Source organism: Sinohyriopsis cumingii, chromosome 4 (genome assembly GCF_028554795.1).
Source record: "Sinohyriopsis cumingii isolate HCF-2022 chromosome 4, ASM2855479v2, whole genome shotgun sequence".
Taxonomy (NCBI): domain Eukaryota; kingdom Metazoa; phylum Mollusca; class Bivalvia; order Unionida; family Unionidae; genus Sinohyriopsis; species Sinohyriopsis cumingii.
In genome coordinates this window covers 1,685,828-1,757,916 of record NC_142964.1, presented here as the reverse complement: position 1 = coordinate 1,757,916, position 72,089 = coordinate 1,685,828, and the positions used below count along the sequence as shown (strand labels likewise).

Genomic DNA, 72,089 nt, shown 5'->3' with positions numbered 1-72,089 from the left:
CAGATGGCAGGTGGTAATCATAAGATATCGTTGACGGCGCGTCAAATAAAACATTTCAATGATGCAATGAAGAATAAAAAGGGTGTTCAAATAGATTTTTCGGCCGCAGCGATTAAAAACATGGAAAAGACCGGTGGGATATTTCCGCTGTTAGCTGCGATTCCAGCGTTGATTGCCGCGGCGGCCCCAGCAGTGGCGAAGGCGGCGCCGTTAGGAGCCGTTGGTACCGCGGCGGGAATGGCATTGAAGAAGGCAACCGGGAAAGGCTATAAAAAAAAAGAAACGAGGACGACCCATAGCCGGAAAGGGTCTAAGACTACCGGGAACCCCGTATTCATGGTACTCGGGGAAGGGTCTAAGACTACCGGGAACCGTTTATTAACGCAAGAGTCAATGACTCCTATGTCTAATTTTGATTTAATAGATGCCGCAAACGCGTTAGCGATAAAACACTTCAGAGGTGTTTTTATGAGGGATCAATTACCGACAAAACCAAGGAATATTGAAACCGGTATAATTAACCTCGATAAATCCTCCGGAGCGGGAACTCATTGGGTTGCATACACAATTGATCCGCGTGCGATCATCTATTTTGATTCATATGGGTTAGCCCCGCCAAATGAGTTCATGCGGTATATCCGGGCGTGTTCAGCCCCGGTTTTTTATTCCACGCTGCCAACACAGCAATTAAGTGACCCACCGATATGCGGCCGTGAGGTATTGAACGTACTCGCGGCGATTTCATCATCGCGGAAACCACCTCATGTGGTTGTAAACGAATACACTAGTGGGGTCGTAGAGGCCCGGCGGGTTAATTAAAAACACTGTTTTTTTTTACAATAATAATGATTGATATCTGGGGACGACCGGTTTCGGCGCTGAAAGAATCCACGGAAACGCTCGCCACCGATGACATAAAAAAACTAATCGAGGATGAAATCGCTGATACGTTAAATCTAACCAGTGTTGACCCGGGCGAAATAGTTGTATTTCAAGACCGCCAGGGTAAATTAAAATCCAGTAATGTGTCGCTGGATGACGTTTTAACACGACAGCGTAATGCCGCCGGGAACACTATCGCGCTATATACCGGCGACGGACGACTTAAATCAGGTGAATCCATCTTGACGATAAATGGAAAAATAAATACACTGGGCGACAATTATATATCCATGTCGAATTCGTTAAAAAATTTCTATGATAAATTTAACGCGCAAGCAAATCAGTTCGAGGGGATACAAAAGTCTGTCACCGGTATACAACTCACTACTGCTAGTTTTTTTGGGACCCCGACGGTGACCGAACCAAATCTTGAAAGGATAAAAAGTACTATTTCGGAGTTTACAACGCTGTCGGGCCAATTTTACACGTTACGAAAAAATGTTAACAGGATCGATAACAACTTTGATAAATTCTTTGGTAGAAAAAATGTTAAACCGGATGAAATTACAATAACTATAAATGATATCACTGCGTATGGACAGGAAATAGGAACAATCAAAACTGATGTTGCAACGATCATAAATAATGTAGACGCGCATGAACAGAAAATAGAAATAATCGGCGCTAGTGTTACATCGATCATAAATAATGTAGACGCGCATGAACAGAAAATAGAAAAAATCGGCGCTAGTGTTGCATCGATCAGGACTAGTATAGACGTGAATGGACGGATAATAGAAACAATCAAAACTGATACTGCAGCGATTAAGGGGAATATAGACGCGCATACACAGAGAATAGGAACAATCAGAGCTGATATTATAGATATCAAAGACAGACTACCGAGAATAATAGTGCAATTTGAAAAAATAAAAATCCCTCATGAGAACACCATCAACATAGTATACACGATTCGGCATGGATCATTCACTTGGACTCCTACACAGAATATAGTAAATATTACCGCAACTGTTAAGGGCATTTATCGATTGACACTGGTTTCAATGATGCAGTTTAATATATCATCGTCGAGTTCATTCGGGTTTAACAATACAATATCAACAATTATAGACAAGGACGCAGCTGAACCGTTTACAATTAGAGCCGTTGATAGAAATTTAACCAGGGCAAACATTACATGGTATGTGGAATTTGTAGCGGATCTAAGTAATTAAAAATACTAGCTCTTTTAAAATAAAAATGACCACCAAGGTAATTGAATCAGAGGTATCACCGACGTCACATCAATATCGATTCAATACCGTAAAAGAATTCTCCGCGAATTTGAAAACGCTTTCCGAAAAATACCGTGTAAAAATAAAAAAATACCGTCGAAAAATAACCGCCATTGACGCGGTCGTGTACTCGGTGTCAGGTATAGTAGCCGGTACCGGTGTCATTTTATCCACGGTGACCATGATGACCCCGATCGCTGTTCCAATCGCTATCTCCGCGGCGACAACAATTGCTGGAGTCGCCAACGCAATCACTAGAAAGATATCATCGTGTTCTCAAAAAAAACTCAACGAGTATACAGTAAAACATCAAATAGTATCCGACGCGTACTCGAAATTATCCGGGTTGATCTCGTTGGCGATAGATAATTCGTTTATATCCGATGTTGAATTCTCCACGATGGTTCAGTTGTATGACTCCGCGATGTCAAAAATCGAGGATTTTCAACTGGAAGCTGGAAACCACGTCGCTGAAACCACTTCAATGGGCTTAAAACATTCTCCTGAAAACAAGCAGGTTGTTAATATTCGGTGTTGAAATTAAACACTAGAAACAGCGAATAATAATAATGTCGCTGAACCCCGAAGGGTTTCAATTACTTCAACGGATCGCGGAGAACACCACTCCGGTACAAACAAGTATGATATCGATAACATCAACGAAGCCAGAATTCAGTGTAAACTTCCCTTCTCCGATTCCAGTGAAGGAAATAGCGCTGGCAAAATTGCGAGTATATCACAGTTGGCCTAATATCCGAGCGGATGCATTCAACAACCTAATAACTCGCTGGTTTTTGCATGGACAAATAAACCCAATGGGACCCCAGACTGGAAGGAGGTTACAATACCAACTGGGTCATACCAAGTAGAACAAATCAATAAAGAATTTCAACGCAGGATAAAATCGATCACAGGAAAAGAATCAAAAATTGCTATTACGGTTCATGAACCGACGTTATCGTCGACGATTGAAATAAGCACACCGGGGTATATGGTTGATATTTATAACAGTTCAATAAGAACCATACTAGGTTGGCCCAAGAATCCACCTCATGAAATCCCCGCGGACTTGCACACGAATGCGCAATCGTATCATGAAATTAATCCCAGTTATCAAGATGATTTGTCTATTATGAAAAACACGTTATTACCCAGCAGGTTTATATTTCAAGACAGGAATACCATGCAATGGTATTTTCCGTATAAGGAAACTCCTGAATCGTCCGCAGTGGTCACAGTTAATTTAAATGATATCGCTAGTGCTTTTATCGAGATTAATCATGATTACCAATTTCAACTAAAACAACTACGGAAAACAAAAGCACGAAAACACGTTGAGGTGTTAAATCAACTCATATCAGACATGCAATATATTAATGAGCGAATCGTTAAAACAATATCCGCTAACAGCGATGATAATAAACAAAAATTCCTAACCGAGTATAATATCACAGAAGCCGATTTACCCGATTTCAAGTTTCCAGGATACAACGCTCAAGAACTAAGAAAGTCTCTTAATGATTTTCTCGGTCCATCAACTATCCTCAAACACGATAACGGAGATGGTGGTAGGCATATTGCTCCATACAACGTAAATATCGCATCGGTGATAGCAATCAATCTAGTGTGCGATGTTATCGAAGGGAGTTACCAGGTAGATACCAAGCAATCAAATCAAGCTCAACAGGGGTATATCCTTTATTCATTTTCACCAACAGCCCCTCCCGGATTCTTAATCGTTGAGAGCCCGATTAATCCGGTCTATATGCGATGCCATAATCGGTTTTTAACGAGAATTAATTTTAGACTTACCGATCAGTCAAATAACCTAATTGATCTACAAGAGGAGGAGTTAGTGATCACTCTGTTTATAAGATCATTGTAAATAACTTCTTAGCAGCAGGGGGGGCAATGACATCGACGCGGTCGTCGCGCTTTTTTACCGGACGCTGACGACGCTGGGATCGGCGCGCAGAAAGTATTAATTAAACCAAATGACGATTGGACGACCCCCGACGACGACGTCGTTTTTTTTTTACCGGGCTCTGACGACACCGGATCCGCTGAGTGCAGAAAGTATTAATTAAGCCAAATGACGATTGGACAAAATGTCCGATTCGCCCCCCCCCCCCCCCCCCCGCTGCTACTTTTAATACTAAGTATTTCGCAATTTCGGAAATGTCTAATTGCGAAAAGGAAGATCGCGTGATCATGTTTACATATTAAAATTAGCTCCTGTATGTCCTTGATAAGAACCAATCAACCAATCATTTTACTCTGAGAAAATGTTGTTTACTTGATCGTCAATGAAGGCCAGGAACTAGGTCAAAAACAAGAGTTGATATTATCCGGTATTTTTGGAAACATTCAGGTCAAACGAAATTGTCTGGAAATATCAAATTCCTTGTAAACAAAATTACATTACAATGATATGTAAAGAAAATAAAAAGATTCCAAAACCCACAAACAATCAAATCAAATCAAACACAAATTAAATCAAATATAAATGATATCAAATTTACGCAACAGGTATTATTACTAAAACCAGAGAATGATGAAAAATTAAAACATTAAATAGCTCTGAGCCCCAGTCAACAAGGCCGAGGACATACATACATACATACATACATACATACATACATACATACATACATACATACATACATACATACATACATACATACATACATATGTACATACATACATACATACATAACATATTTATACATTCATATCTGAACATATGCATACAAACAGACATGTATACATATGACGAATATAATAAACACAAACGTTTTATACTTATTCTTGTCAAAATCTAGCCCAAGTAAAGCATAATTCCAAATTAAACTGCACGTTCATGTGAAATTTCTTACCCATTATAGGCTTTGTTCTGCTATGAAATAAACTAACTCAGAATATAAATAGGCCAGAATTTTAAAAAAAAATCATATCTTTTGTTACAAAGTTTTATACTTCCAATTGTACCATTAATCACTTTGAAAAATTATTTCACATCTTTACTGGCATATTTTGTTTGTTTTATGGATGTCATCGACAAGGTCAAATGTGTACCTTTACCAGCCTTTGTTTTGACATACACACTGCAATTATATGTAATGTCAGCAAGATTCAGTTTTTGGCTGTGTGATCATTCTATTTAAGAGTCCCATATTTTGCCCAGTGACATATTCCACTAGTCTTACTTTATATTTGCTCTGAAAATCCTTTTCGTCCTGGCAATATTGACTTTTGATTCTGCAGTCCGAAACTTGACAACGACTAGCTTTGGTACACCACTTTTCTCTGGCAACTTATGTATTCCCTGGAAACCGATGTATTGCAAGAATATCCCTCTCATCTAATAATTGGACTGTTACAAATTTCACCATCTCTGTAAATGTTGCTCTGACATTTACATTATGTGAATCAGGGAAGCTGATAATTTTTATTTATTCTGGAGTATTGTTCATTATGGTTTGCAACCTTCATAACTTCCTTAGAGCGATCATCGTTTTTTAATTCCTTCCTTTAACTTTTCACTTTGTTTCCTTGAGTCCTCTAGTTCTTGTTTTAACCTGGGTTTTTTCTTCAAAGTTCGCTGATTCAGTTTTGGCTTCCAGACCTTCCGTTGCTTTCACAATTTTATTTTCACCTCTTTCATTAGATCGACTTTACGATGGGATACTGTCATATAATTAACTCCTCTCTGGTCATTATCTACTTTTTGGCAGTTTTTTAATTCGAGAAGGTTGTCAAGGCAATACTGCTCTTATCGTTACTATTTAAGTCCCCAGACTGTGAACTTGTAGCTGACCTAGTTAAGGGCTTGTTGTTTTCCTTTCTAGTACCTTGGAAACTAGTGTTCAGGGTAGACTGAACAGTTTTCTTTGCATTATTCATTTTCTCACAATAAGCCGAACCGGTTAAGAGAGTTCAGCACAGCTTAAAACAGGGGCCTCAGTGACTGTGTCGAGTAAATAATGTAATTTGTGTAGTTGGACCAATGCGGAGGTCAGCTCAAGAAGGAATAAACTGATACAAATTATACATCCAAGAGAAAGAAAGGTCACTTTCAGAATTCTAAAATCCACAAATTTTATAAAAGACACATAATCTACAGATGCACTGAAATTATATATTGAAGGATAAATAGTTCACATAGACATGAGTCTAAAAATGAATCACTACATCATGCTGTTAACTATGTAATATCACCCACATTTCAGAGATAATTTGCTAACTGCCGACCCTGGCGGCCATCTTGCCCACCCCCATGTAACGGAAGTTAAAAATATTTTTCTTACAAAATAATCTATCGGGGAAGCAAATCTGATAACGTATTGATGGCAGTTTTCATAAATTAGATAATATCTACTGTGGTATCCTCTTGCACAGAAAACCGAGATGTAGATGCTAAACGTTTCATTTATTTGGCTCTGGTGCTATGGTGAACATTCAATGCAATCAGCTATAATCGATTACGTATTTCGAATGACGATGTTAGTACAGAGCACACTGGTATCATATACAACGTGTGTCTTTAGCATAATAAATTTATTTGGAAGAATGGCAAATCCTTTGGTCTTATGAACCTCATAGAAAAAAATTGTGGGGTGAAAAATTGTGGAAAGGCTATGTTTTCAACACAGTTTATACGATATGAAATATATAATAGTTCTCGACTGCATCTTTATAATCTGCCCAAAGTTCCTCTTCAACATGACATACAAATGAACATGGTTACTCAAGGACGCAAACTAAATTATATAAATATTTATAACAAATTATTTCTATCTCGCATGGTATTTACATGGTGCTTATGACAAAGTATTCCTGCGACATTGACGATCGAAGAAAGAAAGCATCTAACCTAACCAAACAAGATTTTAATTGTTGAAATATCTAGTGGGTAGCTCCAAAGCAATGCAGCTATCCAAACCAAGAGTTGAACAAGAAGACATTTTTTTGGTTATATTTTGCAACAAAAATACAAAAGATTGAAACATATTTATCAACAAAACCATATTGTTCCAGACGAATCAAAGCGGAAATTGTAAACATCATTCAGACATAAGAATAGAAATACAGTTTAATGAAAACTGAGTATCCTCTCGGCTGTAAAGTCGTGAGAGAGAGAGGCAAAACACGTCAAGAGAAGGTGCGTAGAGGGTTCAATGCTATTCATTTAGGGACACCTCGACGCGGGCGATGAAAGCACATTACGTTTCTCATGACACTCACTCATTTTAATGACATGTATATCATGTCTGCATGGTATGAGTGTATTATGTTCTAGGTAATCGTCTTTTACATAAGCACTCTTTTCGTACACCTCAAAACTTAGACTTTGATTGCGTACTTGTTTTTCAACCTATTGTAAAGGAATTCACTCATTTACACTTTCTTTAATTCCAGCACAATAATTTTGTTTGTCTTCATGATAGTTGTGCCTTCAGACCTACAATATCTTCAATAATTATCTTCCTAGCACATACCAGAACTTTCTGAAATTTCAACCATCTACTTTTATAACGTTGTTATAATTCTAAGAATTTCAGTTTCTTTGTAAAACACACTGTCATTCATCAATGCGAAGAATTATTTTCCGAACTCATCTGTCTCTTTTTCTCTCAAGTTTATATTCAGTTCATAGCATAATTTGTTGATACCAAGCAAGACAACTATATGTGACGTTTTCCGTCCTAAACCTAATACCATGTATAGATTTATATGAGATGTATTGAATCATCATATTCTCCTTTATCTATCAATGTAAATTATATTTTGGTATAGTTGTTATCGTACATTTGTAATCATTTATAATCTTGCTTTTGCAAGAGAAGTATATCACTTTCAACTGTAATTAGTTTTTGTGAATCTTTCGGATAGTCCATGAAATGGTCATGCAGGTGTAGTGGGATCTACACATCGACTTTCAGAATGCACCCGGCATCATTGTCGTCTTATATTTCTAACGAATGTTTTCTACTGGTCAAATTCGCTCATCGGGAATCCATTTAAGACTTTACCGGCACGAATGTTTTCTACTGGTCCAAATCGTTCATCGAAAATCCATCTAAGACTTTACCGGCACGAATATTTTTTACTTTTCAAATTCGTTCATCAGAATACCATCTAAGATTTTACCGGCATGAATGTTTTCTACTGGTCCAATTCGTTCATCAGAATACCATCTAAGATTTTACCGGCATGAATGTTTTCTACTGGTCCAATTCGTTCATCAGAATACCATCTAAGATTTTACCGACATGAATGTTTTCTACTGGTTTCGTTCATCGAAAATCCATCTAAGACTTTACCGGCATGTTTTGCCTCATGATTACCTATAAATACTGTTGTAATATAGGTTCATGGCCTTAACATTTACCCTGTACTCATCATAAAGCTTTGTCATTCTTTGCCAAAGCAATGTTCATGTACAGGATTTGCTTTATCGGGTCTTTGCTAATTCCAGATCGCATTCGGCTCTCATTCATCAGGGGTGATTTATAGTCTGTTATCAATACACGTTCTACTTATATCCCTAAACTCTATCATGGTCTCACCTATAAGCACTATAATAATGTACGGGATGTAGACATAATTGTTAGCACACACATTTTTAGATGTCACATACATGTTGCAAAGCATCAAAGCATTTTTCTTTGACATGAAGATGTTTGTAAACTCTCTCTCTCTCTCTCTCTCTCTCTCTCTGTATATCTGATGGATGGTAGAACGGACATAGACGAGATAACACATATGCTCTAGGGACTCATTAATTCCTGTAATCGCTGATTATCTACTCTAAAAATCACAGTGGTCTGCCTCTAGCGCTCGATCTCATTATATCAAAGTCTCGCCGGTCGAGAAGACTTTGTTTCAGTGGTGAGAATGTATTGTAAAATCACGGCAAAATAAATAAAGTTTGGAAGACTCATCATTGTAATGTAGCGCGGCATTCTTCCGCTAATGAGGAAGTATTTACCTTTCATTTATTATGGCATATTTTAGCCGCTATAGATATAAGTTAATAACGTCTTTTTACAAACTAGCATGCATTGTGTGGGCTACTTATCAATCACATTTACGTATTTTAGGAAAGCACGTTCCCTCAACCATGTTAATGCGAACAGTATCGTTTGTGGAATGACATGTTTCTGGACGGAATCGTGCAGCCTAATCAAGGAATCAAATTTAGGTATTTCCGATGTATTGAACACACTAAATTCTCAGACTGATTAGGATTAGAGAATTATACACAAGACTTATTTAATCAGATATGATATTGACTGGTCTGAAGATAGATCAAACCATTGTCCACAGGGCACCACTCACCACACATGTTTTGATCAAGCTGAATTGTATACTTGAACGATTGCGTAATATAGGCCAGCAGCTTGTGTGGCAAACAGTTGACTTCATTGCATTACAATACTTTTTTTTACCACTTTAATATACAGAAGTAGATCGTGTCTGTCTTTTTTAAATTATTGTTATTGTTAGAACAGGATGACTTTCAAATGATCAAATATGTCATGTCATTAACGGTAACTAAATCAGTACGGAGAAGTCGTCGCTGTATGTGTAATATTTGATAGCTTTGCTAGTTACCTATGTCTCCTCATAAGGAAATTACAAGTAACTGGTAGAGCTATCTGCATTTAGGACCAGACAGGCGATAATTTTGTCTACTCCCATCCACAATATCAACCTTGGACATTGTTAATATTACGTGTTAATATAGTATCATTGTTTACATAACTCTTGTAATTGATAAGCATATACTATCAAGAGTAGAATATCCGATTATAAATCTTGATTTAATATCTTAATGGCAACAAATTTCTATTTTATGCCGCACCAAGGCTGTGGTAGAGTCAATACCTCCCTCTTGTAAGATTTCTGGTAATGCGGTGTGCCGCTGGTGTTCCCTTAATTGTAGGCCGTTTTCCTGATCACTTAAAGAGAATTTGAAGCCCCTGAAGATAGCATCCATATTCTACATTTAACTGCATTAACGAATGTGTGCAGAAAGTGCAAAAGTAGCGATTTATTCAGTACAAAACATGTTTTCAATGCCAAATTATGTACAAATGTACATAAGACTTTTAGTGTTTGTTTATATCAGGATATTAACCATAACCTTACAAGTTACGACGTGACAGCATTGTCATGGTAACACAATACAGTTTTAATAGTGATTAAAGCGGTATACCAATGCAATAACCTATAACAAGAAACATGAAAAACTATATATTTCAATAAAAGTCGAACCACCAGGGGGAATGAATGATGAAGCAAATCGTATGCTTGGAATGTCTTTGGTATCTGACAAAACGGGAAAATGACTTAAACACGTTAAACGTTAGAAACAAAGCCTTGGAAGTAGTGAAAAGCATCTGTCAGTTACGAATGCCTTTGACCTGAACTCATTCATCATTTCCTTGCTTTGTTTTCAGTACCGCTCCAGTGGCCTAGTGGTTAGAGCGTACGCCTCGGATGCGGGAGGTCGTGGGTTCCATCCCCGGCCGAGTCATACCAAAAACTTACAAAAATGGTACTAACAGCTGCCTCGCTTGTCTGCAGTCTGACAGTCTATATTGATGTCTAGCACTAGGGCATCATGCAGCATACATGTAGCACGATGTCCCACCTAGTCACATTATCCTGACACCAGGCCGACCAATCCCAATACTAACTTCTTTATGCTGAGAGCCAAGCGAGGCAGCTGTTAATACCATTTTTGTAAGTCTTTGGGATGACCAGGCTGGGGATCGAACCCACGACCTCCCGCATGCGAGGCGGACGCTCTAACCACTATGCCACCAGAGCGGTCCATTTTGTTTTAGTGAAATTAATTCACTGTTAAACATTTTTTTTTATTATAAACTAATGGCCACCCTTTCCTCGATGCTCTACTTATCTCAGTTGTACGTACAAGGAGGCACAATAAAAAGCCAAATTTTGTATCTCTATTTGTCTCTTTCTGGATGAAAATAACGTTTGCTCGGTGTATGCATTCGATATAGACAATGATTACTACGTTTAATAGTATACTTCTCAGGTACGTTGGAAAAACAGCAAAGATCTCTTGCATGACATGTTGTGTTGATACCGCCATTGAAATCATGATTTTACATGCATGACATGTTGTGTTGATACCGCCATTGAATTCATGATTTTTACATGCATGACATGTTGTGTTGATACCGCCATTGAATTGATGATTTCTACATGCATGACATGTTGTGTTAATACCGCCATTGAAATCATGATTTTTACATGCATGACATGTTGTGTTGATACCGCCATTGAAATCATGATTTTACATGCATGACATGTTGTGTTGATACCGCCATTGAAATCATGATTTCTATATGCAGATCCTAAAATATTAGTATATAAGGAAATATTTGCTAACATGTATCATTAAAAGTGGACGAATACAAAGAGAATAAACTGTTCACAATGATGAATAGCAAAAGTCAAAGCATATGAGAGAGATATAAGAAGGAGAAAGGGCTCGTGATGAAGTAGAAATTTTACAAGATTTCAACTATGTACATATTTCTCTATCGTAATATTTAAATGCAAAAGTTTGTTTAAGTCTATACCTGACAATCTTTACGTTTTGGTCTGTATGTGTAGGTTATTAATTGGCATAAAATTTCTACCTGAGCCACGTAACCCAGGATACCCGCTCGTTCAGTGAAAGAAATCTGAACACCGTGCAGCAATGCACGCTATTCAGTGACAAGTATTTAAATTAAAATATGATATATGTATAATGATTCAAACAAAGAATAAATGCAGGTGGCTAATGATAGGCTCTACGACAAAGCTTGCGTAAACGAATTCTGCACATACCATTCACAAAGCGTAAGAAGAGGGATTTTATGACCTAAACGTGTCTAAAGTGTGGTGTTGTAGTTGGAGGAGAAACGCAGTTGTGGTTGAAACGTGGTAGTAAAAATACAGAGAGTTGAAACGTTATTATGATAAACAAAAATAACACCGACAATAAGGTTAGAAGAAATGCTAAAAGAATCTAGCTAGGTTTCCAAATAATAATTTAGACCAAAGATAAATGGAGCAAAATGAATTTGTGAGACATCCTATCATCAAAATTATGAAGCATCCCGTGATGGTGTAATTAGACACTGTCTATTGAAATGCTCAGTTTGTACTGTTAATAATCATGGTTATCTCATGTTTGGTTTTACGATGAAGAAACATTATATTTGTCATAAATTTATATACGAATGTTTCCATCTGGTACTAAAATACGGTCTTGAAATAGATCATATTGATGTACAAAATCTCAATAACTCATTAGATAACGTGCGAGCTCTAACACAGAGTGAAAATTACAAATTTGGGAATGCTAGAAGGTATAAAATAAACTTCCTAGGATCGTTAAATCTGTATATACATAGACTGGTGAAGAAATAATATTTCAATCAATGAATGCAGATGGCAAGTATTTTTATCTTTGCATACCTTTAGTACAATCAGCCGCAATTAATATTACTAAATCGGCATATTCAAAAACGTATAAACAAAAAGTATTACATCAGTATCTCCCGATAGTGTCAGATAACTATGTCAAGCATACGTAATGCGTTAAAGAGTTATCTCCATTATACTATTTAACATTTATTTAAAAACATTATGTCATCATAATCATTGTTTGTTTATGACGCCGTCATATAACAATTATTTGACCGATCTGAGGCCTCTATCGTCGCTGGTGAGCATACCCTATTTGTCTGTGGAGGTGGAGAAAGTTGCATAATCATACATTATCATAGATTTTGCGAGTTTCCCCAGGCGTAAGACGTGCATAGGTTGGGCCAAATGTTATCATACACTGGTTATTTAGTTATTTTAAGATCTCTATGGTCGCTGGTGGTAAGCATATCATATGTGTCTGTATCGGTGAGGAAAGTAATATAATCATATATTATTATATATTTTGCGAGTTTACTCAGTCGTAGCGCGTATGCAGGTATTTGTGCCGAGCGAAATATCATGATAAAACAATTATTTCATCGATCTTATTCTGAAGGGTGATAACTCCGTCAAGCTAAGTTCTCTCCGGTAGATTAATTAAGCAGTTATCTCGTTTTTTACTGCGTAATTATTTTTGTGTCCTTATAGCTACTGCGATTATACAGTTAATGTCTACGTGATAATTAACATATTCAAAAAAATATTTCACTTACCACTGCTGTTCTGCTGTTCTGCACTTCAGACTGACTGGGACAGAAAAAAATTCCGTCTTTTATAATTATGCTTACGCTAGTTTCCAGTGAATCATGTGAATTTCCAAATAGACTCAATACGTAATTCACTGGAAACTAGAGTATGCATAATTATTAAAAACGGAGAGTCGCAACCTCACAGTAAGTCTGGAAGTTTGTATTCTGTGTTTTATTTAGCAATCTAGAGATTGCGTTTTACACAATTGTATTATATCATCATTGTTGAGGAATATAATTTAAATACACATTTATTGTATAATGAACTATGAAAATATCAATGCTATTATTTCTGTAAATAAAAAATGAAAACATGTCGGCATAAAAATATCTGATGAACTAAATCCTGAAAATATTGTTTGTGATTTTGAATCATTACAAGAGTGTAAATTCGAAGGTTGATATACACTACCAGCGGGGTAAAAATTCATTAAGCGAATTCAGCAAGCTATGTTTAAATCCTTGAATGCAGTCAAGGAAACAGAAGTGAATAAATTCGTCTTACTTTCTCGCACGATCGAAAATATTAGATCAGAATTGTCTCACAAATACGGAAAAAAATTATGAACACACGTGTGAGACAATTAGGAAAGATAGCATCAAAAAACGAATGTCAAAGTGTTGTCAGTGACTATAGTAATGAACATGAAAGTTAGAGCCTGTCGTGGCGCATGTGTATGTTATTTTGTGTGGGTGAAATGACATCATACAGTTATTCTGGAGTCTCTATTGTCGGTGGGGGAAACACTACATTTATCTGTATAATATTAATTTTGTATAGTTTCCCCAGTCGTGGCGTGCTTTTATTTTTTTGTCGGGGAAAATGTCATCACAAGTCATTCTGAAGTCTCCATCGTCGGCGACGAAACCCATCAAAATCAGTAAAAGAAATAATATACTTATTCGACCGCATCAAGGATGAGACAATATGTTTTAAATTCAATACAAGAATGTGCATAATTCTGAAACTGTTCTCTATCACACGTAATCATAGTAATATACTCTCGCTGCAGTTTGTTTAATTGTTCCTGCGTCAACAACAAAAATTTCATTACCGTATTCTTCAATATATATATTAATACTTAATTGTTCTGTATTGACGTGAGACATGTTCTGATGGCATTTTCAAGTATATAATAACACTATTTATACTCAGAATTTCAATCCTTAAATCAAGCAAGTGGCCGGTCTAGTCAGGTAGTTTGAAATGTATCCTTGATAATAGCGGATTATGACACCGTAGATAGATCGGATCTTGCACTATTAAATATTCGGGATTTTTATTTGCAAACACCAGAGAATCATTTCTGCTAATCCGCCAAATGATTTTGATCTAATAGTGGGCCAGCTGTAATATACTTGCAACTGAGCTAACGCTATTTCTTTCACTGGAATTGCGGTTGGAAAAACAACGTGAATTCAGGCTTGGTTGAGCTTACTGATATCATCGTGGTTTTTAACGGTGCTGTGCTTGTGGAGATCTCCTGAAGTAGTTCTGTCATTGCTATTTAAATCCCAATTATCTAAATTCACTTCGTTGTAGATTTTAACAATGGCGTCAGACTCAAAATCTGATATAGCGCCGTCGTCAAGGCTTGACCACATCAAGGAGGACAATTTAGAATACGCGTGTCTCTGTATGTAATTTTTACCGCTTAATTGCGTAATTTTGCATTCGTGCAATAGATAATTTTTTCGCGATGACATTAAAATCACCGGTAATTGTTGTTGACGCTGAAACACAAATTGTTACAACTGCTAGCAATGATGTTAATGATGATAAGATTACACCGTTTCCAGCAATAATAGCAGACGCCGAATAAACCACAACGTTGAGAACAACTGCGCGTCCAAGATATTTTGTACCTTAATTGTATATTCGTCAACGATATCTTTTAGTTTTGTTTGCCATTCACGCACTTGATTATACCTAACATTCTGTACGTCCAAACACTGTTTGTGGGGAAGGATCATTATAATTTATTTAGTAATCAATTGAGGCGTTTCAGCGACAAATTTCAGACACCACCAGTAATACGCTGCGGTTAATTTTTATCAGATGATTCCAGTATAAATGTTTCTTCGACTCCGCTAAATAACACAATAGACACCGTTCCAGAAAATTTATCGGTTAAATGACGCCAAGGATACGTAGTGCATACACTAAATTTTGCACCGCTGAACACAGACAACTTGTACACACCAGTGACTTCCGCGGTATGTTTGATAGTGTTAGTTTGCTGTGACCATGTTGTGAATCCTGATGACACTGTGTATGCGTTGTTGGCAATCTGCTTGTGGGTAATTATTTCAAATTAATTTTTTAACGATATAAGGAATTATACTTATAACATATTCTATATTTTTAAATCTTTTCAATATCTGATATTGCCTTAATATCAGAGAGTTTCACGTCAACAGTCAACGGAGTGCCAAAGAAATCATGTGCGATTTTACTGAGTTTTTGAAAAAATTTACGAGTATTTAAGAACATATTTACGTGTACGTCATACTCGGCCCGCAGGGTGGATAATTTTGTGTCTACTCTATTATAGTTATTATATACGTATTTTTGTTGCGGCATCTTATCAGATGTTGGATCTCTTAAAACAACTATTATGTTTCCATTCATGCTGAGTTCACCTGTCGTTGTATCACCGGTAGATCGCAAACGATTGGCAACACTTTTTGCGATTTCATTTCTAATAGTCCTGACTGATATATTTGAAACTCTGAATTTACCGCGGTCGGTAAATACTGGAATATTATCCGTGGTAGCACCGAGAACTCTACGAACTATGTCATTCCATTTGATATTACTTGTTTTTTTTAAACACCGCATTTATCATGAAAAACAACAACATCATCTCGGTCAACTCCAGAGAGGTTCATAATATCAGCAAGTTCATCCTAAGTCGCGTAATTTGACAAATCTACTTCGACGAATATTTTATTTTCTTTGAACGAAGCGGATCTTCCGTAAATATCTACCATTATACTTTAAGATCTATTTAAATCATCTACTTGTATAATCGTGCACGACGTTGTTAGGTGGTAATGTTGATTTTGATATAGCATCGTGTACAGCAATTTCTTCAAGGCCGCATATTGGTGGATAGGTAATTGCCTGTGTTGGTAATGTTGAATACCAGATTGGCGTTTTCCACGCCTGGGTTTTTATTGACTTCACATAATTCATGAATTCCTTTGGTGGAACCAACCCATACGAATCAAAATAAACAAATCCATGTGGATCAATTGTGCATGCCACCCAATGAGTGCCAACGGCGGTGCTATTTCAATATTGTTTTGGTTTGAAAGGTAACTGATGGCGCATAAAACACATCTAAAAGTTTTGATATTTAATTTTTTAGCAGCATCAAGTAAATTAAAATTTGACACTGGAAAGACTAACGAATTGTTCTTGGAAGTCTCAGACCTTTTCCGTATCGATAAAGAGTTCCTGGTAATCTTAGACCTTTCCATCTTTTTTATTCCTTGTCCTATTGCTTTCTTTAATGCCATTGCGGCGGCGATTCCAAAAGCATATAACGCGGTTACCTCTGCAACGGCCTGAGCTTCAGCAGCTATTAAAGCTGGTATTGCCGCAAGAAGTGGAAATATAACATCGGTTTTAATTGAGTATTTAATGGCACCCGCAGAAAAGTTGAGTTTAACCCGGTTTTTTATTGTTTAGCGTTATTTAAATGCTTGAGTTGACGTTCTGTCAATGATAATTTATTCTCACCACCTGTGATCTGAGCTCGCTTTAGTGATATTTTCATTCAATAGTTCTTTTGAATTTGAATTTGATTGAAGTTATTAATCTGACCAGGAGTCAGACTGGCACTAACATGATGACATGACATTATAATATCCTGAGCAATTTAATTGCAATTACATATTTTCCACTGGAACGTCAATAACTCTCATTCTCCCACCAACACCCTCAAGTAACATTGATTTGTCACTGAGTATAACAGCGATTACTATATATCCACCTGCGGGTAGTCGAGCTACACAAGTTCGGAAGTGCATATCAACGAGAGATTGCCTGAATAAATCTAAATGTTCCAACGAAAACTAATAGATCGGATAGAGCGTTGTAATATTCCGCTATGTCGTCTTCAAACCAGTATTCTGATCACAACCCATAAATGTCATCAAACGATGATATGCACATGATTGTGTTCAAAATTCAGCAACACTTCTTGTTATTATTGTATGTTTATCCTCAAAGCAACTTTAGAAACCCCAAGTGGGTTAAATACCATTGGATTTCTAACCTGCGAATCTACTCTGGCATTTTCCTGAATTGCGATGAATATATGTCATGGTGCAGACACTCCCTACTGTGATGCTATATGCCATGTGAATAACCCAGCAGCATGGAATACTGTCTGGTTGTCATTGTTAACAATGATAACAATGACTTACTACCTGAGTCCATAAAAGACAGCAATCGCTGTTCTTCACAAGCCATGGAATCATTACTGGCATCCACAGCGACAGTTTTGTTAGTGTTACTTTACCAACACCAAGGGCAGCATCACGCCATATTGCATCATTCTCAGTGGCTTTTCTAACAAGTACCACGGTGTGTTTACCGCCAAATATAACCTTTCTAAAATTTCTGCAAGATCCCAAATTATGAGACAGTGGAATTGCGCATGAACACTCTTCATCGCCGTTCAACATTGATTGACGTGCGGCAAATCCTAAGTTGTAATTTTCATTCTTCAGTTCCATGTGCATTCGTTGTTACGTTTATGTTTTCTGGATGATCAGTTATGTCTTTTGAAAACATCATTGTTGGATCAGCCGATCTCGTATAATCGTCACTGTATCGCGCAAAGACCAAGTATAATCGTGGCAACGTACACGTATTCGACACAGGTTTCAATATTTGTTCCGTCAATCATATATATAGCGCCTTTAATAAAGCAACAACGCCATTGTTAACAAAACCAACACGATCACAATTCCGTATCCTGTATCATCTGCCTTTAAAAGTCTACCTTTCGTCCTCGATAAATGCCTATGCGGACAATAAATATATACTTGTATCCTGAACTTTGAATTCGATTCTTCCACGCGCGTTAGGTACACGAGCATCATAAGAATAATACTGATGATCACGCACAGACTCATCCTTGAGAACTGGTGCGTCCATGTCAAATACTGGGTCATATACACGTTTGAACATTTTATTATAATTGTTATCGTCTGACATGAAGACCACTTCGGGAAATTCCACTTCCTGCTATATATATTTTTTTTTCTTTTTCGGATAGTGGCACAACAGCCTCCTCTGCTAGTGTTTGATTTGCGGCTTGATTTATTATTTTACTGACATTTGCAGGCATAACTGCGGTGCTGGCCAATTTCACTGGTGGCTGCGGTTTTCGTCGTATTAATCGTGCTAATCTGTCCTTTATTGACGAAAATGCTTTACAGGCAACATCACCAATAGCACCAATACCTTTATCACGAACAACGTCAATAGCTTTCATTGATAGTTGTTTTGCAATCGGTATTGCTTTGGGGCTATCCTTCTAGACAGACCCTTTCCCAACATCGCCAAGCTAATCATCGTAAGTTGCTTTATAAAAAGGTAATCGCGAATTCATCACCCTGACTATAACAGGTCCACGTTGAGCATTATGTACGATCATCTTATTTATTATTTATTTATCTAATCACTCTGATAACCATCAACGATTTCGTCGATAAGTTCCCGATAAACACCGATGTCCATGATACCGCCTGTAAATAATCTTCAACAAATGTCAGCTGCTTCAGTAATAATGTCTGGATAATTATTTCCAGCGCGTTTCCCTCCAGTCAGAATTTCTAGTCGTTCTACGTCAAAAAGAACGTTGATAGGACAGAGTTTATCAGGCAGCGGAAAGGTTTTTACACTGCGAGTGACAAGACCTTTTCCGGATTTTTTGCTTATTTGTTGTAATGCTGGCTGTGGTTGTTGTAACCGTGCAAGATAGTTATTTATTGCATTAATAAATGCGATATATATAGTGTCACTATTTCGAGCCTGATCAACTCTGTGGTGTATACGAAATATCCATTTGTACCAGTTTTAACGACTTACAGCATCATTGATATACTCAAACCTTTTTCTCGCTGATCAAAATATTTTACGGCAAACTCAGCTAATTTATCAACTTCAGTAATACGTTATATGTATACAATACTATTTTCTGTAAATTTATCAACTAAATCAGTTTTGGCTCTTGCTTCTTCTAATTCTGGTTCTGGTATACGATCTTTTATATCACCTATTTCAGCACGAGCTTGGTCAGTACCTTCAAGTATTTCTTCCTTGACTTGAGCAGCAGCTATTTCACCTGGAAGTCCTCGTATAATCTTTTATGCGTTTGTAGTTCTTTCTGCTATTTTTCCAGTTGCTCTAGCGGTTTTCTCCAACGTAGGAAAAAGACCTTTGCTAGCCTCTGTAACTACTTCGGTAGCCTTCGTAACCGGTTTAAATAATTTTTCTGCACCCTCTGCAAATTTCACCTGAGACTCCTGACGCGCTTGTAGTTGCTGCTTGTCAGCATCACGAAAAGGTAGATTTTTTATCGCCTCTAATCGCTCTCAAGCTAATCTAGCTGTGCAAGATTCCATTATTAATATAATAATGATTTAATTACTCATACATTTTCATCAGCAGAGGGGGTGAGACCTCAATGAAGCGTCACGGTGGGTGACCACGTGCGCATACTTTTTACAAAACATTAACGACAACAATAAAGTAACAAAAAAAATCTAATCCAGTTAGAGAAACTCTCGGTTAGTTAGATGCTTTGGTCTGACGTTATTCACTTTATTTTTTTTTTTTCGTTTTCGTAGGAAGCCTTATTTTTCATAAATGGACTATCCAGCAAATGGTCTGTTCTCCTCATCTGCTGCTGAATATTTTGTCTGATTCATTATAGTAAGAAGCTAGAAAATGGGCAAAAGAAACGACAAGAATGTAAGCTAATGGCGAATTTTTAATTCTGCAAGGAAGTTTCTTTCTCTCGAAATAGTCAGTATATATATATATATATATATATATATATATATATATATATATATATATATTCAAGGGAAAAGCAACAGAATAGAGAACTTTTCGAACAACAGTTAAAAGAAATTATGGAAAAATCAACTTTGATTTGATGTATGTATTAGACGAGTCTTTGGCAATATTTGCATATGGATTGTGGCCGGATTGGTTTGTTGGCCTTCGAGAGAGTTGTTTTTCAGGTCATAATACAACTCGCTGACATGCTTGAATTTCCCGCCAGCATTGAAATTGAAAATAAACCACATGAGGCGTATAACGTATTGTACTCAGGACAGAAAGTAATTAAGGTAAAGACTTTATAAATATACATGTCTACATTTATTAGTATATAAATTACATTGACATAAATTACATAACGTAATACTGCAAAGAAGGAATCGATAGCAGGTTAAGTGTTGTCTTTACTTTAAATTTCATTAACTCCCTGAACATTGTTTAATATCAACAATACCGGTGTGTTCGTGACATTTATGTAAACATAATTAGTATTTATTTTACAATATGCTTATATAAGTTTGATATGGTATTATATAATATTTAAAGATTGCCAACCGCATAAGAACCGGATCCGTTTGTTGAAAACATTCATTTTGAATGTATTCGGTTTATGAAGCTTGTTCCTGTTTTCATGATTGACGTGATGACGCAGGATTGATACAGCGATGGATAGCAAGATATATGGAGGTTGCAAAGAGTGGTTGTAAAGTGTGGTCCAATGTCAGAAATGCCCCATACATAATACCATTATATAAAATTGGAAAGTTCCAGCAATTTGTTGACGGCATTATGTGTTAACACTTGGTTTTAATATAGTTGTGTGCTCATATGTGTGAAAACAAATCAGTATCACACACATATTATTAAAATATAAAATTGTAAATTCAAGCAATTTCTTTTCAGTGTATTATACAATTGTTAAACATTTGGTTTTAATAGTTAAGAGAGGATTTTTCCACATTGAATATGTTTATCTGCCTTACTGTCAATAATCTAAAAGACTGGTCGCGTACACAGAAGATCCAATTGCTAACAAATGTAGACCTTAGTGTGGCACAAAATTGAAATGTATCTCATGCATACATTAATTCTTTTTGCTGGTCTGTTTTACTTTGCACAAAAACTGTTTTGTTAAGAACAGCTGTCACGGTATTTATGATAAAAATATATAGTAAGAACGTTTGGTTTGCAACAGATTTGCTCACATTCCTTTATAACTATTATCGTGTTTTCTAGTGTAGACCACCATATTAGGATATCGCTATGCTTCATGACGTAGTTCTTGTCTTTTATTTTACAAACTTATAATGCGAGCACGGTGCTTATAATGTGTCAAACAACAAAGTTCCGCCATCACTTGAGCATTCGCAATAATCAAGTTACAGATTACAACATATCAACTGGCAGTGTTTTGAAGTAAAGTGGCCTGCAAATAGACTGTTGCACTCTCATCGACCTAGATACATGTACAGCTTCCTTAGCCCAAATTCGAATCGAAACATTCGTTATTGCAATTAAAACTTTATTTAGAAGTTATTTTTTTCATTTGTATTTATGAAGAATGCATCAATTCCACATCTAAGTTGAATCTATAATTATTTTTGTCGGAAGATTTTCGTTGTGAATCAGAGTGAACGTAAGTGTTTGACCTTTGGACATTTATATTAGTGTGCAAGCCATCAGAGTACACAGATCGGACACAGTGTATTGTCATTACATTAGTGGTCTCAACCACCTGTCATAGAATGCTGACTAATGTTTAGTTCTCTACACTCATTTATTTCAGTGTAAACCGAACATTCAAGTTCATTATTAGGGTGAGGAAAGTTTCAGTGGGTGTTTTGTTTTTTCAAAGTGATATCACTATTACCAATTCGCCATTTTGATTTCAACCCTCATTTTTCTTCAGGATTTCGAGACGTTACCTTCATTGTACAGAATATGGGATCAAATCACAGCATTTGGCAAAACCTTCAATTAAAGCATGAAAACAACACTTCCGGAATATTAATAAAATGCCTAAATGTATGAGATCAATGCAACATTTATATTTTCAGTGGTACTTGATTTTGAACTAAATGTCTGTAAACTTAAAATGTATCTGTCTCTTGAAATTTACACAAACTTAAAACTTGAAATTTACACAAACTTAAAACTTTGTATATGAAAGAAGTGAACAACAAGACTAAACATATTTGTAAATCCTTAATTTTGAAAATGACTACCCAAAATCAAGAATTCAGCTGAACTTTTAAAACTGATTACCCGAAGTGAAGAATTCAATTGAAATTGTAAAGTTAATTCCAAATGTATCCCATTCTTATAAAATACTGATGAATAAGAGAGGTCCACCAATGCAATAAATCCGATCTGTCTCTGTGTATTGACATTATTTTATTTTCGATGATATCAGAAACCATTTACAGTCTTTGTTCTTTGAGTTCTCATTTGGAAAATAACTGGACTCCTTGATATACTTACATTTATTTGTCAAATAAGATTTGTTGTTATGATTCAAATAATGGAATATAAATTATTTTTAGTAGTGACACAACGTGGGCTTTGTATCTAATCCTGTCTTCCATTTGTTCCGGTTTACCAATAAAAATGGTAGCTTCACTGTATCATACTGATTTCTAGGCAAGCTTCCTCAATGCAGACTGTCTGATATTACAGATGGGACACCATGAATTGTATGTAACATAATCGTACATAATATTTTCACGATTCTAAATTGTAGCTCCTCGTCTCCTGTTTGTATTATCCATTCAAACGTTTATCTCATCTATGCATGGAGATTATCAAAGGAAACATTTAATATTAAAAATTCTTGTAGTTTGAAATTGTGCTTGTGTTAATCATGCTATATTTCGGTTACTTGTATTGCATTAACCATAGGACGTTATGTATAGATTCAACTCAGCTAGCTATTTGCACAGAAAGATACACAGTCTGTTCCTTTTCCTTAACAATTGAACATAGCCATATACAACATACATTAAAAATAGCATGGCATTTAAAGTGTTAGTATAAAGCAATTCGTTATACCAGTACTATTGATATATGAAATTGTGATCCGCCTATGGCGCAATAATATGCAACTGCAAACATTCACGCGACCGTCTGCAGCTGATTCTAGATCAATGATCAATTTCCACACATTAACCATTAGTGACGCATGAAAATAGCGATAAAATGTATTATTAATCCCCGTTTTCTAAATGTATTTATTATGTACACATTTTCATCAAAATCCTTTCTGCTTTTTGTTCCTCTTTCCCTCTCATGCGTAACCGACAAACTACGCAGAAATGTGGAGTGAGAAAAAAGGAATTTGGGCTGGACTAAGACCTTGAAATAGAAATTGCACCAAGTAACCTACACAAATATGGTTCGTCGTAACGATATGTGTGCACTTTTCTTGGGATTTATCTACCATGTTTATCAATGATACAAAGTTGCAAATCATGTCGACATGATACGGTAAATTTCTAGCTTACGTGGTACACATACTGTGATGTATATGTTGTATTGTTGTTGATGCTTCTTAAACATGCTATAATGTTCAAAAATTAGATTATTATTAATTAAACAAGGAAATATCCAAAGGTCATTCTCTCTCTGTCTCTCTCTCTCGCTCTCACTATGGACCATCTTAGCAAGATACGGGCTAAAATCTATGAAATAACGAGCGTAGAGGATTTTTGTTTGTGTCGTCCCACGATGTCTCTGGACTTTTGAATGATGAAGTTAAGTCAAACCGTCCAACCGAGAGAGGGGGGAGTTGTTTTCAGGTCAAATCGACCAGAGAGAGAGAGAGAGAGAGAGAGAGTTTATGGTCGGTGGTACTGTTACAAAAGAAGATTTAGATAAACTGTTAATATATTAAAATATTTTAATTACCTCTTATTGGTTCGTCATTTCGCTTGGTTCCTACTCCACATCAATGTCCATGCGGCTGTACGTTAATGGCTTAGGGTTCATGTGAATGGCGTTGGTAACAAAGCGTCTTGCAGTGCTCTAATTTTATCATTAGAACTATCTTTCATGTTTAAATCATAAGTGTGTGTTTCATTGATTCAATCAATGTGAGTAAAAATAGAAGCTAAAAAAATAAAACAATCAACTTATCAATATGCAAAGGTGATTATGAATAGCCACTAAAGGTATAGAACTATATCTTGTAGCGGACACACTGGGGGATCTGAAGAGTTCATTAACTCGGTCGATACATAGATGCCTGTAATTAATCTTAACTCCGTTTAAAAGGTAAATTTATTTCTTTGAATGTTATATAAAAATATATGTACAGTATTTACGCTATTTCACTGATATACTACTCGCTGAATAAATGTTTTATTAAAAGAAAATTCGGCAAGGCTCGTTTCCTTTTAATGAAAAATGTATACATCTCTTGATATATCATTGATACAGCGTACATACTATATATATATTAAGCATCATTATCTATATTCCTCTTTCTATGCAGACCGGGCGGCCATTACCGGTAATGATCTCCGTAGTCGCTCGAGTTTTTTAATATAAGTTAGTATTACAAAATTGACTGCGTACAGCAGGTACGTAGTGGCAGTACAACACAATAAATCGTGCTTTAAGGTTTATTTCCAATAACAGTTGATCAAAAGGTTAGCTGGTGGCACCACTATAGTTTTAACAAGGATAATATTTGGACGTCTAAGAAAATAGAAAAGTACTATTTCTTTCAAGAAGACTTTTGGGGAAGCTGTTCTGAGGCTGACAGGTTGCCGGATCGGCTGCACCGTATTCCTCAACTATGGCACCAGCAAGAGGCTGCCTTTTGTCTCTTGGAGTTATACGCACTGCATCACGGGAATTCATGGAAGGATCCTCTGCAAAGTAGTTGAACGGAATAATGAAGAAAGACATCTGGCTTCCTACTGTGTTGGCGTTAGGGATATTTTCTGTCTGGGGAATATGATGCGCTCCGAGCGTGATCCATGCGATGAGATCCTACAAAAGAAATGATGATCACTTTGATATAATATAAAGATCTGGTAAACAAAACAAAAACAAAATAGAACTCAGGGATTTTAATTATTTTCGTATGAAAATTCACACAGATTGCTCAGATCTACAAAATACAAAATAACTTTCGAAAACTTGAAGTGCGTTGAGACACATGTTTTGTTCGAATCTAGGGTTGTTCCGTGTTTTCGAGGTTACCGGGAATAGAAGCGTTGCATCAGGAATAAGTGAAAGTCACGATTTATCCTGAGTGTTCAAGTTATCGATGTTTGAAATATGGAGGATGCAAGAGAGGTAAACTATAAAATATTTTTTGGTGATAAGAATATAGCATTGCCCTAAGTCAAGGTAATCGATCCAATTGCATATGTATAGAAAGTTTACTTATGTATTATGTATATAAATGGGTATAACCGTTTTGATTACTGATACAGAGTAAGTGTAGTTCGTTCTAATTTGGAAGACCTTATCAATAATTAATCTTGTTGCGTTGTGCGAGAAAACGTGTTAACAATTCCTGCTCATGTTTATAAATGTCTTCCGATATAATTCGTAATTCAAAGTAATTTGGGTAATGCCAATAATTGTTATATTCTATTACGACTTTAGACCGATTTTGAAACAAAGAAACTGCCAGACCGTGCATTACCCATTTCGTTACAGTCAATTTCGCGGTTAATTCAAAGAGAACATTGCTGGGGTGGTGATATACTCTGTTTGTTTTGCAATCAGCCATTCATATCACCGGTTGGTTTAGGTTTAGAGACAGGAAAACTCGACATCATAATATATCAGTGTTATTAGAGTTGACAGTTTTCAAAGTGACCACCGGTATCCAATCAGCACTAGAATAATCAAATTTTGAGTGGGTTTCTTACGCAACCATAGTCCTGTAACATTAATTTTGGAAGAATCAATACAGGTTTGGAAGTGACTAAAGGAACCTCCCGTACTCCGAGAACATATTGTATCCCCGTAAGAAAGATTGGGAAAAAAGGAGTTCTAGGAAATTGGGAAGAGATTTGCGAGTAAAGTTTTCTGAGGTAAACTATCTTCGTCCCAGTCTGTCTTACTTTTTTTACAGGGTGTCGTAGGATTTATACGTTATTATGTGCATTTAATTTAGTAGAACTTTAATTTTCTATGTATAGCTGAATTACCAACATGGTTTAATGTAGCATATGATGAATTATTAATATTAAAGATTAACGCATGTAGTTGTTAGGATAGAATCGAAGTGGCTGGTGTAATCTGCTACGATTTTGCATCTTGGTGCATAACTGAATTTAATAGTGATTAGTGCTAGAACTTGTACATTTTTGTATTTGAATATATAGTTGTGGATTATGCCGAGTTGGTCATTGTTGGCCTTGTGTTCGAATAATTAGGCATTTTTACATTTTTATTTTTTAAAATAATTTGTAAGGTAGGAAATGCATTGGAATATTGTTGATGTTGATAGTTTACTATATAGAGAATTAAGGGACATGTGTGTATGTATTGTGATATTGTTGTTGTTATAGCTTGATTATAGAATGAGCATGTGTGGAATATCTAGATGAGTTGACCTAATGATTTAATTGTCATTATGCTTATTGAAGGTATGTGAGATCATGTTCATTCTCGTGTGATTGAGCAATGAATCAAAATTGTACGTCCCTTCTAATCCACAGGAAGCTCTCCGAGTGGCATAGGATGCCACCTGTGGATTAGAGAGAGGAGAAGACGTTGAGAGCACGTGGAAATAGGCAGTCGTGCGAAAGCGGAGGGCCGGCAGAATATACAGTTGTGCGAAGGCGCAGGGCCGAAGAACGAAAACAAGGGTACCGGAATTGCCGAATCGGGATACAAGGCGCAAGTTACAGTTGTGTAACATAGAAGAGAAGCGGGAAGGAAATACTTTCACCCTTAATTTCGCGTGATGAAATTACTGGCAATTTGATTAGGTCTTGTATTGATTGCAAGCAATTACATTGAAAAAGTATCTTGTAATTGTGGAATACCGTGATATATTTTATCGTTATGCCTTTTATCTTATTCTTTTTTCTATTGTATACACCTTGACCGTCGGCCTTGCTGACTGGGGGCTCGGGGCTATTTAATATTTTCATTATCCGTTCTTCTCCGGCGTTAGTAATAATTCCGTAGTGGGCACGTGACATAATCTATGACAAATTGTATGTCATTCTTGTGATAAATATGGTACTCATAACAAAGCAACAATGTTTATTGAATGCAGCTGTCTTCTAACAAGCATCAATGACATTATCTGATATACATTTTCCATTGTGTTTCAAGTATTTGTGCAGTTCACGCTACACATTTAACTCTGAAACGATAAACTTTGGATATCTCGGACAAAGGTAGTTAATAAGATGAGAGCAAAAGCAGTGATGTAATACGTTCGACACGAAATTCCGTCAGTGAGTATCTAATAACAAAAACATGCGCACGTTGCGTTCAAATTGATTTGAGAGTGAATGAAGACATCCAAGCACGCATTTTTTAAAATCGGATCTGAGAAGAAAAATCATTTATTAGATACAATAAGGCTCGGGTGAATATTGGCGATCAGCTGTGGCTCTTCAAAATGCAAAGCATAGGCTTAAGACAATCCGACATATAGCGTGATGTTGACTTATTATGTTTGCAATGGTATTGTCATGAAATCTCGTGCTCTAACTTTCGGCTGAAAATGGTTTACAATCGGATGTTATCGATCCGCATTAGGATTAATCCGTACACATGTGAAAACAATGGCAAGGTTTCTCAGTCCTAGGGAGATATTATGTTGATGTTATATAGGTTTAATGGAACACATCGATGTTTATGACCAATATAGTTCAAGTATTATTCAGATGATTTGGCATATACGACATTAACAGCGGCGTTGGAGCTTTAAATCGTGATTTCTTGAAAAAGTATTTGTATAAAAAATTGTTTGAAAATAAGTGGGTTTTGTAATTTATGTATAAAGGTTTAGTAAACAATAAATATGGCTTTTTAAAATTCGGTTATGCAGTTACATCAGAAAATCGTTCTCCAACATGTCAAGACATAGAACTATTAAGTAGTTATAGGGGATACATTAGCGTCTATGGCATTCACAGTCAAAAAAAAAAAAAAAGACCGTGGGAACGTTTAGCGTCAAGACTTTTCAGATCACTCTCGGAACTTTTAGCGTCGAGCGGAATTGAACATTGGGAATACTGAGCTTTTATAACCACAAGGTAAAGTTGGGCTTTTGTTAGGGACAATAAGAATTGAATAGGTAAGGTGACATCAGCGTACTAGACATTGGTAACAATGTGGCAATGGTTTGACCTCAATACACGCTACTCTACGGATAGATAAATACAGTAGAGATATAGACTTAGACAACACATAGACATATATTGATGAACATCAATTATAACACCTAAACTATAAAATCGACTAAAAAATACTTTAGGCAAAGAGAATAAATATCTTTACGAGGCATATGAGTGGCCCTGGAAAGGACATTTGGGTTTCTTCTTCTTGTGTTATAGTTTCTTCTTTCCCTTCACCGTCTTCTTAGTTTTCTTATTGTTGTTGTCTTCTTATTTTTAAATTTGTTTCCTAATTCCTGTTTCTTCTTTACCTATGCCTCTTTCTTCCTCTTCTCATTCTCGTCTTTTTTTCCGATCTTTCCCTTCCTTTCACTCATTCTTATTATATCCTCTTCATCATCCCTCTCCTCTTTTCTTCATTAATTATTTCCTATAGCATGCCCTTTGAGTTTCATAGATTATTGAATTCCATCTTTTCTCGATGGGGATGTATTCATAAAACTCGTCATCCAGTTTGACTAACATTTCTTCGATCATTCCCAAATTATCGAGAACGTCTTGCAGCTTCTTCATTTTATCAAGGTGATTACTTGCCATCTTGGTGTATTCAATGTTGAATGGCGCGGATGACAAACGCTCGACTTTATCTGTCAATCACGGACGTAAGGGAAAACATTCCTTACTCTAACTTCATATATTATCTACTACAAATCAAACGTACGCGAACGCATAGAAATACAATATATACTACCCATACAAACGTAGGCAAACGCATGCAAACCTCAAATATACTATCGACACGAACGTACGCGAACTCATACAAAGACAATATCTATCATCCACACATGGGAAGAGGAAAAAAAAAAACTAAAATATACTATCCACATAACGTACGCGCACGCATACAAACACACATATATACACACAACGTACGCGAACGCATATAAACACATTATCTACTATACCATCAAACGTACGCTAACCCATACAAAAACATACACTCAAACACATACACACACAATCACATCAGCAAAGGAGTAAATGTTTTTAAATAGCCTCTTTTCTAGAGATTTGGTTATCCATGGAAAGGACTGTTTTTCTGAGCTTCAGATACACCTGCTCAATACTGACATCTCCCAGGTCTGGCTCAAACAAGCAACGTCAACTCAAGTCCTCCTCCCAATTGATATGTGTGCTTGGGAGCGCATAGGCGGGTTGAGTGTACTCATCATCCCAGTCTTCACTTTGTGGCTAAGTGAGGACTTCCCTCTGTTTTCTATTTTGTTGTCAGGGATGATGAGGTCTCTTTATCTCTGGCACTGGTACTGGTTGCTGTAGCTGACGTTGTTGTGGTGCCGGTTGTAGTGGTGGAGGTGTTCTCACCTCACTCCTGACCTCAAACAGAGGTCTCAGCATGATGTTAGGCAATATAGTTATTTTGTTTTCCTTCTCATTTTCTTTCTTTTTCTTCTTTTCCTCCTCCTCTATCCTATCACTTTCTGATATGGCCTCCATGGTTAGTTCATCTGGTTTGTGCCTGGCATACTCAAGGTGCATCTGAAACTCCAACAATTTCGCTATTCTGCTACTTAATTTCTCGAAGTTGATGCGTCTATGTTAGGTAGCATAACCGACGAATGCTGCCCTTTATATCTGTGAATCACGGACGTGAAAGAAAACATCTTATGACACTAAAACTTACATTGATCATACCATCACTCCATAAACATGGAATGCTCGGACCTAAAACAAAACAGAACCTCACGTCTTACCTGCAAACACTAACTACAAACACAATCGCCTATATGCTTTTTGACAAGCTAGGGAAGCTACCAGACACACTTCTTTTTTTCTTTTTTTTTTTTTTTGCTAACATAAGCAAAGAAACGAATTGCTTATAGACATACTTCTAATTTTACGAGTACAGACAAACAAAAATACACAAATTGTTGTCAATTGATTTAGTATATCGTTTCCAGAGTATCGGGGTAAACCTGAAAAAGACTATCTTTTGTGGACGGGGAGTTATGGCAATCTTGTATCACCTAAGATTGCGTAAACGTCTGGCAGCAGGCATTCTCACAGGATAAGGCCTACTTCTTCGGTAGGAGAAGTAGAACTCTTTCGTGTCCATACGGCAGTCGACAAAACGTCTGTCTGGTTCATGTTCTTGCTGTTGCTGCTGATCTCTTTGTTCCTGAAATCTGTGTTTCGCCGTCCACTCTTATTGTTCTCCTATCAGTTTTCGGTCACTTTCAAGATTCTAAAAATCCACTTCGCTGAACAAAGAATGCATGAAATTGTTGACGGAAGCTACTCTATCATCGACTCCCGGATTGAAATGTCGTTATTTTCGCGTAGACTTTCAAGTACAAGTAACTGCTATTTAGATCGATGTAATCTTCCGGCTTTCCTTTGATTTCAAACGCAATTGTAGCTGAATCGGTCAAAGAGGAGACGGGATACAATTCTACCCATTGGGATCATTGCATCCTCATCATGGTGGATGGCATGGCAATTAGACCCAGTTCAGAATTCGAACAGGCTCAAGACTCTTGGTGCATCATTTCTTTCATTTTTTATCTATGTGAATTTTAATAATCAAAAATGTCTAAGTCTCGGACGGGTCTTCTTTTCTTGGTCTTTCCTGCTCTATGGGTGTGAACGATTTTGGAATGGTGTCTTCGTCGTCTCTTTCTGCCTTGTCCTTGCTATGGTGTCAGGGAAGCACGAATACCTGACTCGGTAGCGTCCAGAGAATTCATAGGAGTTTCTCGTAGGCCCAAAATATATGTACCCGTTTGAAGCAAGAAGTTTGTGCCTGCTCAAAAGAAAGCTTCTTTAGCGTTTTGTTTTTTGTTTTTCAGTGATGACATTTTGGAGACATTCTTAGCCTTTCCCGAAATCGGCATATTTCAAGGCGTGCAATCCTTGTGTCACCATCGGTTTGAAAGCGGGAGCCACTGAACGAAAGGCCGATTTCAACATATCTCCTAAATCTTGTACTCGTTGTCAATCGACACCTCGATACACAGGATACATGTCCTATAGCCACTTTATAGTAATCAATCTTAACACCTTTTTGGATCTGATCAGGGCTTAGCCAAAGGCTGTCATCAACCCGTCAACAATCGTGTTCACCAAATGTCGACCGCTAAATTAATAACCTGGCGGAAGTTTCACCGTGTAGATGCTTAATGGTGAATTACTTTTTACTAGTTCAGAGTGATGTGAAAAGACAATTTTAGTCATCTCGCGTCGCAATTGTTCGTTCAGGATTTCGACATGGAAAGTGCATTGCGTTTCAATGATGTTTTGAATTTGTGTAGGGTAAATAATTTTCACCAAAGCCACTTCCTAATGCGCTTCGGGATCAAAATGAATGTTCTGATGTAATTTGGTCATGTAATAACACAAAGTGTTGCTGGGAAACACCTCCATGGAACTGTCACTGGGTACCGTTAATTAAAATTGGTTGGTGTTGTTCAAATTTCCAGACTTCTGTTGTCTGAGGGGTCATTTGAAGTGAGAGGGGTGTCTAAAAGGGGATTGTGGTGTTTGGAGTGGTGACTGTTGTTAGAGTGACTGACATTGGACACAAGACTGTCGTTGTTCCCGTTAAAGGAGTATTTCATGGAAGGATTGGAAGAAGGTAACCAAACAACTGCTCAGCAATATGGTCCAAAATTGTTTGTCTCCCTGCTAAAACTCAAATTGGCAATGCCAGCACCAAAGACACAATACACCGCAAAGATTTGGCAGAAAAGGACGATTTGCCTTTTAGGCACACGTTCTCCACACCATAAACACAAGGGTTGCTTCTGTAGATCTTGCACATAAGAAGACGTGGCTACGGTTGACGTGGCAGCGGTTGAAGCTGTGTTGAAGGGCGTGATGGTAACTTCCTTCTATAGTCAATGACTTGCAAAGCGTCGATTTAAGAATCAAAACTTGGAGGATTTTCTTTCCTACCTACTTTGACTTCTTTGACACGTCATTTTCCCACTTTTCAGGTTCTTCGTTCCAGAACGCTTTCGATGCCAGGCACTTCCTCTTCTTTTTTGGTTACGCGTAGTAACTCGGGAAAGTAAAACGTTCCTTTAATACTTCCCCGTTCATGTCTTCCAATTTATAGACGGCATGATAACGGCAACGCTATCATCCAGTGACACGAAATAATTAAGTTGTCCAGTCTGGAAAGTAACCTTTGTCGAAAGTGCGTTTGCTTTTGCCAATGAGTTCCCAAGCTCCTACTTCCAATACTCCACCTCTCTTGGGGACAGCCACTGTCAGGCACGTACCAAACAGGCTCTCATAAACGGTCACTTCGTTGTCGGGAATCACTGGGGGGGGGGGGGGGGCAGCACATCCGATGCTTCGATAGTAAGATTGGCTGTACGCTTGGACCAGGTGCGTTAAGATGTACTTGAGAGAGTGTTGATACGTAAACCTTTTCCACGTGCGTTCTTAAAAGATGTGTTTAAAACGTTCCACGATGCTGAGTTTTGGTTTCGGGATTTTCGGTGGAAAAAAAAATAAATGTATCGTTTTTTAATTCTTTTTGGAAAGCTTGGTTAAGAAATTCGGTGCCTTTCTCGGTTTGCCATCCAAGAGGGCGATGGACACTTTGTTTCAACACTAGTTTGAGGGCTCGAACAAACCCATTGCTCGATTTGGAAGTCAATGGTACGACCCAGGCAAATTTGGAAAAGACGTCGATGACACAAAACAAATAGTTGTAGCCACGATTGTATGTGGCCAAGTGAGACGTATCAGCTAAATCGTCTTGCCATTGATGATCTATACCCTCCACTCGGGTGCGACCTCTGGAAACTTTCTTCGAATGGGTTTGTAAAGTATGCATGGCTGGTTCTTTTAACAATCGTTGCGCTTGAAGTAAACGGAGGCTTTTAGACTCGTTTGGCAGCCAGATACAACTTTTTAACTCCTCCGTAACCTGCAGGATGGGATGGATCGTAAAATCAATGCTGGCTAACACTCTTTCCATGTTGCAATAAGCCACACAGTCTTCGCTGATGCAACTTCAGATGGGGCAAAATGGTGGTTTGGAAACGAATTTACGTGCCCTATGTGCCACGGGAGTAGAAGTCGAGGGAAGTGGTAGTAGGGTTGGAGGTAGTAACGTGGTGGCTTTGGTCTTCTTTTCTTTTATCACTTCTAGTTTCAATTCTTTCCTTTTGACTTCTGTCGAAGGATGAGTGGTAATCGGCTTTGTAACTCTAACTTTCAGTTCTCGTTTCGGAGTGGGGGTAAGTGGTCAACAAGGACGCTGCAATCTTACTATAATGTGAGCTGCTCGCGGCGTTTGACAGATTTCTCATACCTTTTCCTCCTCAGGCATTCGTGGAAGTGCATCTGTGTTGACCGCTGCAGATGGTGACAGACTTTTCATCAGAGCCTTAAAATAGAGTTGCCAGAGCTGTTGTTTCGTCTGCAGCTTTTTGGTGAAAGAGTTGCAGCCTTTGTATCAGTTGACTACCTTAGCGATTGGTCTGTTTCAGACAAATAGTTGCGATCCATAAACGATTGCAATTCGTGCTGTAGCCGGGACATCTAGGTCAAATGAAACATTGGGAGGCAAATGCCGGGTCCGTTGTTCCTGCCAACGATGGTATTCCATCCATCGTTTGTAAGGCACTAAAGCCAGTTCGCGTCCTTCCATTCGATTTCAGAGGTCATGTCGGAGATCTTTTGACTCCAGAGATCCCTTTTATCTTCTTGGCCATTTTATCTTGGACCAGTAGGTAAAACTCCTCCCAAGAGTCCTCCCAGCATGGCTCTCGCTAATCCTTTGACAAGACGTCCTAAAATATATCCTCCGCGTTGCACCATCGTCTTTTCTGTGGACGCATGGGTGTTTTCTTTTGGAACTGTTGACGACGAACATGTCGATGTTTGGGTAAGCATTCTTTCTGGTGCTTAGACAAATGTATCATGCCTTTCAAGACGTTGAGACAACATTTGTTCACGTTAGCGATGACATCACTGGAGGCTGATTGAATGAGTTCTTTCGCATTGCAAAAGGAGCTCTGAACAAGACTGACAACATGTCCCAATATTTCGCTAAACGAGAAGTCAGTCCTTTCCCATTCTTTTCTTTTATAGCCAGAGAGTGGTGTGCACTTTTTTAGGGGACAACTGTTTGGGTCAGAAGCAAAATACACAATAAAGTCAATCGCTTGTCATGCGTTCTTTTATCAACAAATCTTTCCTTTTGGTTGCTCCTCTTCTTCTTCGAACTGTTGTGTCTTTGATGACGTTGATGATTGGTTAAGTATTTCTTCGGATGGCGAGTCTGTCCTTTTCTTTTTACTTTTACTTTTTCGCCAGAAGAATAACGATTATAATGGTGTGCGCATCTTTGATACAATGATACCCATTCTTTACTGATGGTTTGTTTCTATGCTGAAATGCGTCGCCACTAATTGTCTTCCGTCGTATCAACTCGATGACAGGTATGACACGTCTTGGAGAGGTTCGCAACGGATTAAATCTGGACAATTCTTGCTTGAACAATTCCAGTAAACTCAGTAAAATGACCGATTGCACTTGGACGTAGATTTTGGGGGCAGGTATATTGCGATCAGCTGATATTGCAGCTATGGATGATGAAGGTGTCACAGCTGGCGAATAAGTTCTTGTTGACGCGGGTTTCTAAGATGACCAGGTGGGTTTGGCTAGGGTCAGACACGATCCCGTCGTTCTTGCCAGAAATGCCTTCCACAAACAAAATGGATTCGCCTTGACTATCTCGCAAGATTCAAGAAGACTGTACGCCGATTGTCACTCTTTTTGTAACGCCACGCGATCCTTTGAATTGGACGATCGATCAAATGATGTTAATGTTCGGTCAAAAGTTTGACCATTCATGTTTTGCCTGAACCGCTGAGTTTGGTATTTAACATGTTAAAGGATGGCGAAGATACAAGGCCTCCCAACGTGCACGATCTAAGTTTTCGTCGATGACTTTGAAAGTAGAGGAAGAGTGAGCAGCGACAGTATAGGTAGCTATCGTGCAGGGAATGTCACTTTTGACACGACGACAGACAAGAATACAGTTTTAATACTTTTATCAGGACACGTTTATTTCAATATATGTTTAAAATGGAACAGAACGAAAGACACATATACATAAAAGCAAAATGGTTAAGATAAAATACACATTACAACGATCAAAGTGGAATATAAACAAGTCACTGTACAACATGTGTTTGGTAACAATGGTGTCCTGGGGACAGCATGTAATGTTCTTACAGTCTCTACACAGGGTACAGTCACACAGGTGTCTTTGTTGTATCTCCACTGATAAAGGCCGTGGCATGGAAGCCAGTTTTTATACCTCGTTATGTCGAAGGCAAGAAGTTTATTTTCTCCACAGAGATGACCATACTCAAGTGGCGAATCTAAATGGTTTAGTCACTAACATGCACATCACACTCTGTTCAAAAGGTTTTCCTTGAACTAAGTTTATATTGTGAGAAAGATTTTAGTAATCCTCTAACTCTGCTTCTGGAATTCGTTGCAGTATGTCTACCTTGTAATCACAACAAACCAATCAGTCTCACCCACGTCCAGTTTAACAATGTCTGACCACTGTAACACTTTCGTTTGAATCAATCTTATGATAGCATTCAGGTACCAGTGGTGCAAACATCGGTGACGTAAAGGATGCAATTGTTATTTGCGTTTCATTTGTATTTTGACCAGCCCTCCATAAATGCGTTTTCTTAACTCCACGGGCAAACCAATAATGTTCTCTTGCAAAGTATCCGTGACAGCCAGTGTTTATACACACGTTGAGGGTTACTTCTGAATGCCCCTTTGTTTTATTAAAGTTTCCTCTTCTTTACTGGATGAATCTGACCAAACAAAAGAGCATAGTTTCTTCTGAGGCGCTTTCACTCTATAGTCTATCCTTACACAAACAGTATTTGTTGATACATCTAACACACGCTCACAAAAGCCTTCTCGTAATGGTGTGATGTCCAGTGGCTGATCCCACACATGCCATGGTAAATTTAAACAGTCTTTATAATTATTTTCCAGCTCTTTGCTGTCTGGATTTTCACAATTTATTTGAATCTTGAAATACGTACCTCGATATCCATTAGGTAGTTGTTGAAGGTCCGACAACTTGAATCATGTTACTTATGGCATAAAATGGATAACTTTAAAGTTGACGATTGTTAGGATGCAAATGTTTCTTGCTTTTCACTTATAACTGTACCAACTCTCCGTATATGCGTTCTCTCAACTCTACAGGAAAACCACGAATGTTCTCTTGTAAAGTATCCTTCCAGAGATTACTGAGGTCGTCCCACTAATTTTTTCTGTTCCCACTCGTGAAGTGAACCACCGCAACTGAAACACGTGTCTTTATCCCCTTCCCGAAGTAGATAAGTCCGGCTCTTGCTAATCCGTTGGGGGTAGGTCCTCCCAGATATTTTTGTCACTTTCCTTGGAACATTTGGAATCGATTTTCAAAGTTAAATTATTCACGCAAACGCACGGGGAACGAATATTTGTCTTTGACATGCTCATTTTGATTAGGGTACGGTGAAATCCGCAGGATTTTGCTCATGATTGGATGACATCCGTAGGGTTGTAGCCGCATGGTCTCGCGTGGAGGGTGACATCCACCATGGAAACCAGTAAAGAATCCACGATATCAAGTGGCATCGCTTTCGCATCCGTTGGTTTGACACGCACATCATCACTTTCAATGGTAGCTGTAATGGTACTAGTAGTCATGGAGATGTTCACGTGCTGTCTTGCTGCTATATTCATAAGATTCACATGCTGTCTTGCTGAAGTAGTCACACGTGGCACATCATACAGGTGGCATTCATCCGTACTCCGTACAAACTGTCCCGTGGGTTAAGTGGGTACACCAACTTATAACTTTCCACAATTTGTTTAAACTCAGGATCGGTTTTCAAACGGTGCTCGTACTCGTGTTCCCACATTTCCACCACTTGGTATCCTTGCTGTTCTAACTTCAAGCGTCGCTGACAAGTAACCTGTTACAAGTCATCCATGGTTCGTTGTAAAAACTGATTTTTAGTGCCACGTTGAGGGGAGCAAAGGGGATATCTGTGAAGTAAATACCCGTTAAACTCGTACATGATCTTGGTGTTTTCTTCGTTACAAAAGTCATCTACCGAAGACGGTCCGATGATCTTTTCGCCAGTTCAGTTGCGGATTGAAGAAAAAAAAAAACCAGGAATGGGAAGCAATCAGCTTTAACTGCCTTAAGCTTCTGCCACGGCCAAAGGTTTATTCTGGACTTGCTCCTGTCGATGACTATTTGGTAGAAATCATTAGGGCTGATATCTCAGGTGTAGCAACAGGGTTAGGCTCTTTGGCTTGCCAAAATGTCTAAGAGTACCGTCGCCGTTTGATTTTCGCTGTCCACCTTCTCTCCTAGACCTTTTTCTTCTCTGATGTTGTTTCTTCTTCCTGTTGTTTCCTTTTTCTTGCCTCTTCTTGCTGTTGCTGTTGAAGGAGAAAAGCTTGTTATGCATCTTTCTACTGCTGTAAAAAAAATCTCCAATTCTTTCTGTCCCTGTTTAAAATCCTCGACGTGTGGTAAAGAAGGGGAAAGTAGCGATGGTGCTTGTACCGGAACAAATTCTTGCGAAGAAGAGAGAAAATCCATTATCTCCCCATTAAAATCGGTCTCTTCTGGAAGTAAATCTGTGTTGACATGCTATGCCATCTTGTCTCCACAGCCGGTTCACCCCAGTTCATCGTCTTCTTAGTTACCGTCATGATTGAAAACATTGTCGCATTGATTCACTGCGCACAAACGCTAGCACATCTATATAAGGAATGTGACGTCACCGGCAGCTCTCTTCGGATTGGAAGACTGACTCCGTTTTGTGACTGAATTTTGTAACGTGAATTGAGATTGGTGAAAAAAACTAAATCGGTTTCGATCCGCTCTTCCACTATAAATAAAAGCTGCTCACCTCATCCCTTTCAACTGTTCTCGTCACATGATGTCGACTAACATTGAATCATCTACCCTCCTATCGTCAGTGCTGTTCCATACGGACTTATCGATGCATGTCAGATCATCATGGACGATCATCCGGACCACCGATACGAGCGTTTGGAAAAGAATAATATATGCGGAGAAACAAGGCTGTCTAAAGACAGTCCTCATCTACGGTCCAGAAGTCAGAAGTTTGATGAAGAGAATAAGACCCATGATATGCCCTCTATTTTAACGGAATGATATTAACAATTATTTCAAAAGCCTTTTTTCAGGGCCAATCATATGTCTCGAAACGATATTTATTCTCTTTGCCTAAAATCGTTATGGTCGATTATATAGTTTATGTGTGATATACTGATCTTTGCCTCTAGCTAGAATAGTGCGTATTCAGGTAAAACCCTTGCCACATTTTTACCAATGTCCAGTACCATGAAGTCACCTCATATGTTCCATTCCTATTGTCCCTATACAACAGCTCAACTTTCCCTTGTCGTTATACAGGCCAGACATTCCCCATGTTCAATTGCCCTTGACGCTAAACGTTCTCAGGGTGATCTGAAAAGTCTTGACGCTAAACATTTCCACGACCTTTTTGACTGGGATTACCATTGACGCTAAGGTATCTCCTATAACTACTACTATTTCATTTGTTTTCATTGTCACGTACAGTTCTGAAAGATCTGTTCATCATCATGAACATCTTATATTTTGAACTCCATTTCTTCTATCTATGCAAGTCAACATTTGGTTGGAAAGCAAGGCTCTAAGTTAAAATGCCTTTTCCAAGAGACTGTAGGTCTACAAAGCGAATGTAAATTGTAAAATCTTCTCAGTCAAGATAAGACGAAATAATATGAAAACAAAGGAACCAACAGCAACATCTAAAAACCCTTTATCGATCTTAAGAACGTAATAGATATCCATAATAATTTTCTAAAGCTTATTTCCAATTACTTCCAAATAGCATTTATTTCGAAGGTATAGTGCCATTCACTTTTGAAAATAAAAGGGAGTGTGGGCATAATCACTGAAAACAGATTATTATAAGTCACTTGAAAGCATGGTATACACGTGCATCCCATAAAACTAGACTGTCGTTTTGATGTTATTCACATAAAAGATCCATAACAGAGAAGATATGAAGACCAGAAACATATACGAAAGAGGAAGGAAGAAAGTTACGATCGTATGAATAGAAATTGCCTGATGATTAGAAGGAATAATGATATCCTGAAAAGGGATCAATCGCCTATTCTCGATGCTGATTAAGCATTCGCCTGCGTCAAGGGAAAGCATAAGTCGGAAACTGGAAGTAGCGTTTCGTTTGTAAACAAAGATCAAGAATTGATCCCCTTTGTAAATGGACCTGACATTGTTTTCGCTCAAAGGGATTATTTCAAATTGATTGAATGTTTTTTGTCGTCTGACCTTATTGTCGCATTCTATATCAGCAAAACAGTATGGGGAGTATTGCTGTGCTGAAAGGCAGCTTAGCCTCATGAGCATCGTATGAAACTTCATCAGCAACCAGGAACCGTATATATTTTTAAGAAAAGCGCTTCTCTTGCGGGTCTGTTAAAACAATTGTCTTGGTAGCATGCATTGTCAGAAAGAAATAAACACAGTTAATGTATATTATAAAGTGTGCATGATGAAGTGTAAGTGTTTTCAACTGCACATACCATTAAATATATATTTGCTAACGTAAAATGTTTTCTTGCCATCCTGTTATATACATCTATATTGTGTGTAACTCCTGGTATGTGATTTTATCTAATCTTTAAAATGTGTATTCATGCCTTTAAAATCGTACCTAATTTCTTCACTTAAATTTGGTATACGAGACCTGAATGTCTGAAGAGCGTTGTAGTTACAAAGGATCATTAACAAATGCTTACGTATGGCTTAATTTCTCAGTGGCTGTATGGAATTAGACAGTTATATAATATTTCTATAACGTCCCATTGGTTGGGCTAGTACACATGAGGACATACCGGCGAAAAGTAGTAGTTGTGTTTGTTAAGTAGGGTCTATTGCGCAATGCAATCGCAGTAGACGATTTATATATATATATATATATATATATATATATATATATATATATATATATATATATATATATATATATAGGTGCAGCTTTCAAATTAATTTGTCTTATGTGGTGATGATTGAGATTTTCGGTTTCTTCATTGTCTTTTAGAGTTCGTCGTTGTCGTTGTCTTCGTTAACCTCGGGAGTTCGAAAGTTTCCTTCACACGCTTTTTGTTATTTTCTTCGTCTAGTTTCCGTCGTTCTATCCAGTAAGATTCCAATCCTAGTTCATGTATTAAGGTCACCCGGATGAAATGATATGATGCAACAGTGACTTGAAATTTTATAAAATGGCCAAAATACACCATTCTGTAAAAGTACTGTACGCGTCACTCTTTGATCATTTTGACATTAAATAATATTTGCTGATTGTTTAACATTCTATTCTCACATAAGAAGTAAACTGTCTTCGCTCGAGTTGGTCTTGTTCGTTGTATTTTTTGAGATTTATAGATACGTTTGTTATCATAAGTTGTCGAGCACTAATTTAATACAGTCAAATTATGCGTGCCTTGTAGGTAATCAACGCCAACAGTCCAACATCTTATTTAATTTTGATTTTCGCCGGCAATCCAACCTATATTTAATAATCAGTCAAGAATGGAAGATGTTAAGTGATTAGGCCACACAGACACTTAACATCATGATGACAAGAATTTCATATTCAAACTTAATAGCGCTGGCGAGCGAACACTTAATGCATCCCAGTTCAATGTCGTCGAGCCAGGATTTGAGTGCATTTTTTTCATGTGCAAAGCTTAATGACTATCTCCGACCTATCTATGGAGATCGTGTACGCGCACACAAATGCGCTGATAACGACGTCTAGGTAATGACAATTCAGTACCTCAAAGTTATTAACCTACACCTTCACAATAATAATTCGATTCGTTTGCACATTAGCGCTGATTAGGCTGCCAGAGATTTTAATTGAGAAAATCTTAGATTTTGCTTTGCGAATCAGGCATGGAAAACCAGCAATTTTAATTCTGATCCTGTACAAACACTGATAGGCCAGATACTATTTATAGCTACTGTCCGAACCAAGATCAATAACTGTACTAGATTTGAGTCAAAGGCGCCTCGTTGGTGTCTCTCGCGTAAGGCGCTCACGGGTGATCTTAAACTCAACAAGCTTGCTGAAGAAACACCTGTGCGACCCGTTGATGGCAATTCGCGCAATTGCACATTATATACTGGGTTATCATCAAGCTCGCCGAGCGCGACCCGGGCGCGACCTGACGATCGAGCAATAATTGGCATGGCTAATCAATAGAGAGTTCATCTGTTTGTATGAGTATACACAGTCAAAATACGCAACACAATTTAAAGCTCCTATACATCAATAAAGTGGTTTTGTTGTTAATAAGCGACTGTGCCTGGAAGGGAAACTTATATTGGGTCATTCAAACAGCTAAAGGTCATAGTGGATCACAATTATGAGAAAAATATTATTGGCGTTCGCAGAGATTAGTTAAGCAATTGTATCCGTACTCATGAGAAACGAGAAAATCTTTCAGGCTGTCACGGATGATAAACAACCTTGGTGGATTATCGCCCCTCGTTTACAATGATGAGAGTGATCCCAAATTTGAATGCAGTTCTTGTGGGGGGGGGGGTTGGGGGGGGGGTCTACAACAGCTCAAATCAAAGTAACCAAACTAAAACAGTACAGAGCTGAGTAGTTCGATATATTACAGCTTGACACCACCACACTACTTTGGTCAAGTATGTTAGTTTCTTTCCCTGAGCTAGCTAACTCTTCAACAAAATAGACTTCAAGCTCTCTGTTTTATTCTAAGTTGTCTGTCTCTTTGCTGCTATATATCGTTGTTATAGTTGTTGTTATAGGGTTTAACTCCATTTTCAGCACAAGATAGGCTATACATGGCGGCTAGTATTAATGGTGGAGGAAGAACCCGGGAAAACACCGGAAAGAACCATCGACCCACGAGAAGCTACCGGCAAGCTTTCTCACATATCCACATTGGCCGAGCTTAAGACTCGAACCCACGCAGACAGAGGTGAGATGGCAGTGATCCGTGACGGAGAGCGCTTTTGACCACTCGGCCACTCGGGGCCCCTGCTATATATCGATTAGAGGACATGATCCATTACACTCTAGAATTAGAGAAACTCATAACCTTTCATTTTTTAATATTGAAAAACAAAAGACGAAATATTTCTTCTATTCTCTGATTGTAATTCAAAAGAAGAACCTCCGTGTGGAGGCGGTTCTTTGCTGACATAACGAATAAATTGAAAGTACTGACGTCAGTATATTTGTAAGTAGTTTTGACGTTTCATATTTTGGAATTTAATAATTAATAAGCACCTCCCCTGAGACTGACATTGCAATCACCAGTTATCACAGCTCGCTTAAACAAAAAGACCCCCCCCCCCACAAAAAAAGGCTAGATAATGGCCATTATATAGCTACTTTTTTATTTTTAATATGCATGGGAACAACCGGTTATTTGACCAACAGTGCTTCGAATCCTTGTGTAACCCAATCAAAGCGGCAAATCTGATCGAGCGTAAATATCCGCCGTTCTGGCCTTGATGATAGGGTTGTACAGAGAACATAACTTCGGAGAGAAGAAAATGGTGTCGAGTCAAATATTTTAAATTCATTGAGAGAAAAAGCTCTTGGTTCTTGTTGGCATTGTAACTTCTATGTTCAAGTGGTGCATGGATTGATGAAACATTTTTTTGTGCTTTCACATCTTACGAGGTAAGAGCACATTTTATACATGTGACAATTTGGAAAGAAATATGAAAAGTATTTACTCAGTCATTCACCCTCATGTAAATACTGAAAATATATTAGTACTAGTACTAGTCTTCAGTTATGAAAAGATTCTTTGCAAACAGGAAAGGTTATAAAAAAAAGCTGTAATTATCATTTCAATAATTCCATTTCGTAGGTTTAGGTTTCACGCTTTTCAATTCATTTCCTTAAGGATATCCAACTATTTATCACAGCGACAACTTGCGTTTACAAAATGAGCAAAACAGGATAGAAAGGGAAGGAACTCTATTACAAATTGTTGATTGTTCTTAAAGGATTCACGAGTTATTCCCTATTGATCCGTCTTAAACATACTAAACATGGATTTAAATCGGGAATTCACTAAATTATTCACGAATCTGTTGTTGTTGTGGGATTTAACGCCATTTTCAGCACATGATAGGCTATGCATGGCGGCCAGTATTAATGATGAAGGAAGAACCCGGGAAAGGCCCGCGAAGAACCACCGACCCACGAGGAGCTACTGGCAAGCTTTCTCACATACCCACATTGGCCGAATCCGAGACTCAAACCCACGCAGACAGAGGTGAGATGGCAGTGATCCGTAACGGAGAGCGCTTTAGACCACTCGGCCACTCGGAGCCCTTTCACGAGTCTGTGTAGTATACAAGCTTATATTATAGTAAAGTGGCCGTTACCTAAAAGTTAAATTTATTTTGTGGATCTTTCGTGTGTCAAAACAAAAGAAAAAAAAAAAAAAAAATTGCCTTGGTTAAGTAAAAGTGTATTGCCTTACCAAACACATTTGGTACAAAACATAAACAGAAATATGTCCATGCCAAGTACATTTAGCGTAAATGTTATTTCCTGATTGCAAGAAGGTAACGGATTTTTTTTTTTTTTTTTTTTTTTTTTTTTTTTGACAATTTGACTGAGTTGTTAATTCTCGAATTACACCGATCGTGCCATTGTGATTATCAACCTATATTTACATCTTGATTTTCTGTGGTAGATCTGATTCTTTCTATGATATTGTTTCTGAAGAAGAACAATAAAGTGTTTGAATAAAGAATCTGTACCACTATTAAATTAATGCAAATTTTATACTCGTTCATTGTAATCATTTATTCGTCCATACCTCTTAACTTCTTTGGATCAAAGTTTCATCTTGATCTCTCTATTTTATTGATAATGGTTAACAAGTTATGCTTCGAATCCTACCAACATTTTGACAGTGTAGTTGTTTCTACTATAAAATAAACCCGTGGCTTTGGTAGATTATCCATCTTGTATATTTTAAGCAGATTATATGATTACCCAATCTGGTTTAAAAAGTTAACACAACATGTATCTTCCTGAAAGAAATAAATATCCATACTCAAAGATCAAAGACGTTCTTTTGTCTCGTATTCGAAATAGTTAACGTATTTATACATTTTCTGCATCTACATGTTTATCTGAGACGTATTTATCATATGTGTATTGCAATATTTCATTCTCAGTGTTTATTATCAATACTTTGAATATATACAGGCCTTTAAGAGAAAATGTTCGCACTTGAAATAATGATGATAATCGTTTGTACTTGATTATATATTGATCGTAATATTCGAATTTGATATATTGATGATGATCGTTTGTACTTGATTAAATATTGTTCGTAATATTCGAATTTGATATATTGATGATGATCGTTTGTACTTGATTAAATATCGATCGTAATCGTTCGAATTTGATATATTGATGATGATCGTTTTAGTCCTACCAGTGGTTGAAAAGTTAAGTTCACGGACTACCTCATGGGACCAAGTATCTGGATGGCATAAAATTGGTGATCCTGCTTATTTGCTGGGTACCACTTTCTTGAATTCATTCAATGTGAAGAAGCACATTTTACATGTTCATTGAATATATGTTTATGTTTAAAGAAAGCTGAAAATTCCCCCTGCTAATAAGCATTTCCACATCTTTTTATAAATAACGACTTGCTTTTAGAAAACATGAGAATGATACCCACACAAATAAGTATCCCCCTATTTGTCAAAGGAATATAGTTTTAAAAAGTAAAAATAATGATACCTCATCTACAATATCATCATTGTCGTCTATATACTTTTGCAGGTTCACAACCGGATCTGCCGCATCCCACATGCTAAATATTGAGGAGCAGCGATCCTCTTCGTATTTATATTTGGTCAGCGCTATTTGGTGCCTGGTCCATGGAACTGCGCTTTCAAAGCCGTAGCCTTCTGGAATAAGCTGCTTTGCCCAATCTTTTGAATGTATTCTGATTGATCTTGGCAGGCCAGTCGAAGATATGTCTCTATTCTGTGTGAACATTAGATATTTTGGAGTGCTGAAATTAAATCTATAAACAGCTTCTTTTTCAGTTGTTCTCAAATTTCGAGTGAAATAGTTCTGAAAGTGATTCTTGCTTCCTCCCCAAGGATCTGTTTCCACCCGGTTTCTTATATCTAAACTCTCAAATCGGTTGGAAGTACCATTTACGTCGATATCAGCTTTGAAGGCGAAGAAATGATCATGCATAACTGCTGCAATATCCTTGTATATATGCATAGCATATGGTTCTTCATCAGGGAAGAAAAAAGCAGTTCCCAGATATCCCGTCATGGAGACTTTTGTCTCTATAGCACCATTCGCGTAAAACATGAAGTCAATCACATAATCGTAGTTTACAACGGATATAATTGTACGGACTATTAATGATGTTGCCACAAGGCCACCATAAAAAGCACCTGTCCTACCATAAGCACGATGCCGTCGAAGAGGGATGTTGCTATTATGCTCAAAGATGCATGCTGCTTTTTCAAATATTCTGCTTCCATTTTCATTGGATGTGTACAGATACGTGTCTATGTACTTGGCCCCGGAGGGACAATCAACAGCAGGTAAAAGTCCTCTACATCGTGTACCAAATAATCCGGCGCTATCAGCATAGTTCATGACACGAGAAGCTGGGTTATTACCAGAATACAAAACAGCCACCTCTTGCATGCTAAGCTCATACACAAGCATCTCATTTCGAAAACGAATGTTGAAAAGTTGAAGACCTGCCGTCGCAGTTACTCTAAAGTTCAACTTCCATTCTAAGTACTGAATCTGGTTTGAAATTATATCGAATCTCGGCCCATCCGGATCAAATTGTCGTGGAGCCCTTAATGGTTTTTCGGGAACAAGGGGTTCCCTAAATGACAAAGAACTAAACTGCTCCTTTTCTGATGAAGGAAATGACAATCTCGTCTTGTTAATACTTCCGCTTTCGTATTTTGTTTTAAAATCACCAAGTGATTTAAAAATTTGGTTTGCATACCAAACCTCTTCGATCAACCACTTCCTGGCGTCCACATTTGTCATGTCAACCAGAAACTGAAAGTCCAGTGGATGAAGCGTTGAAAATTCAACGTCATACAAGAACCAAAACCACGCCTTTCTGGTTCCGTTAGGTATCAGTGCACTTGCGATGGGTGTCATGGAGAACCTTAAGCACTGATCTCCGCAATTAGGTGGAAGCTTAGCCTGATAGCTTTCTTCCAAAATCCATCCAACGTCAAATTTAACCTTCGGGAAAAGAATACTGAATATTGATTTAAACTCTGCTGTAGAGAATGGTCTAAAGTTATATGGTATAACAGTTTTCCTGGCTGCCACATTCAGTCTTCGTGCATAAGAAATATTGGGCAATGGTCCCACAACATACTCTTCCACTGTGGGTGGGCTGTTACCTCCAAGGAACAGAAACAATGTAGCTTCCCGCTTTGGCGGTGTACCGCCGTTCTTTAAATAATCTAATATGTTGGTCTTTTCCGCCAATTTGAGTTCCATGGAATGGATGAAATTATTATTGGTCATTCCTTGACTTGGAGAAACAATTTTTAGATAATCAAGACTTTGGACATATTTGACCACCATCTCGATCTCATCCGGCGTAAGTTCGGCAAAAACGTCAAATTCTCTTTGGATCTCAATTGGACCAAAGTCCCGACGTACTGTACTTGTGGGGCAAGGAGATGCTTCGGCTCCAGTTATAATGTTGTTCCTGACAACACAGATAGACACCAAAATCAAGAAAAGAGTCAGGGATTGAAAACCGACGAAAACTATGCACCACTTTAGTATAGTTTCTTTGTTTCTGGGTCCTGAAGAATTGTTGTCGCCCTACAAGACAAAGACAAGAAGCATGAACCATTCGAATAAACGAGCTATACGTTAGTTGCAACATGTTAACTATGCATTATATATATATATATATATATATATATATATATATATATATATATATATATATATATATATATATATATATATATATATAAGTGTGAAGTGGCAAATTTTATGTCGATCTAACAAGAATACATTAGTTGAGACCAGACAACCATTAATTACATTTATTGAGACAGGCGCGTATCATATCGCCATACTACCGTGTACGGTAATGTCCTTTAGAGGGAGAATTTCGTTCCTAATTAAACATTTGTTTATACAGCAGCCAGGCGGACAATTTAGGACAAGGAAAACTTCATTTTCATGGTAAAGTTGTCACAGTTGAGAGAACGCAGAAACTCTGTTACTCAAACTACCAGGTCAAGTTGACCCTGACTTTGGCACCTCTGGAAAAAGGCAGCAGAGATATTTGATTCTGATTTGTTACGTTAAATGAGAGGGCATGTTCCAACACAACATTTCATAGGTTTTAATATCGCCCGCATCGAATTTTCATCAGTCTAAGCTTTTCCTACAAGAGGAGACCCAAAGGTTTCGACTCCGGAAATTTGCAAGAAATTTCCGTAAAACAGCTGTTGTCCAAAAAGGGGACGATTGTCGAAGGGAACCGACGAACTAATTTACCGATTAGAGGGAGGAACGTTGAAAGCAAAGGTAGTGTGACAATTCCATGTAATTTGTTGATGCCATATATAATGCTTTGCTGAAGTTATTACTTGTATCTGCATGAATCTTTTTTCTACATTCGTGTAATAATTTGCTTTTTGAAGTATAACTGTGTTGAGTTTATGCATAGGAAGTTGTACATTAATCTTCTTTAGATAAGTTTGACGAATTGTTTGAATTTATCGTCTTGTTTGCATAAGAATTATGTTCTAAGAATTTAATACATTATATTAGTTAATATGATTATAAGAATCCGTGTGAATTCGCCGAATTTAGAAGATTTCAAGTATGATTAAGAATAAGTGTGTATTGACGGAAATGATCTAGTAATTGATTGATGTGATGTATCCTATTTATTCGCTGTGTAAATTGAGGCTGGCTCAGAACCCCAGGCCTCGCGGATGTGTTAATGTGTAAGGTCAAGGCGTAACTAATTAGCCATTTGACTAACTAGGGTCATTACAGGACATGTGGAGTCGATTGACAGCCTTAGCGTCTGTTTAGCACTGATAGTGAAATCTGATAACGAGGGAGAATAATGAAGAATTAACCGTTTCATAAAAAACGGGAAATTTAGGTTGTCTCTATTTATATTTATTTAAAGGGAGAAAATAGCTCCTGAAACGTATGAGACGGATTATCCTGTGATGCAATCCTGCGACGTATTAATTTCTGAAGACGAATTCTGAGAGTATCCTGAGACGGGTGGTAGAAAGTATCATCCCGAGATCCAAGGGTCTGAACAGCGACAGAGGAAGCAAAAACAGACTGAGGACGAGCAGGTTATGAAATCGTACAAGACGTTGACTTCGATTGTTCACTCGATCCTATGATGAACTAAATCTATCAGTAACAGATCGGCTATCTTATTTAGATCTATTTGCGTTTTCTTTGTATTTCGGTGAAAGTTAAATTCCTAAAAGCAGACTACATTCCTGATGTAATGAATTTTCACAGTTTTTGTATGTAATTGATTAAATTGTTTGTTTACATGTACGGGGGCTCGTGTTGGTTTGTTCTATATACCTGCTCAGATCTCTATCTATTCCACCTATAAGTTTCACCACTTATATTTATATTTACTCGAACCGGGCAATAACATCGAGGGCGGTCAACCCCTAGATAACGAAAACCAAATAAGGAGGGACAATCACTCCCCCCCGTGTAACAATAAGTCTAACAAAATGTATCTGATAAAGTTTATCTTATATACAAAATCTTACCGTCGATTTTTATGGAAGTGGGAATGGTGGCATCTTGCACACTAATGTTTGCCTTGTTCAGACTGATTTTGAGCCAGATCTGATTGCAGGCATCAGCGAAACGGTCTCCCAGACTCTGGGAGGCATCCTCAGTGTGGATCACAAGATCCGCGCATCCGCAAAAACCATCTCCCTGATGTGCACCGACCTCACTTTGGTCTCCGATGGCAGTCGTGCCAGGTTGAACAGCATCCCGTCTGACCTGGTATGCAGATATACGCCATCAATGGACGAGTCCAAGGCGTAGGAAAGGAACAGAGAGAAGAAGATCCCGAAAAGTGTCGGCGCCATCACTCAGCCCTGCTTCACGCCGCTGTTGTTGGGGAAGGAGTCTGATGAGGATCCATTCGTACAGGACTGTTCCCTTCATATCGGCATGGAAAGATATTATCATGCTGCAGAGTTTTTTTTAGGGGGGTTGGGGGCCGCCGATCGTACTGAAAAGCTCAAATTGGCCCTTCCTGACGACCAGGTCGAAGGCCTTAGTGAGGTCGATGAACATCATGTAGAGTGGATAACCTTGCTCTCTGCTCTTCCCTTGGAGTTGTCGGAAGTAAAATATATATGTTGTTGAACTTCCAGCGCTAAAGCCTCGCTGACATTCCGGGTACACACTGTCCGCCAGCAGCTGCAGCCTGTTGAGGATGATGCGGGTATACACTTTGCCAACTATGCTCAGGAGCGAGATTCCTCAGTAACTGTTACAGTCACTGCGGTCGCCGTTGTTTTTGTTAAGGGTCACAGTGGTGGGGTCGCACATGTCTTCGGGGACTGCTTCTTCCTCCCAGCAGAGGCAGTGTAGCTCATGCAGAGGCTGGAGCAATGTCGGTTTCCCACTTTTGATAGCTTCAGGTGGGATGCTGTCGCTACCTGGTGTTTTGTCGTTTGGTAGGGAGTCGATGCTTTCGCTGAGCTCCTCTAAGGTGGGCACTTTGTCGAGCTTCGCCATGGTGGGCAGTTTCTGAATGCTGATAAGGGCCGTAAAGGTGAGTATAGCTCTCCCGTCAGAAATTTCAAGAGAGGGGGCAACTCATTTCACTGCAGGGCCTAGAGCTTTCCTGATGTCACTGTATATACCTTGGATGTTTCCAGACTCGGCACTGCACACAATTGTTGCCAATACTCGTTCGCGCATTGTCTAGCGATGCGTTGGGTGATGCATAGGATAGCAAGAGTCCGTTTATTGGGGCATTTTTGTAAGCTATGAAGGCATTTAGTGTGTCCTCAATTATTGGTTTCAACCCTGAAAGGTGGGCGTTGAACCAGTCCTGCCTGGACCGCTCCTTCTTGCCAAACGTTGACTTGTTTTTGCTGTAGATAGCACCCTTCATGGCGTTCCACTTGGCTGTGGAATTGTGCTCTTGCAGGTCCTGGACAGCCTGGTCCTGGGCTGTCACGTTGCCTGTCCGCGATTACGTAAGTCAAGAACAAAGGAATTGGTTAGAAGCCATGCATATATATTAGATCCCGCGGATATAGTGGTCCTGTTCGTAAATGTTACGAGACAGCTTTTTGGGTGTCAAAAATCACACGTGGACGTTGAAAGCTTTCTTCAAGAACAAAGAACCCTTATTGGCTGTCGTAAATCTTACAACATTGACAGACGGCCGGAGCATTGTCTGCTAAGTTGAATAGAACAGGGTATAATCGATATCCAGTCGGAATTCAGAGAGGGTGTGGTCACCATTTCAATCCGAATTTAATTGAGTAATTTAGACTAGAAACTTCAGTAATTGTGAAACATTGTGCCGGAAATTTAAAGCAATAACTCGGGGAAAGCCACTCATAAATTGGCTGGAAAACTTAGGAAATTCTAAGGAAAGACAAAGCTTTGTAACGGTCAGTGAGTTATTTGCTAGATTGTTGCAGAATATTACGGCATTGTATTGTAATATTCTGCAGTATGTATATTTCATTACTAGAATCATTAGTACGTAGAATTACCTTTGTAGTGTTTAATTTACATGCGTATTTGAGAAATGAGCCATGATGTAAAGTGTTATGTAGATTGCTAGCTCGTGGTTAGAATTAATATTGTAATTCGCTGTTTGGTTACTTCATAGTAAACTAGTGCATATATTGATGTGATTTGATTATTTGTTTACACTTGTGGGAGTGTAATTTACAGAAATGCGTCTGATTGCTGTGCTATTGTTCAGTGTAATATATATACTGATGTGACGAAATTTATTGATGTCTGTATGATAAGTAGTCGATGCTGTGCTTTTATTACGACGTTGTTTACCATACAAGAGCATATGGGTATTTCGATGTGCACGAATGCGTGATCGAAAAATCTAATAGCCTTTTATTTTTTCAAATCCTGCTGTTTTCACACTTTCTTGTGTTACTGTTTATTCGAGCCTAAACAAATGACATAAGAATACCCAGCCCCCTTAGGGATGGTTTACTCCCGTAGCCTTTCCTTCTCCCGATATCTCCTATATGAATGCCTGGCACGGCTAACGAGCTCCATCTGTCCACCCAGTTATACCGCCGGGCACTCGGTCGCATCACACAACAGGCTCTGTGAAAAGAGGGTGCCTCGCATGAAGGTGCAGCTGTGGACACAATAGTGTAGGTGAAGCCATATGCAAGTAACCTTCTGCCCAGCACTACATATGGAAAGGAGAGGCTATGAGAGACCCTTCACTTTCCTTTGACGAACGGGACGTCAAGCCCAGACCTCGCAGACCACTGCCCCTTCCATCAAAATCGACGGTGTCACCATGGAAGTAGTCAACAACTTTACTTACCTGTGGTCAACCATCAGAAACATTCGCTCGATGTGGATCTGGACAGAAAGCTTGGAAGGGCAAACACCATCATGGAACGACTACCGAAGAGGATGTGGGAAAACGACGAACTGACAGGGAACACCAAGATCCAAATCTACCGGGCCTGCGTTCTCAGCACCCTCCTATATGGTCGTGAGACCTAGAGCACCTATACGAGGCAAGAGCGTCGGTTCAGTTCCTTCCATATACAGTGCATAAAACCCATCCTGAAAATCAGCTGGCAGCGAGATCCAGCAGCGTGCAAGTAACCCCAGGATGTACTCCCTGCAAACGTCGCCTTCGATGGTTGGGACACGTCCGATGCATGGGATGGGAGGCTGCCAAAAGACATCCTATATGGACGCTGGCAACTGGCACCAGAAGATAAGGCCACCCTCACTCCGTTTCAAGGATGTGTGCAAGAGGGACATAAAGGCATTTCACCGTCAGCTGGTAAGTGCATGCCCAGGACCGAGTCACCTGGACGCAGACGGTCCTTAAGGACATAGCAGTCGCTAATCTGACGAAAAGCGATCTGGCGGCAGAGAAACGTGAGAGAAAGAAGAGTGCGGCAGCAACCACAGTAACTCAGACTTCCCCAAGACCTCTGCAACAACTGCAAAAGGGGTTGTCACTCACGCAAAGGCCAGCACAGCCACAGCAGACATTACCAAACCCCCAGAGATAGACGACACTCTAAGGGCGTACCACGATATACTGCAATTATATTATGTAGCAATAGTTCACTGTCCTGGGGCAGTGCCTGACGCTTTTTCCACTTTCTTTTAAGTTTTACTTCCGTTTGTCAATAGCATGAAAAAATATCTCGCTCTCTGATTCACGGCAAAATAACACCATGTTATATAATATAATATTATTTCGAATCTTGAAATAAAAAAAGAAAATATTTCAGCTCAAAAAGAAATCACGTGCCTGACGGAAAATTAATTGGCCAATACTTTACAGTAGATAAATTTGTTATGTTTTCGCTAATTGTTGTATTAGCTGAAATTTAAGCACTGTAACTAAAGTGGGATAATTAATCCTACCTTACAGGCAGCGTGCTGACACTAGAGAGGTCATTGATAAAATTAGTAACTGTTGATACCGTAGCCTACAAGACTACTCAACAAACGAAACAATATTTAGTGAACTTATAAAATTAAGTAACGTTTAGACAAAAAACAGGTGCGATCCTGAAAATCGGTGAATGATTCCCATTTTCACAAGAGAATAAATTATACTCATCATACTCACAAACGCTAGGGGCAATTTATTTTTTGTCCGAAAGCTAGATTGGTCCCGAAATTGTTTCACAACATTCCATTTGGCCACCACATTGGCACGTGACACGTATCAAACATGCGATTACAGGATCATAAATATACAACCATTTTGCTAGAAACAAAAGATAAGTTTTTAACAATTATGTCATGAATATTGAAAACCCGCTAATATTATCATTAGGTCTTAACAGACTTCTTCTGGAATTTCTGAACAAGTTCGTTATTCACAGAAGCTACCAAAACTACGGAAGTTCCGGTACGGTAAGAAAAGTACCGTGGTAGGTACCACCGGAAAATGAAATACTGCTTTAAACCGATATATAATACAATCATTATTTTATACGCCTTCATTACACGATATTTAAATAAATCAGCGACCTTATCACAGCATCAGGCTAAGAGCGAGAACATCGATGTCTCACTAATATGGATTAATAACGTCTGATTGAAATCCACTCTTGCTTAATAACGTCAACTAGAAAATCCTCTGCCTTTTGCATACTAAAACATACTCGGATGTAATCTGATGACATTTTAAACTACATTCAGACATCAATACACTAATTACATTCTTTACATATTTGAAACATTTGTTATTGATACTCAGTACATTAGTTGCTTTCTACACATAGAGTATCCTTATTTGCTACAAAAATAGCTTTTACTTAACATATCGTTAAAAAGCCCAAATGCGTTGTCTAAGAGGCCCAAATGCGGTGTCCAAGAGGCTAAAGTACGGTGTCCAAGAGGCCCAAAGAAGTTGGCCAAGAGGCCCAAGTGCGGTGTCCAAGAGGCCCAATTGCAGTGTCCAAGAGGCCCAAGCAAGTTGGCCAAGAGGCCCATGTGCGGTGTCCAAGAGGCCCAATTACAGTGTCCACGAGGCCCAAGTGCGTTGTCCAAGAAGCCCAAGTGCGGTGTCCAAGAGGATAAAGTGCGTTGTCCAAGAGACACAAGTGACTTTTTTAAGAGGCCCAAGTGCGGTGTCCAAGTCGCCCAAGTGCGGTGTCCAAGACGCCAAAGTGCGTTGTCCAAGGCCCAAGTGCGTTGTCCAAGAGGCCCAAGTGAGTTGTCCAAAGGCACAAGTGCGTTGTCCCATGTCCCAAGCCCAAGTCCGTTGTCCACAAGACCCAAGTACGTTGTCCAAAGCCCAAGTGCGTTGTCCAAGAGACCCAAGTGCATTGTCGAAGGCCCAAATGCGGTGCCAAAGAGGCCCATGTGCGGTGTCCAAGACGCCCAAATGCAGCGTCCAAGAGGCCCAAGTGCGTTGTCCAAGAGGCCCAATCGCGTTCTCCAAGAGGTCCACGTGAGTTGTCCAAGAGGCCCAAGTGCGGTGTTCACGAAGCTAAAGTGCGTTGTCCAAGAGACCCAAATGCGGTGTCCAAGAGGCCCAAGTGCGTCGTCCAAGGCCCAGGTGCGTTGTCCAAGAGGCCCACTTGAAGTGTCCAAGACGCCCAAGGAAGTTGGCCAAGAGGCCCACGTGCGGTGTCCAAGACGCCCAATTGCAGAGTCAAAGAGGTCCAAGTGCGTTGTCCAAGAGACACAAGTGCGTTGTCCAAGAGGCCCAAGAACGGTATCCAAGAGGTCCAAATGCGTTGTCCAAAGACACAAGTGCGTTGTCCAAGGCCCAAGTGCGTTTTCCACAAGGCCAAAGTACGTTCTCCAAGGCCCAAATGTGGTGTCCAAGAGGCCTAATTGCAGTGTCCAAGAGGCCAAAGGAAGTTGGCCAAGAGGCCCATGTGGGGTGTCGAGGACGCCCGATTTCAGCGTCCAAGAGGCCCAAGTGCGTTGTCCAAGAGGCCCAATCGCGTTGTCCAAGAGGTCCAAGAGCTTTGACCAAGAGGCCCAAGTGCGGTGTCCAAGAAGCTAAAGGGCGTTGTCCAAGAGACACAAGTGCGTTGTCCAAGAGGCCCAAGTGCGTTGTCCAAGAGGCCCAAGTGCGTTCTCCAAAAGGTCCACGTGAATTATCCACGAGGCCCAAGTGCAGTGTCAACGAAGCTAAAGTGCGTTGTCCAAGAGACCCAAGTGCGGTGTCCAAGAGGCCCAAGTGCGTCGTCCAAGGCCCAGGTGCGTCGTCCAAGAGGCCCGCTTGCGGTGTCCAAGACGCCCAATTGCAGAGTCCAAGAGGTCCAAGTGCGTTGTCCAAGAGACACAAGTGCGTTGTCCAAGAGGCCCAAGAACGGTTTCCAAGAGGCCCAAGTGTGGTGTCCAAGAGGCCCAAGTGCGTTGTCCAAGAGGCCCAAATGCGTTGTCCAAAGGCACAAGTGCGTTGTTCAAGGCCCAAGTACGTTGTTTACAAGGTCAAAGTACGTTCTCCAAGGCCCAAATGTGATGTCCAAGAGGCATAATTGCAGTGCCCAAGAGGCCAAAGGAAGTTAGTCAAGAGGCCCATATGCGGTGTCCAAGACGCCCAATTCCAGCGTCCAAGAGGCCCACGTGCGTTGTCCAAGAGGCCCAATCGCGTTGTCCAAGAGGTCCAAGTGCTTTGACCAAGAGGCCCAAGTGCGGTGTCCAAGAAGCTAAAGTGCGTTGTCCAAGAGACACAAGTGCGTTGTCCAAGAGGCCCAAGTGCGTTGTCCAAGAGGCCCAAGTGCGTTGTCCAAAGACTCAAGTGCGTTGTCCACAAGGCCCAAGTACGTTCTCCAAGGCCAAGTGCGTTGTCCACAAGGCCCAAGTACGTTCTCCAAAGCCCAAGTGCGTTGTCCAAGAGGCCCAAGTGCATTGTCGAAGGCCCATGAACGGTGTCCAAGAGGCCCAATTGCAGTGTCAAAGAGGCCAAAGGAAGTTGGGCAAGAGGGCCGTGTGTGGTGTCCAAGACGCCTAATTGCAGCGTCCAAGAAGCCCAAGTGCGTTGTCCAAGAGGCCCAATCTCGTTGTCGAAGAGGAACAAGTGCGCTATGCTAGAGGCCCATGTGCGGTGTCCAAGAAGCTAAAGTGCGTTATCCAAGAGGCCCAAGAACGGTGTCCAAGAGGCCCAAGTACGGTGTCCAAGAGGCCCAAGTGCGTTGTCCAAGGCGCAAATGCGTTGTCCAAGTGCTTTGTCCAACGGCCCAAGTGCGTTGTACAAGGCCCAAGTGCGCTGTCCACAAGGCCCAAGTACGTTCTCCAAGGCCCAAGTGCGTTCTCCAAGAGGCCCAAGTGCGTTGTCCACAAGGCCCAAGTACGTTCTCCAAAGCCCAAGTGCGTTGTCCAAGAGGCCCAAGTGCATTGTCAAAGGCCCAATTGCGGTGTCTAAAAGGCCCAATTACAATGTCCAAGAGGCCAAAGGACGTTGGCCATAAGGTCCAATCGCGTTGTCCAAGAGGAACAAGTGCGTTGTCCATAAGGCCCAAGTGCGGTGTCCAAGAAGCTAAAGTGCGTTGTCCGAAGGACACAAGTGCGTTATCCAAGAGGCCCAAGAACAGTGTCCAAGAGGCCCAAGTGCGGTGTCCAAAGACCCAAGTGCGTTGTTCAAGGCCCAAGTGCGTTGTCCACAAGGCCCAAGTACATTCTCCAAGGCCTAAGGGCGTTGTCCAAGAGGCCCAAGTGCGTTGTCCAAGGCCCAAGGTCGTTGTTCAAGAGGCCGAAGTACGTTCTCCAAGGCCCAAGTGTGTTGTCCAAGAGGCCCAAGTGCATTGTTGAAGGCCCAATTGCGGTGTGCATTCGGCCCAATTGCAGTGTCCAAGAGGCCCAAGGAAGTTGGCGAAGAGGCCCATGTGTGGTGTCCAAGACGCCCAACTGCAGCTTCCAAGAGGCCCAAGTGCGTTGTCCAAGAGGAACAAGTGTCTTCTCCAAGAGGACCAAGTGCGATGTCCAAGAAGCTAAAATGCGTTGGCCAAAAGACACAAGTGCGTTATCCAAGAGGCCCAAGAACGGTGTCCAAGAGGCCCAAGTGCGGTGTACAAGAGGCCCAAGTGCGCTGTCCAAGCCCCAGGTGCGTTGTCCAAGAGGCCGAAGTCCATTGTCGAAGGCCCAAGTGCGGTGTCCAAGAGGCCCAAGGAAGTTGGCCAAGAGGCCCATGTGCGGTGTCCAAGACGCCAATCTGCAGCTTCCAAGAAGCCAAAGTGCGTTGTACAAGAGGCCCAATCGCGTTGTCCAAGAGGTCCAAGTGCGTTGTCCAAGAGGCCCAAGTGCGGTGTCCAAGAAGCTAAAGTGCGTTGTCCAAGAGACTCAAGTGCATTGTCCAACAGGCCCAAGAACGGTGTCCAAGAGGCCCAAGTGCGGTGTCCAAGAGGCAAACTGTGCTTTGTCCAAGGACCAAGTGCTGTGTCCAAGAGGCCCAAGTGCGTTGTCGAAGGCCCAAGTGCCGTATCCAAGAGGCACAATTGCGTTGTCCAAGGCCCAAGTGCTGTGTCCAAGAGGCCCAAGTGCGTTGTCCAAGAGTGACAAGTGTGTTGTCCAGGAGGCCCAAGTACGTTGTCCAAGAGACCTAATTGCGTTGTCCAAGAGACCAAGTGAGTTGTCCACGAAGACCAAGTGTTGTGTCCCAGAGGCCAAAGTGCGCTGGCCCATTTGATGACATTTTAAACTACATTCCAACATCAATACACTAACTACATTCTTTACATATTTGAAGGGGCCCCGAGTGGCCGAGTGGTCGAAAGCGCTCTCCGTTACGCATCACTGAGATCTCACCTCTGTCTGCGTGGGTTCGAGTCTCGGATTCGGCTATTGTGGGTATGTGAGAAAGTTTGCCAGTAGCTTCTCGTGGGTCGGTGGTTCTTTCCGGGGTTTTCCGTGTTCTTCCTCCACCATTAATAATGGCCGCCATGTATAGCCTATCGTGTGCTGAAAAATGGCGTTAAACCCTATAACAACAACAACAACAACTTTACATATTTGAAACATTTTTTTATTGATACTCAGTACATTAGTTGTTTTATACACATAGAGTATCCTTATTTGCTACAAAAATAGCTTTTACTTAACATATCGTTAACAAGCCCAAGTGCGTTGTCCAATAGGCCCAAGTGCGGTGTCCAAGAGGCCCAAGTGTTGTGTCCCAGAGGCCCAAAGGAGTTGGCCAACAAATCTGAAAGAGGCCCAATTACGGGATCCAAAAGGCCCAAGTGCGGTGTCCACGAGGCCCAAGTGCGGTGTCCAAGAGGCCCAAGTGCGGCGTCCAAGGCCCGAGTGCGTTGTCGAAGATGCCCAAAGGAGTTGACCAAAGCCCAAGTGCGTTGTCGAAGGCGCAAGTGTGGTGTCTAAGAGGTCCAAGGAAGTTGGCCAAGAGGCCCAAGTGAGGTGTCCAAGAGACCTAAACTGCAGTGTCTAAGAGGCCCAAGAAAGTTAGCCAAGAGGCCCAAGTGCGGTGTCCAAGAGACCTAAGTGCGTTGTCCAAGAGGCCCAAGTGTTGTGTCCAAGAGGCCAAAAAGAGTTGGCAAATAAATCTAAAAGAGGCCCAAAAGTGGTATTCAAGAGGCCCAAGTGCGGTGTCCAGGAGGCCCAAGTGCGTTCTCCATGACCCAAGTGCGTTGTCCAAGAGGCCCAAGGGAGTTGGCCGAGGCCCAAGTGCGTTGACGAAGGTCTATGTGCGGTGTCCAAGAGTCCCAATTGCGTTGTTCAAGGCCCACGTGCGGTGTCCAAGAGGTCCAAGTGCGTTGTCCAAGAGGCCGAAGTGCGGTGTCCAAGAGGCCCAAGTGCGTTGTCCACGATGGCCAATTTGATGACATTTTAAACTACATTCAGACATTAATACACTAATTACATTCTTTACATATTTGAAACATTTTTTTTATTGATATTCAGTATATTAGTTGTTTTCTACACATTGAGTATCCTTATTTGCTACAATTGCGGTGTCCAAGAGGCCCAAGTGCGGTGTCCAAGAGACTAAAGTGTGATGTCCAAGAGGCCCAAGGAAGTTGTCCACGAGGCCCAAGTGTGGTGTCCAAGAGGCCCAATTACAGTGTCCAAGAGGCTCAAGGACGTTGGCTAAGAGGCCCAAGTGCGGTGTCCAAGAGGCCCATTTACAATGTCCAAGAGACCCAAGTGCATTGTCCAAGAGACCTAAGTGCGTTGTCCAAGAGGTCCAAGTGTTGTGTCCAAGAGGCCCAAGGCAGTTGGCCAATAAATCTGAAAGAGGCCCAACTGCGGTATACAAAAGAGGCCCAAGTGCGGTGTCCAAGAGGCCCAAGTGCGGTTTCCAAGATGACCAAGGGAGTTGACTTAAGCCCAAGTGCGTTGTCGAAGGCCCAAGTGAGGTGTCCAAGAGGCCCAAGTGCCTTGTCCGCAAGGCCCAAGTGTTGTGTTCAAGAGGCCCAAGTGCGCTGGCCAATTTGATGTCATTTTAAACTGCATTCAGATATGAATACACTAATTACATTCTTTACATATTTAAACATTTTTTTATTCATACTCAGTACATTATTTGTTTTCTACACATAGAGTATCCTTATTAGCTACAAAAAATGCTTTTACTTAACATATCGTTAACAAGCCCAAGTGCGTTGTCCAAGAGGCCCAACTGCGGTATCCAAGAGGCCCAAGTGCGGTGTCCAAGAGGCCAAAGTAAGTTGGCCAAGAGGCCCAATTGCTGTGTTCAGGAGGCCCAATTGCAGTGTCCAAGAGGCCAAGGAAGTTGGCTAAGAGGCCCAAGTTTTGTGTCCAAGAGGCCCAATTACAATGTCCAAGAGACCCAAGTGCGTTGTCCAAGAGACCTAAGTGCGTTGTCCAAGAGGCCTAAGTGTTGTGTCCAAGAGGCCCAATGGAGTTGGCCAATAAATCTGAAAGAGGCCCAATTGGGTATACAAGTGCAGTGTCCAAGAGGCGCAAGTGCGGTGTCAAAGCTGCCCAAATGCGTTGTCCAAGGCCCTAGTGCGTTGTCCAAGAGGCCCAAGGGAGTTGACCAAGGCCCAAGTGCGTTGCCGAAGGCCCAAGTGCGGTGTCCAAGAGACCCAATTGCAATGTCCAAGAGGCCCAAGGAAGTTGGCCAATAAATCTGAAAGAGGCCCAATTGCAGTATCCAAGAGGCCCAAGTGCGGTGTCCAAGAGGCCCAAGTGCGGTGTCCAGGAGGCCGAAGTGCGGTGTCCAAGAGACCTAAGTGTGTTATCCAAGAGGCCCAAGTGTTGTGTCCAATGGGACCAAGGGAGTTGGCCAATAAATCTGAAAGAGGCCCAATTGCAGTATACAAGAGGCCCAAATGCGGTGTCCAAGAGGCCCAAGAGCGTTGTCCAAGGCCCATGTGCGTTGTCCAAGAGGCTTAAGGGAGTTGGCGAAGGCCAATGTGCGTTGTCGAAGGCCCAAGTGCGGTGTCCAAGAGGCCCAATTGCGTTGTCGAAGGCCCAAGTGCGGTGTCCAAGAGGCCCAAGTGCGTTGTCCAAGAGGCACAAGTGAGTTGTCCAAGAGGCCTAAGCGCGTTGTCCAAGTGACCTAAGTGCGTTGTCCAAGAGACCCAAGTGTTGTGTCCAAAAGGCCCAAGTGCGTTGTCCACGAGGCCCAAGTGTTGTGTCCCAGAGGCCCACGTGCGCTGGCCAATTTGATGACATTTTAAACTACATTCAGATATTAATACACTAATTACATTCTTTATCTATTTGAAACATTTTTTTATTGATACTCAGTACATTAGTTGTTTTCTACATATAGAGTATCCTTATTTGCTACAAAAATAGCTTTTACTTAACATATCGTTAACAAGCCCAAGTGCGTAGTCCAAGAGGCCCAATTGCGGTGTCCAAGAGGCCCAAGTACGGTGTCCAAGAGACCCAGGTGCGTTGTCCAAGAGGCACAAGTGCGTTGTTCAAGTGGCCCAAGTGCGTTGTCCAAGAGGCCCAAGTGCGTTGTCCACGAGACCTAAGTGCGTTGTCCAAGAGGCCCAAGTGCGGTGTCCAAGAGGCACAAGTGCGTTGTCCACGAGGTCCAAGTGTTGTGTCCAAGAGGTCCAAGTGCGCTGGCCAAGAGGCCCAAAGGATTTGGGCAATAAATCTGAATGAGCATGATGCATGACGTTTTCTGATTTCAAATTGTCTTTCTTTGTGCAGATTCGATAGATCTTATTACAGAGTGCTTACGGTAAGAACGACAACTGCTATCGACCGGATTTGAAGAAGAATCTGTTTAATTTATTAAATTATATTTTATAATGGCAGGCACGTCTGGTAGCAGTTTGGTATCAGTTCTACAAAATAAAGGTCTCTGTGCCATGATGCTTTTTTTTAAACAAAATTATATTTGGATTAGTTCTGCTCGGCATTTCGAGTAGTCATGTTTTAAAAGAATTTTAGTTGTAGTGGCAGCTGCTGTTGTATATGTTGGATGGGTATCATCTGTGCTAGTTCAAAAGAATAATCTTTTCTTTTTAAATTCTTCTTAAATTTTCTTCAAATTCTGTTCAGGAGTTTTGATAAGAAGACGTTCAGACGTTCAAATATCGTCTGAAGATTTCTTTCTTTAGGGCCTGTCTAGATAATAACTGGCACCATACGCTGAAATAATAGATTCCGGGGAACCAGTATAATGCTATCGCTATTTACCAAAAAGCGGCGCGAAACCCTAACTGAGTGCTATGTGCCGTCGTACTATGAGGAAAATATTTGGAAACCGCAGACGATATCTGTAACTCTCTTCTGCTGGCAGAGAGCCAGTGGTAGGTAAAGCCATGAATGAATTTGCACTCGCTGTATCCGCCTCTGGCTGGTAGCCAAGCAGCGTGCGTGCCATTTCCCCTCTGCTGGAAGAAGCGGGGAAAAGGGTGATGCAATCCCAATGGGGAAATTGGTGAAGGTACGAGCAGACTTGCATCATCTGACTTTCATCATCCTCAGAAATCAGCTACACTGCTGTCTATGGTCCTTTGTAAGTTACTGCTTAGTTTGTTTGAGTTCAGACATTATGTTGACATATAATTGATTTGTTCATTAAAAAGGTATCTACAATATCAAGAGAAATAAGATTTGAAAAAACAAGTTTCTTTTGTCACAAATATGATCTATTGTGAATATAACTTAGCATTATTGCCAACAGAAGAGAATACAGATGATTATATGCCGATCTTTACAATACAAAGTAAGGTAGCATATATTTACGCATACACAATAAAATAACAGGTGTCTCCGTCAAACTGGGTGTTTTCAAGAAGTTAACGTCTCGCTATATTAAAGAGGACCGGTGATATTAGATGAAATTTTATCATTATTGATTCTAATCTTAATTTTCATGTAAAAAAAGAAGAAAATAAAACACAGTAACATGTGACTTGGTGAGATATGATGCCACATGTCATGTCGCAAAAACTGACACATTGCAGACATCATAACAACGTGACTTATATTATTAAAGCTACTTTATAAATATAATAAAACAAACACACAAACACAAAACGTTGTAAAGAATGCTTTCTTCTTTCTAAAATATTTTATACTAACAAAGTTGGCCCATTCATATTTGGAGACCAGTTTCTTTTCGTTAACATTTCGCATTGCTGATAATGCATGTATATTTCAACTTGTACAAGTTTCTAAATTCAACGCAGTAATTTTGCGAGATCCTTTTAAAGAGTTATCCGCACATATACAATATCATACAGTAAAGCAATTTCATGCATTCATTCTAATTTAGAGCTCACTGTAACGCAATATTTATTTAAATGTTAGTTGTTACCGTTTGAATCCAGCAGTATTTTAATTAGCCACAGATGCTTGATTTCGAACGAAAATGCGAATATTTATCATTTCCCTCACAATGGTCAGTGAATGCACAACCGCTTCCAGGCTAATACCTGGGTGGTTACTCTTGAAATAATATATCCTTTGATTATCAAAACTGATTTATCGCAAAAGTATCACAATTTATATTGTATTTTGTAGAAAGTGTTGACACAAATCTTAATCATAAATGAATGACGAAACACAATTTTTTTCATTTCAATAAAATATAGTGTAAATGAGAGGGTTATGAAAGTGTATTTACAGGTTTATAATCACGAACTCATATTTAAAAAAAGCATTATCGATTTAGGCGCATTCTTACCTTGTATAGCGTCCTCTCTTCTATATACAACTGTGTCTTGCTTGATTGTTGAGCCATATCACAAGACTGTATCAAATCTTTTTACGTGAATCTCAAAACATAATTTTAGTTTTTGTGCTAGATGTATACAATGTCTGGCAGAAAAATATCCTGCGGGTGAAATATTCCGCACAAAACTCGAGATTTAACATAAACCCTGATATAAATTTGGTAAGCGAACTTTCTCTGCTGAGACGATGCTGTAGAAGACCCTTGTCACTTTTCCTTAATTCTTAAGTGTAATATATTAATGACGATTACAATGCACAAGCACCAGAAGCTGATTATTAGATATGTATCTAAGTGGACAGCAGGCAAAGTGGATAATGTTTTAACTTGCGTGCCCCTTGCACTATACACGTGTATTTGTAAACATTGTTGTGTGCGTAAGACGCCCTCTGATTGGTCTATCCCTTTTTCAACTCTTCGAGCCTCGTTAACATTCTGGTCAGTAGCCAACATTTTAAGAGTACGACGGTTGATAATTATATTCAATAACAAACGCGATATTCGACGTGAACTGATGAAATGTCAGTCACCGCCAAGATGGTGGAACATGACTATATGGTTGCAGCTTTGATCCTTGTGTATGCTCTATGTTTATTTTATCTTTCTAACAATAAATAAATTTAGCTTCCTTTATGTATATAAAAAGAAGCTTTTAGTGTTTAAAAATAATACGAACATATTGTTAGACATGTATCGTAACTAAAGGACAGCTTTTCTGTGTTAGCGCTAGCGTTCGTCAAAATCCCAAACGGCAATATAGTTCAATAAAAACAACATAATTCGTGGTCCAATGAGAACGTTGCAGTTGAAATTTTAATGTCATATGTCGAGAATTCAAACTTCACGTATCCTTAAAGTGCCATCGTCTGGGTTGAGATTTCAGATATTATACGTTGAACTGTGCAGCGGTGGTTGAACTTTCAACGTCCTATGTCTAGAATTCCAGGTTCACATGTCGAATCTAACTGTTTAAAGTTGCATTTGATGCGTCGAGTATGTAGATGTTAGCTGTTGAATTGCACAGCATTGGTTGAAACTTGGAAATCAAATGATGATTTTTAAATATTTTGTCTAAGCTGGTCCAATGAGAAGGTTGCAGTGCAAATTTCAACATCGTATGTCGAGAAATCAAATTTCACTAGTTGAATCAAACTGTTTTTCATTACAACTCCTTTGTCCTGGCCCAGAGTTTAAATTGTATCTGTTGAATTGTACAGCGGTGATTTGAAGTTTTATTTAATATGTCGAGTATTTCAATTTCATCTCATTAATTTGTACAGCGTCTATGGAAACTTGGATGTCCAATCTCGAATGTTGAGATTTTAGCTTTTGAAGTGTACAGTGGTGACTGAAATTTGAACGCTGCACATCTTTAATCACATTCATTGTGCTGAAAGTTCCATTTAAGTGTGTCGAGTATTTAGATTGTATCTGTTGCATTGTACAGCGTTGGTTGGAAGTTTTATTGCATATGTCGATTATTTAGATTTCATCTGTTAAATTACACAGCGTTGATTGAAACTTTGATGTCAAAAGTAGAGTTTTTAGATTGTAGCTGTTGAAGTGTACAGCGATGATTTACATTCTAAAGCTGCACATATTGAATCACATTCATTGTGCTGAAAGTTCCATTTAGTATGTCGAGCTTTTAGATCGTATCTGCTGAATTACACAGCGGTGGTTGGACGTTTTAGTTTGCTTTGTCAGATTTGCCACTTTTATATAGTGAAATACTTGTTGGTCTTATTATAAACATTACACGTTGATAATGTTTACTGTAACAATTAAAAAAAATACCGATTGTTAGGACGCATCATCTGCGTATTCAAATGGGAAGCCCCATTACATTTTATGCATTTACAATTTGAAACTTATCATTCATTGTTCGAGAATTACTAAGAACTTCTTCGTTAGAGATCGCTCTCGCTAAAAGAACCGCGTTAGTTTTAGATATGGAAGATTCCCGTTGATTGATTTTATGAACGACAATACAGTGAAATATCTACTTATATTAGTTATCGTACTGTTCTTAATTGAAGAAACTGTAATTAGTGAGCTGCAGGACTACATTTTAAGTATATATATATATATATATATATATATATATATATATATATATATATATATATATATATATATATATATATATATACAGTGAATGATAATCTTATGTTTTGATTTATTAAATCTTTCCAAAATATGGATTTTTTTACGTCAATCATGTATTTTAATTTATTTTTCAAATTTTTATATTAGATGTATGCAACATTAATTTTGCATACAAACTGTCCCTTGCACTCATTGATAGTTCCTAATGACATCATCGGCAGCTATATGTGCGGTATGCTGGCAGATTTACCGTTGAGTTCATATTGTGTTTGGAAGTTAAAAGACAATCATTGAACCTGACGATACTGTTACAAAACATATATAAATAGAACGCAAATCAGGTTTTCTGTTAGTATCTATTTATTATGTTGATGCTTGACACTGCCTTATAAGTTGATTTTGCTTCAGTTTCGGCTTGTTCAAAATTGGCAGATTTGGTTGTTCAATTTAAGGGAAACTGCCAGGTTTCCCATCGTCCACGTAACATTGGCAGAATATCTTCTGCAAGTGATATAATCGGGAAATATGTATAAAAATGGTATATGTTATATTGGGTTGTAAACAGGGACACTAACCTGCAGACATCTGATATTTAGATGAATGAGTTTACAGTGTATCAATATGTCTGGGCAGGGAGCAATGTGGAAGGGTTGTGTCACGCAATAGGATGCGAAACAAGTTTTTCACAAAATTATTTTATAGCTTTACTAACATTGACAATTATTCGAATTCTGTCCGAATACTAATCTTCAAACAAAAACTGAGTACACTTCAGGAGTTCAGTTGCAACGCGTGCGTGTATCCTATACCTAAAGAGACTCTTCACCCCGACTTCAACTGTGATGGGTCATACGGCTCTAGATCTTTCAGATGACCGATCTAATCTGTTGATGCTTGACACTATTGTCCTTCTACCTTCATCTAATTATGTTGATTCTTGACTCTACTGTCCTTCTACCTTCATCTAATTATGTTGATTCTTGACTCTACTGTCCTTCTACCTTCATCTAATTATGTTGATGCTTTACTCTACTGTCCTTCTACCTTCATCTAATCTGTTGATGCTTGACTCTACTTTCCTTCTACCTTCATCTAATTATGTTGATGCTTGACTCTCCTGTCCTTCTACCTTCATCTAAATATGTTGATGCTTGACTCTACTGCCCTTCTACCTTCATCTAATTATGTTGATGCTTGACTCTACTGCCCTTCTACCTTCATCTAATTATGTTGATGCTTCACTCTACTGTCCTTCTACCTTCATCTAATTATGTTGATGCTTGACTCTACTGCCCTTCTACCTTCATGTAATCTGTTGATTTTCGACTCTACTGCCCTTCTACCTTCATCTAATTATGTTGATTCTTGACTCTACTGTCCCTCCACCTTCATCTAATTATGTTAATGCTTGACTCTACTGTCCTTCTACCTTCATCTCATATGTTGATGCTTGACTCTACTGTCCTTCTACCTTCATCTAATTTGATGCTTGACTCTACTGCCCTTCTACCTTCATCTCATATGTTGATGCTTGACTCTACAGCCCTTCTACCTTCATCTAATTATGTTGATGCTTGACTCTCCTGTCCTTCTACCTTCATCTAATTATGTTGATGCTTGACTCTGCTGCCCTTCTACCTTCATCTCATATGTTGATGTTTGACTCTACTGCCCTTCTAATTCATCTAATTATGTTGATGCTTGAGTCTAGTGTCCTTCTACCTTCATCTAATCTGCTGATGCTTGACTCTACTGTCCTTCTGCCTTCATCTAATTATGTTGATGCTCGACTCTACTGCCCTTCTACCTTCATCTCATATGCTGATGCATGACTCTACTGCCCTTCTACCTTCATCTAATCATGTTGATGCTTGACTCTACTGCCCTTCTACCTTCATCTAATTATGTTGATGCTTGACTCTACTGTCCTTCTACCTTCATCTCATATGTTGATGCTTGACTCTACTGCCCTTCTACCTTCATCTAGTTATGTTATGTTGATGCTTGACTCTACTGCCCTTCTACCTTCATCTAATTATGTTGATGCTTGACTCTAGTGTCCTTCTACCTTCATCTAAACTGCTGATGCTTCACTCTACTGTCCTTCTACCTTCATCTAATTATGTTGATGCTTGACTCTACTGCCCTTCTACCTTCATCTCATATGCTGATGCTTGACTCTACTGCCCCTTCTACCTTCATCGAATTATGTTGATGCTTGACTCTACTGTCCTTCTACCTTCATCTAATCTGTTGACGCTTGACTCTACTGTCCTTCTACCTTCATCTAATTATGTTAATGCTTGACTCTACTGTCCTTCTACCTTCATCGATTTATGTTGATGCTTGACTCTCCTGTTTGACTCTACTGCCCTTCTAATTCATCTAATTATGTTGATGCTTGACTCTAGTGTCCTTCTACCTTCATCTAATCTGCTTATGCTTGACTCTACTGTCCTTCTACCTTCATCTAATTATGTTGATTCTTGACTCTACTGACCCTCTACCTTCATCTAATTATGTTAATGCTTGACTCTACTGTCCTTCTACCTTCATCTCATATGTTGATGCTTGACTCTACTGTCCTTCTACCTTCATCTAAATATGTTGATGCTTGACTCTACTGTCCTTCTACCTTCATCTAATCTGTTGATGCTTGACTCTACTGTCCTTCTACCTTCATCTAATTATGTTGATTCTTGACTCTACTGACCCTCTACCTTCATCTAATTATGTTAATGCTTGACTCTACTGTCCTTCTACCTTCATCTCATATGTTGATGCTTGACTCTACTGCCCTTCTACCTTCATCTAATTATGTTGATGCTTCACTCTACTGCCCTTCTACCTTCATCTAATTATGTTGATGCTTGACTCTGCTGCCCTTCTACCTTCATCTAGTTATGTTATGTTAATGCTTGACTCTACTGCCTTTCTACCTTCATCTCATATGCTGATGCTTGACTCTGCTGCCCTTCTGCCTTCATCTCATATGTTGATGCTTGACTCTACTGCCCTTGTACCTTCATCTCATATGTTGATGCTTGACTCTACTGCCCTTCTACCTTCATCTCATATGTTGATGCTTGACTCTACTGCCCTTGTCATCATCATCATCATCATCATTGGCGACTCGGTCTCTAAAGACCATGCGAATAGCGCCCTTGGGGTGTTGTCTGTCTCTGTTGGCAACGTCTGCTGTGGCTGTTCAGGCCTATACGTGAGTGACAGTCCCTACTGCAGTTGGTGCAGACATACTGGGAAGTCTGCTTTACTGTGGTTGTTGTTGCGTTCTTCTTTCTCTTACGTTTCTCTGCCGCCAACTGGCCTCTCCTCGCATCAGCGACTGATATGCCATTGTTTACCATCAGTCTCCAGTTGCCTCGGTCCTCAGCCAGCTCTTCCCAGCCATCGGGTGAAATGTTGCATGCCTTCATGTCCCTCTTGCACACATCTTTGAAACGGAGTGAGGGGCGTCCGACTCTTCTCATGCCAGTGGCCAGCTGTCCATATAAGATGTCCTTTGGCAGCCTTCCATCCTCCATGCGTCGGACGTGACCCAGCCATCGAAGGCGGCGTTTAATTAGCAGGGAGTACATGCTGGGGGTACTTGCACGCTGCAGGATCTCGCTGTGTGGAACACGGTCTTGCCAGCTGATTTTCAGGATGCGTTTTAGGCACCGTATATGGAAGGAGTTGAGCCGGCGTTCTTTCCTCATGTAGGTACTCCACGTCTCACTTCCATATAGAAGGGTGCTGATAACGCAGGCCTAGTAGACTCGGACCTTGGTGTGCTCTGTCAGCGCGTTGTTTTCCCAAACCCTCTTTGTTAATCGAGCCATGATGGTGTTTGCCTTTCCAAACCTTCTGTCCAGCTCCATATCAATCGAGAGAGTGTTGCTGATGGTTGACCCTAGGTAGGTAAAGTTGTTGACTGCTTCCAGGGTGACACCGTTGATTTTGATTGAAGGGGCAATGGTGGTATCTTGCACGCTGACATTTGTTTTTTCCAAGCTGATTGTGAGACCAAACTGCGTGCAGGCAACAGCAAAACGGTCTCCCAGTCTCTGGAGGGCTTCCTCGGTGCGGGCCACAAGAGCTGCGTCATCTGCAAAAAGCATCTCCCTGATAAGCACAGCTCTCACTTTGGTCTTTGAGCGCAGTCGTGCCAGGTTGAACAGCCTCCCATCAGACCTGGTGTGTAGATATATGCCATCCGTGGACGTGTCGAAGGCATAGGACAGGAGCAGGGAGAAGAAGATCCCAAAAAGTGTTGGTGCCAGCACGCAGCCCTGCTTCACACCACTGTTAATTGGGAAGGAAGTTGAGGATGATCCATCATACAGGACTGTTCCCTTCATATCTGCATGGAAAGAGATTATCATGCTGAGGAGTTTTGGGGGGCAACCGATCTTACTCAGAAGTTCAAAAAGGCCCTTCCTGCTGACCAAGTCAAAGGCCTTGGTGAGGTCGATGAACATCATGTAGAGTGGTTGACCTTGCTCTCTGCTCTTCTCTTGGAGTTGTCGTAGGGAGAAGATCATGTCTGTCGTCGACCTGCTTGCTCTGAAGCCGCACTGTGATTCCGGGTACACACGGTCTGCCAGCAACTGCAGCCTGTTGAGTATGATGCGGGCGTACACTTTACCAACAATACTCAAGAGCGAGATCACTCTGTAATTATTACAGTCACTGCGGTGGCCCTTGTTTTTGTAAAGGGTCACAATTGTGGCATCACGCATGTCTTGGGGGACTACTCCTTCCTCCCAGCAGCGGCAAAGTAGGTCGTGCAGTGGTTTAATCAATGCTGGTTTTCCACGTTTGATAGCTTCGGGCGGGATGCTGTCACTACCTGGTGCTTTGTCGTTTGGAAGGCAGTCGATTGCTTTGCTGAGCTCCTCTAAGGTTGGCACTTTGTCGAGCTCTTCCATGGTGGACAGATTCTTTATGCTGCTGAGGGCTGCATCAGTGACTGACGTTTCTCGGGAGCATAGTTCTGAGTAGTGCTCCACCCATCTGGCCATCTGTTGCCCACGGTCTGTGATCTTCTCTCCCGTCAGGGATTTCAGGGGAGCGACCCCTTTCACTGTAGGGCCTAGAGCCTTCTTGATGCCACTGTACATGCCTTGGATGTGTCCGGACTCGGCACTGCGCTGGATCCCTTCACACAGTTGTTGCCAGTACTCGTTCGCACACTGTCTAGCAATGCGTTGGGTGTTACTTCGGGCACTTCTGAGAGCAGCAAGCGTCCGTTCATTAGGGCATTTTTTGTAAGCTATGAAGGCTTTTCGTTTCTCCTCGATTTGTGGTTCCATCCTTGATAGGTGTGCATTGAACCAGTCCTGGCTGGGTCGTTCCTTCTTGCCAAACGTTGACATAGCTGTAGTGTAGATGGCACCCTTCATGGCGTTCCACTTGGCTGTAGCGTCATACTCAAGCAGGTCCTGGAGAGCCTTGATCAGGGCAGACACATACTCCTCCACCTTGGCAGGGACTGACATTTGTGCAGTGTTTATGCGAGGACGTCCTTTTGGTTTTGAGCGGTGTAGCGCGTGTGGCTGTAGTCGCACTCTGCTGCTCACAAGGGCATGGTCGGAGTCACAGTCTGCACTGTGGTAGGTTCTGGTGGAGAGGACGCTGTTAAGGGCAGAGCGCCTGGTGATGACCAAGTCGAGTTGGTGCCAGTGATGAGATCTGGGGTGTTTCCATGACACTTTGTGTTGTGGCTTACACTTGAAGAAGGTGTTTGTGATGCACAGGCCATGGTAGGTGCAGAGATGCAGCAGTCTCTGGCCGTTTTCGTTGGTCTTTCCAGTGCCATGATATCCGAGGCAGGTAGGCCAGGACTCCTGGTCCGCACCTACTCTGGCATTAAAGTCGCCGAGGATGAATAGTGGTTCATTTTTGGGGCATCCTTTGATCTGTTCGTCCAGCTGCCCATAGAACTGATCCTTTGCGTCTTCTGATGACGTGAGGGTTGGGGCGTAGACACTGATGATGTTGACAGGACCTGAAGTAGTGGTGAGGCGGATGGACAAGA

General features: G+C 39.9%; 1 protein-coding gene and 1 non-coding gene across 2 annotated transcripts; both read right to left on the bottom strand.

The window, feature by feature from the left end:
* Positions 1 to 10,942: 10,942 nt before the first annotated feature.
* Positions 10,943 to 11,019, bottom strand: Trnaa-cgc (transfer RNA alanine (anticodon CGC)). Its single transcript has one exon. It is a non-coding gene; the product is annotated as a tRNA-Ala (tRNA).
* Positions 11,020 to 25,136: 14,117 nt separating this feature from the next.
* On the bottom strand, positions 25,137 to 64,295 carry LOC149800526 (putative amine oxidase [copper-containing]). Its single transcript, XM_089954458.1, has 3 exons — positions 63,893 to 64,295; positions 45,793 to 47,889; positions 25,137 to 25,523 (listed from the first exon to the last, which is right to left on the bottom strand). Exons 1-3 carry the CDS (start codon positions 63,947 to 63,949, stop codon positions 25,227 to 25,229), a joined length of 2,451 nt encoding a protein of 816 aa, XP_089810584.1. The 5' UTR covers positions 63,950 to 64,295; the 3' UTR covers positions 25,137 to 25,226.
* Positions 64,296 to 72,089: the final 7,794 nt, after the last annotated feature.

What these genes read in the sequence shown, in the direction of transcription:
- LOC149800526 (XM_089954458.1), bottom strand. Translation starts at nt 63,949, where the DNA reads ATGGCTCAACAATCAAGCAAGACACAGTTGTATATAGAAGAGAGGACG. An exon ending in AAGAGAGGACGCTATACAAG is followed by an intron (nt 47,890 to 63,892) that starts GTAAGAATGCGC and finishes TTTGTCTTGTAG; the next exon opens with GGCGACAACAATTCTTCAGG. An exon ending in ATGATGATATTGTAGATGAG is followed by an intron (nt 25,524 to 45,792) that starts GTATCATTATTT and finishes TTTCTTTTGTAG; the next exon opens with GATCTCATCGCATGGATCAC.